Below are 72,089 nucleotides of genomic sequence, written 5' to 3'. Positions count from 1 at the left end.
AGGAGATGACCAGAGACTACAGACATAGTACAGGAGATGACCAGAGACTGCAGACACAGTACAGGAGATGACCAGAGACTGCGGACACAGTACAGGAGATGACCAGAGACTACGGACACAGTACAGGAGATGACCAGAGACTACGGACACAGTACAGGGGATGACCAGAGACTGCGGACATAGTACAGGAGATGACCAGAGACTACAGACATAGTACAGGAGATGACCAGAGACTGCAGACATAGTACAGGAGATGACCAGAGACTGCGGACACAGTACAGGAGATGACCAGAGACTACGGACACAGTACAGGAGATGACCAGAGACTGCGGACACAGTACAGGAGATGACCAGAGACTGCAGACACAGTACAGGAGATGACCAGAGACTGCAGACACAGTACAGGAGATGACCAGAGACTGCGGACACAGTACAGGGGATGACCAGAGACTGCAGACATAGTACAGGAGATGACCAGAGACTACAGACATAGTACAGGAGATGGTCAGAGACTGCAGACATAGTACAGGAGATGGTCAGAGACTCCAGACATAATACAGGAGACGGTCAGAGACTGCAGATATAATACAGGAGACGGTCAGAGACTGCAGATATAATACAGGAGAGGGTCAGAGACTGCAGATATAATACAGGAGATGGTCAGAGACTCCAGACATAATACAGGAGACGGTCAGAGACTGCAGATATAATACAGAAGATGGTCAGAGACTGCAGATATAATACAGGAGATGGTCAGAGACTGCAGACATAATACAGGAGATGGTCAGAGACTGCAGACATAGTACAGGAGACGGTCAGAGACTGCAGACACAGTACAGGAGATGACCAGAGACTGCGGACACAGTACAGGAGATGACCAGAGACTGCGGACACAGTACAGGAGATGACCAGAGACTACAGACACAGTACAGGAGATGACCAGAGACTGCGGACACAGTACAGGAGATGACCAGAGACTGCAGACACAGTACAGGAGATGACCAGAGACTGCAGACACAGTACAGGAGATGACCAGAGACTGCGGACACAGTACAGGGGATGACCAGAGACTGCAGACATAGTACAGGAGATGACCAGAGACTACAGACATAGTACAGGAGATGGTCAGAGACTGCAGACATAGTACAGGAGATGGTCAGAGACTCCAGACATAATACAGGAGACGGTCAGAGACTGAAGATATAATACAGGAGATGGTCAGAGACTGCAGATATAATACAGGAGAGGGTCAGAGACTGCAGATATAATACAGGAGATGGTCAGAGACTCCAGACATAATACAGGAGACGGTCAGAGACTGCAGATATAATACAGAAGATGGTCAGAGACTGCAGATATAATACAGGAGATGGTCAGAGACTGCAGACATAATACAGGAGATGGTCAGAGACTGCAGACATAGTACAGGAGACGGTCAGAGACTGCAGACATAGTACAGGAGACAGTCAGAGACTGCAGATATAATACAGAAGATGGTCAGAGACTGCAGATATAATACAGAAGATGGTCAGAGACTGCAGATATAATACAGGAGATGGTCAGAGACTGCAGATATAATACAGGAGATGGTCAGAGACTGCAGACATAGTACAGGAGAGGGTCAGAGACTGCAGACATAGTACAGGAGACGGTCAGAGACTGCAGACATAGTACAGGAGATGGTCAGAGACTGCAGACATACTACAGGAGAGGGTCAGAGACTGCAGATATAATACAGGAGACGGTCAGAGACTGCAGATATAATACAGAAGATGGTCAGAGACTGCACATGTACTACAGGAGAATGTCAGAATCCCTCTTCTCCCTCACAGTGACATCCAGAGGACGGAGATGACACTCACACTTACGTAAGCTCAGTCCCTGACCACACACCGGAGCCCTCCCCCCGGGTTGAGCGGAGTTTGCAGTGTGACATCTGACTCCAATAGAGGTGATTATGTAACTGACCAATCCCTGACCTTCTTATTACTCTGTAGATACTTTGTATCATCATTGTAACACTTTGAGGAACTTTTAGTTTTTTTGTTGAAGGCCTCGTTCACACAGGAGTACTACAAGTACCACCAGTGCCTGGAGTCTAATGCAGTCTTCCCAAAGCCAGTACTTCTTACAGCTGCTGGTCCCTAGTGCCGCCATCTTGGATAAGGCAGCCAGCTGTGGCTTCCTGGGGGGGCCACAGCCGGTTCCCCTGCTGCATGTGCAGTGCTCTCTGGATGGTTCTGCAGCCTCCTGGGACATGTGAGGTGCTTCTGGCTGAGGCCCATCAACCCTTCCCAACGTCTTCCTTCTACACCTCCTGGAATGCACACACAGCTCACATTTACGAGGTGTTTGCAGAGACATCCGTAATTGTTTGTCCGAGAGCCAACCGAGTGCGTATGAAGGCTGATGGACTGGATCTGGAGAGAAGGATGGCAGAGGGAACCTGGCCTTCATGGCGCAATCCTTCGGGAAAACGTCATACATGAGGTCAAAACGGGGCCAACCGCACTCCAATATGAAACCAAAACATGAAGGTTACATAAACCTCAACGGTGCTTTAATATGGCTGTCAAGCACTCGCATACATTGGCCAACTGCGTCAAAGGGATCCCTCTCTGGCCAACTGCGCCAAAGTGATCCCACTCTGGCCAACTGCGTCAAAGTGATCCCTCTCTGGCCAACTGCGTCAAAGTGATCCCTCTCTGGCCAACTGCGCCAAAGTGATCCCACTCTGGCCAACTGCGTCAAAGTGATCCCTCTCTGGCCAACTGCGTCAAAGTGATCCCTCTCTGGCCAACTGCATCACTGATCCCTCTCTGGCCCACTGCGTCAAAGTGATCCCTCTATGGCCAACTGCGCACAAGTGATCCCTCTCTGGCCAACTGCACACAAGTGATCCCTCTCTGGCCAACTGCACACAAGTGATCCCTCTCTGGCCAACTGCGTCAAAGTGATCCATCTCTGGTCAACTGCGTCAAAGTGATCCCTCTCTGGCCAACTGCATCAAAGTGATCCCTCTCTGGCCAACTGCATCAAAGTGATCCCTCTCTGGCCAACTGCATCAAAGTGATCCCTCTCTGGCCAACTGCATCAAAGTGATCCCTCTCTGGCCAACTGCATCAAAGTGATCCCTCTCTGGCCAACTGCATCAAAGTGATCCCTCTCTGGCCAACTGCATCAAAGTGATCCCTCTATGGCCAACTGCGCACAAGTGATCCCTCTCTGGCCAACTGCGCAAAAGTGATCCCTCTCTGGCCAACTGCGTCAAAGTGATCCATCTCTGGTCAACTGCGTCAAAGTGATCCCTCTCTGGCCAACTGCATCAAAGTGATCCCTCTCTGGCCAACTGCATCAAAGTGATCCCTCTCTGGCCAACTGCATCAAAGTGATCCCTCTCTGGCCAACTGCATCAAAGTGATCCCTTTCTGGCCAACTGCATCAAAGTGATCCCTCTCTGGCCAACTGCATCAAAGTGATCCCTCTATGGCCAACTGCTCCAAAGTGATCCCTCTCTGGCCAACTGCATCAAAGTGATCCCTCTATGGCCAACTGCTCCAAAGTGATCCCTCTCTGGCCAACTGCATCAAAGTGATCCCTCTCTGGCCAACTGTGCCAAAGTGATCTCTCTCTGGCCAACTGTGCCAAAGTGATCTCTCTCTGGCTACCTGCATCAAAGTGATCCCTCTCTGGCCAACTGCATCAAAGTGATCCCTCTCTGGCCAACTGCATCAAAGTGATCCCTCTCTGGCCAACTGCATCAAAGTGATCCCTCTCTGGCCAACTGCATCAAAGTGATCCCTCTCTGGCCAACTGCATCAAAGTGATCCCTCTCTGGCCAACTGCATCAAAGTGATCCCTCTCTGGCCAACTGCATCAAAGTGATCCCTCTATGGCCAACTGCGCCAAAGTGATCCCTCTCTGGCCAACTGCATCAAAGTGATTCCTGTCTGGCCAACTGCATCAAAGTGATCCCTCTATAGCCAACTGTGCCAAAGTGATCTCTCTCTGGCCAACTGTGCCAAAGTGATCTCTCTCTGGCTACCTGCATCAAAGTGATCCCTCTCTGGCCAACTGCATCAAAGTGATCCCTCTCTGGCCAACTGCATCAAAGTGATCCCTCTCTGGCCAACTGCATCAAAGTGATCCCTCTCTGGCCAACTGCATCAAAGTGATCCCTCTCTGGCCAACTGCATCAAAGTGATCCCTCTCTGGCCAACTGCATCAAAGTGATCCCTCTCTGGCCAACTGCATCAAAGTGATCCCTCTCTGGCCAACTGCATCAAAGTGATCCCTCTATGGCCAACTGCGCCAAAGTGATCCCTCTCTGGCCAACTGCATCAAAGTGATTCCTGTCTGGCCAACTGCATCAAAGTGATCCCTCTCTGGCCAACTGCATCAAAGTGATCCCTCTCTGGCCAACTGCATCAAAGTGATCCCTCTCTGGCCAACTGCATCAAAGTGATCCCTCTCTGGCCAACTGCATCAAAGTGATCCCTCTCTGGCCAACTGCATCAAAGTGATCCCTCTCTGGCCAACTGCATCAAAGTGATCCCTCTCTGGCCAACTGCATCAAAGTGATCCCTCTATGGCCAACTGCGCCAAAGTGATCCCTCTCTGGCCAACTGCATCAAAGTGATTCCTGTCTGGCCAACTGCATCAAAGTGATCCCTCTATAGCCAACTGTGCCAAAGTGATCCCTCTATGGCCAACTGTGCCAAAGTGATCCCTCTATGGCCAACTGTGCCAAAGTGATCCCTCTATGGCCAACTGCGCAAAAGTGATCCCTCTCTGGCCAACTGCGCAAAAGTGATCCCTCTCTGGCCAACTGTGCTAAAGTGATCCATCTCTGGTCAACTGCATCAAAGTGATCCATCTCTGGCCAACTGTGTCAAAGTGATCCCTCTCTTGCCAAGTGCGTCAAAGTGATCCCTCTCTTGCCAAGTGCATCAAAGTAATCCCTCTCTGGCCAACTGTATCCAAGTAATCCCTCTCTGGCAAACTGCATGAAAATGAATCTTCTCTGGCCAACTGTGTCAAAGTGATCCCTCTCTGGCCAACTGTGCCAAAGTGATCCCTCTCTAGCCAACAGCGTCAAAGTGATCCCTCCCTGGCCAAGAGGGATCACTTTGGTGCCGTTAGCTAGAGAGGGATAACTGTGATGCAGTTGACCAGAGAGAGATCACTTTGACACAGTTGGACAGAGAGAGATCACTATGATGCAGTTGGCCAGAGAGGGATCACTATGACGCAGTTGGCCAGAGAGCGATCACTTTGACGCAGTTGGCCAGAGAGGGATCACTATGACGCAGTTGGCCAGAGAGGGATCACTATGATGCAGTTGGCCAGAGAGGGATCACTATGACGCAGTTGGCCAGAGAGGGATCACTATGACGCAGTTGGCCAGAGAGGGATCACTTTGACAGAGGTGACCATAGAGGGATCACTTTGAAGCAGTTGGCCAGGAAGGATCACTTTGACGGAGGTGACCAGAGAGAGATCACTATGACGCAGTTGGCCAGAGAGGGATCACTATGACGCAGTTGGCCAGAGAGGGATCACTATGACGCAGTTGGCCAGAGAGGGATCACTATGACGCCGTTGGCCAGAGAGGCATGTTGGCTGAGCCTTGCAGTCCTGCCTGTAATATTAGTGTCACCATGGAGGGCATCCATTAAGCTCTAATCCACCTGCTAGGTGACCCGGAACAAAATAATTGAGCGCCCAGCATGGGAAAAAAGCAGGTAGGACAGCGGGAACAATGCCTCTGCAGTTATTAAGGGCCAGTAATTCCAGCCGTGCAAACAACAAGGTCTCTGAGCAAACGCTGAGCTGTGGGAGACGCTTTCTAACAATCCCCGGGCCTCGGATCTCTGTTTACCAAGCTGCGTGGCGTTCCGTCATAAAAGGTCCAAGTCACGTGGTCGAGATACCAACGCTGAAAGACAATGACAACCTGTAGAGTGCAAATAAAACTCGACTTGTCACCTATTACCAGCCAAGGCCTGTGTGACACCAAGGCCTGCACCAGGAGGATCCATGGCGGCCATAAACTGATAATATGGGAGGACAACCTGGAACCTTCATCGACAGAAACTTGACTTTACAAAGTCATAAAACGCGACCTTGAATGGGCCTGTTATTACGTACGCTTTAAGAATCTGATATTCACCAAACATTCACTGCGGGCGAATATTGTGTTTTCAATGACAGCGATTGATTCACATGGATGCCACCTGTTCTGAAGTTGCCACATCTTGACCCACTTGGTCCTGCTCATGCTGCGTCTAGGGCCATGTTCTGGAATCACGGCATTTTGAGTTTTGGCACATACACAGGAACTCAAAAAGACTTTAGTTGTGGAGTTTGGGGGTCACAAGCGGGCAGTTCCTGCATATTTAGAGATGAGATCTGGGTGGGACTAATGGATAAAGTGGGTGCTATGGGTGCTCCCTACATATTTAGAGGCAGGGTTTGAGTGGGACCAACTTGTAAAGTGGGTGTCATGTGATCCCAGGAAAGTGGACCACTGGCGGGGTTAACAGTGTCTCAGAATCCAGGACCCACACAGTGCTAAGTATGGATTTTATCACCAGAGGACTTTGGGTCAATTCCAACAAGTTCTCAGGTATGATGACACCACCACGGTTCCTGGAATTGAATCCAAATTCTGGTGTTACCAGGTCAATTTCAGCAAGTTCTCAGGTACGATGGCACCACAACGGTTCCTGGAATTGAATCCAAATTCTGGTGTTACCAGGTCAATTTCAGCAAGTTCTCAGGTACGATGGCACCACAGCGGTTCCTGGAATTGAATCCAAATTCTGGTGTTACCAGGTCAATTTCAGCAAGTTCTCAGGTACGATGGCACCACAACGGTTCCTGGAATTGAATCCAAATTCTGGTGTTACCAGGTCAATTTCAGCAAGTTCTCAGGTACGATGACACCACCACGGTTCCTGGAATTGAATCCAAATTCTGGTGTTACCAGGTCAATTTCAGCAAGTTCTCAGGTACGATGGCACCACAACGGTTCCTGGAATTGAATCCAAATTCTGGTGTTACCAGGTCAATTTCAGCAAGTTCTCAGGTACGATGGCACCACAACGGTTCCTGGAATTGAATCCAAATTCTGGTGTTACCAGGTCAATTTCAGCAAGTTCTCAGGTACGATGGCACCACAACGGTTCCTGGAATTGAATCCAAATTCTGGTGTTACCAGGTCAATTTCAGCAAGTTCTCAGGTACGATGGCACCACAACGGTTCCTGGAATTGAATCCAAATTCTGGTGTTACCAGGTCAATTTCAGCAAGTTCTCAGGTACGATGGCACCACAGCGGTTCCTGGAATTGAATCCAAATTCTGGTGTTACCAGGTCAATTTCAGCAAGTTCTCAGGTACGATGGCACCACAGCGGTTCCTGGAATTGAATCCAAATTCTGGTGTTACCAGGTCAATTTCAGCAAGTTCTCAGGTACGATGGCACCACAGCGGTTCCTGGAATTGAATCCAAATTCTGGTGTTACCAGGTCAATTTCAGCAAGTTCTCAGGTATGATGGCACCACAACGGTTCCCGGAATTGAATCCAAATTCTTGCATTGATGGGTCAATTCCTGTAAGTTCTCAGGTACGATGGCACTACAATGGTTCCTGAAATTTAATCCAAATTCTTGTATTGCCTTGTCAATTCTGGTAAGTTCCCAGGTAGGATGATACCACAATGGTTCTCGCAATTGAATCCAAATTCTGGCATTTCCAAGCCAATACCGGCAAGTTCCAGGGTATGATGACATCACAATGTTTCCTGGAATTTAATCCAAATTTGGGTATTACCAGGACAATTTCATCAAGTTCTCAGGTATGACGTCACCACAATGGTTCTGGGAATTGAATCCAGATTCTGGCATTACCGGGTCAATTTCGGCAAGGTCCCAGGAATGAAGAAACCACAATGGTTCCTGGAATTGAATCCAACTTCTGGTATTACCAGGACAATTTCAGCAAGTTCTCAGGTATGAAGTTACCACAATGGTTTTGGGAGTTGAATCCAAATTCTGGCATTACCGGGTCAATTTTGGCAAGTTCCATGGTATGATGACATCAAACTGGTTCCCAGAATTGAATCCAAATAATGGCGTTGCCAGATTCCACCAAGTTCCTAGGTATAACACCACAATGGTTCCCAGAATTGAATCCTAATTCTGGCACTGCCGGTCAATTCTGCCAATTTCTAGCACTGCCCAATTCCGGCAAGTTTCCAGGTATGACGACACCACAGTGGTTCCCTGAAATGAATCCAAATTCTTGCATTGACGGGTCAATTCCTGCAAGTTTCCAGGTATGATGATACCACAATGGTTCTCACAATTGAATCCAAATTCTGGTATTTCCAGGTCAATTCTGGCAAGTTCTCAGGTATGACGTCACCACAATGGTTCTGGGAGTTGAATCCAAATTCTGGCATTGCCCGATTCCGGCAAGTTCCCAGGTATAACACCACAGTGTTTCCCTGAATTGAATCCAAATTCTTGCATTGACGGGTCAACTCCTGTAAGTTTCCAGGTATGATGACACCACAATGGTTCCTGGTATTGAATCCAAATTCTGGTATTACCAGGACATTTTTGGAAAGTTCTCAGGTATGACGTCACCACAATGGTTCTGAGAGTTGAATCCAAATTCTGGCATTTACCTGATCAATTTCGGCAAGTTCCCAGGTACGATGACACCAAAATGGTTCCCAGATTTGAATCCCAATTCTAGCATTGCCTGATTCCGACAAGTACTCAGGTATTATGACACCACAAAGGTTCCTGGTATTGAATCCAAGTTCTAGCATTGCCCGATTCCGACAAGTTCCCAGTTATAACACCACCACCATGGTTCCCAGAATTGAATCCAAATTCTGGCAATGCCGGTCAATTCTGGCAACTTCACGTGTATGAAGACACCATAATGGTTCTTGGAATTGAATCCAAGTTCTAGCAATGCCCAATTACGGTAAGTTTCCAGGTATGGAGACACCACAGTGGTTCCCGGAACTGAATCCAAATCGATGGGTCAATTCCAACAAGTTCCCAAGTATGACGACACCACAGTGGTTCCCCGAACTGAATCCAAATCGATGGGTCAATTCCAACAGGTTCCCAAGTATGATGGCACCACAGTGGTTCCCCGAACTGAATCCAAATTGATGGATCCATTCCAACAGGTTCCCAAGTATGATGACACCACAGTGGTTCCCTGAATTGAATCCAAATCGATGAATCCATTCCAACAGGTTCCCAAGTATGATGACACCACAGTGGTTCCCTGAACTGAATCCAAATTGATTGGTCAGTTCCAACAAGTTCCCAGGTATGATGACACCACAATGGTTCTGGGAGTTAAATCCAAATTCTGGCATTACTGGGTCAATTCTGGCAAGTTCTCAGGTACGATGACACCACAATGGTTCCTGGAATGGAATCCAAACTCTGGCATTACCGGGTCAATTTCGGCAAGTTCTCAGGTATGACGTCACCACAATGGTTCTGGGAGTTGAATCCAAAATCTTGTATTTCCAGGTCCATTATGGAAAGTTCCCAGGTATGAAGACACCACAATGGTTCCTGGAATTGAATCCAAATTCTGGTATTACCAGGACAATTTCGGCAAGTTCTCAGGTTGATGACACCAAAATGGTTCCCAGATTTGAATCCCAATTCTAGCATTGCCCGATTCCGACAAGTACTCAGGTATTATGACACCACAAAGGTTCCTGGTATTGAATCCAATTTCTAGCATTGCCCGATTCCAGCAAGTTCCCAGTTATAATAACACCACAATGGTTCCCAGAATTGAATCCAAGTTCTAGCATTGGCTGATTCAGGCAAGTTTCCATGTATGGTGACACCACAATGGTTCCCTGAATTGAATCCAAATCGATGTGTCAATTCCAACAAGTTCCCAAGTATGGATGACACCACAGTGGTTCCCTGAATTGAATCCAAATCGATGGGTCAATTCCAACAAGTTCCCAAGTATGGATGACACCACAGTGGTTCCCTGAATTGAATCCAAATCGATGGGTCAATTCCAACAAGTTCCCAAGTATGGATGACACCACAATGGTTCCCTGAATTGAATCCAAATCGATGGGTCAATTCCAACAAGTTCCCAGGTATGATGACACCACAATGGTTCCTGGAATAGAATCCAAACTCTGGCATTACCGGGTCAATTTCGGCAAGTTCTCAGGTATGACGTCACCACAATCGTTCTGGGAGTTGAATCTAAATTCTGGTATTTCCAGGTCAATTTTGGCAAGTTCTCAGGTGCGATGACACCAAAATGGTTCCCAGATTTGAATCCCAATTCTAGCATTGCCCGATTCCGACAAGTACTCAGGTATTATGACACCACAAAGGTTCCTGGTATTGAATCCAAGTTCTAGCATTGCCCGATTCAGGCAAGTTCCCAGGCATGATGACATCACAGTGGTTCCCTGAACTGAATCCAAATTGATGAGTCCATTCCAACAAGTTCCCAGGTACAATGACACCACAATGGTTCCTGGAATGGAATCCAAACTCTGGCATTTCCGGGTCAATTTCGGCAAGTTCTCAGGTACGATGACACCAAAATGGTTCCCAGATTTGAATCCCAATTCTAGCATTGCCCGATTCCGACAAGTACTCAGGTATTATGACACCACAAAGGTTCCTGCTATTGAATCCAAGTTCTGGCAATGCCGGTCAATTCTGGCAAGTTCACGTGAATGAAGACACCACAATGGTTCTTGGAATTGAATCCAAGTTCTAACATTGCCCGATTCCGGCAAGTTCCCAGGTATGGTGACACCACAGTGGTTCCCCGAACTGAATCCAAATCGATGGGTCCATTCCAACAGGTTCCCAGGTATGGTGACACCACAGTGGTTCCCCGAACTGAATCCAAATCGATGGGTCCATTCCAACAGGTTCCCAGGTATGGTGACACCACAGTGGTTCCCCGAACTGAATCCAAATCGATGGGTCCATTCCAACAGGTTCCCAGGTATGGTGACACCACAACGATTCTTGCAATTGAACCCAAATTCTGGTATTTCCGGGTCAAGTTCCCAGGTTCCTGGAATTGAATCCAAATTCTGGCAATGGGTCAATTGTGCCAATGTGAGGGCCAAACCGCGTGGCGCCGTAGCACTGGGAGCGCGTGGCGCGGGAAGACGCGGTCGGCTCTCCGGCGTCCATTTGCGGGCGGTCGCCTCTCATGGTCGCGGTCTGTAGCAGGAAGCGCACACACGGGATTGTAGCGGTGACCTCAGCAAGGTTTTATTAAGAAAAAAAGGCAATAAAAAGGGATGACAATGCTTTCTTCCGGAACACTCAGCTCCGCTGTGATCTCACCCAATGACAGAAACAATGGCTGTCCGTGGACTCTGCAAGGCGGGGGAAGGGGGCGGGCTCCAAACTTTTCTGTCTGAGGATTGTCATGTGTATTTTATAGATATTTGCAGGCCAAAAAAAAATCCCCATCAGAGTCCCCCTTACTTCAGAGTCTCTCCCTTCATCCGGTTCACCCTTTACATCTGGGTCCCTATCAGAATCCCACTTACATCAGAATTCTTATCAGAGTCCCCCCTTACTTCAGCGTTTTCATCACAGTCCCACTTACATCATGGTCTCCATTAGAGTCCCCCTTTACATCTGGGTCCTCATCAGAATCTCCCCTTACATCAGAGGTCCTATCAGAGTCCCTCCTTACTTCAGAGTTCTCATCAGAGTCCCACTTACATCAGGGTCCCCATAAGAGTCTCTCCCTATATCAGGGACCCCATTAGATTCCCCCCTTACATCAGAGTCCTCCTTTATATCCAGGTCCCCATCTGAATCCCCCCTTAATTCAGAGTTCCTAACAGAGTCCCTCCTTACATCAGAGTTCTCATCAGACTCCTACTTACATCATGGTCCTCATCAGAGTCCCAGCTACATCATGGTCCTCACAAGAGTCCCTCCCTACATCAGGGTCCCCATCAGATTTACCCCTTACATCAGAGTCCCCATCAGAGTCCCCCTTACATCAGAGTTTACATTAGAGTCCCTCCTTACCTCCAGGCCCCCTCCTTTACTTCAGAGTTCTAATCAGAGTCCCATTTACATCAGGGTCCCCATAAGAGTCCCTCTTTACATCAGAGTTCCCATCAGAGTCCTTCCTTACATCAGAGCGCCCCTCCCCCTTTACTTTAGAGTTCTCATCAGAGTCCCATAACATCAGGATCCCCATCATGGTCCCCCCTTACAGAGTTCCCATCAGAGTCCCCCTTACATCAGAGTTCCCATCAGAGTCCCTTCTTTTCCTTAAACCCCCCCTTTACTTCAGCGTTCTCATTAGAGTCCCCATAAGAGTTCCTCCTTACATCAGAGCCTCCCCTTTACTTCAGAGTTCTCATCAGAGTCCCATTAAATCAGGGCACCCATCAGAGTCCCACTTTACATCAGGATCCTCAACAGGGTCCTCAGATTCCCCCCTTGCATTAGATCCCCCCTCCCCCTCTACTTCAGCGTTCTCATCAGAGTCCCCATAAGAGTTCACCCTTTCATCAGAGTGCCCATCAAAGTCCCTCCTTACATCAGAGCCTCCCCCTTTACTTCAGAGTTCTCATCAGAGTCCCGTTAAATCAGGGCCCCCATCAGAGTCCCCCCCTTACATCAGAGTTCCCATCATAGTCCCTCCTTACATCAGAGCCTCCCCCTTTACTTCAGAGTTCTCATCAGAGTCCCGTTAAATCAGGGCCCCCATCAGAGTCCCCCCCCCCTTACATCAGAGTGCCCTCCTTTACTTCAGATTTCTCATCAGAGTTTTATTTACATCATGGTCCCCATAAGAGTCCCCCCGTACATCAGAGCCCCCCCCCCCCACCCTGATACATCAGGAGCTTGTGCTACTCTGAGCCAGCATGTCGGGGTCACCATATACAACTGTTTCTGGGGTGTCAGATGCCGGGTTGTCTATTGGCTGGGAGGAAAGTGGGTGAGCCGTATTTCCAGGTCCTGGCTGTCCTCTTCATCGGGGGGGGGGGACCTCAGGCGGCGCACACACACGCGCGTTGTTTTGCGCGTCTCACATAAGTCAGCCCCTTTTAAACGTCGACAAAAAAAAGGCGCATTCGCTTTACCGCGTCTCGTTTGCGGCGTTGAGGCGTCCTTGACAACGATTGGCGCCACACGTTTGCGTACATTGCGCACCGTTGGGTTTTGCGCCCGTTGATGCGTTCCTCCGGCGCGGCGAATGCAGGAGGAGACCGGAGGGTTTCTCAATCACTCGGCTCTCCGGGAGTGAGGCGCGTTCTGTGCCAGAAGCGTCAGATAAGCCGGATTCCCGAGGTAATAAACGCAGATATTGGGCTCAGCGGCCTCCACATCAAACGGAATTACAAGTTAATTAGAAAAATTCCATCGTGGGGTCCGGAGAATGATGTGGGGGGGGGGGGTTCATACCACCGAGGGGGGGGGGGTTCATACCAGCGAGGGGGGGGGTTCATACCAGCGAGGGGGGGGGGTCATACCAGCGAGGGGGGGCGTGACCAAATACATGGAAACCCCAGCAATGAACTTCTCTATTTGCTCCCTTTTTAGTGATTTACGCCATTGGAGGAGTTTCCCGAAATCCCTCAAGTGTAAAAATGTTGTGTTGATCCTGCCAGAAATCCTGTAAGCCGAAAACTTCCTGCTCTTCATTCGTATCAGTTACACTGTCCCCCAGCTATCCCGAGAAGAAGAAAGGGGGAGGGGTTTTATGGCCCCGCCCAGGGGCCGACTGACCATTTGGAAACTCAGGCACTGCCCGAGGGCCCGGGGTCAGTAGGGGGCCCCATGAGATGCCCCTGGTAGCTTTTTCATAGGCTTTTTTGAGTTTGGGCAAGGACACAGGGGCCCCATGATCCCCTATTGCCCGGGGGCCCCATGAGTTGTTAGTCCGCCCCTGGTCCCGCCTAGGTGACAACACTTCTCCTCCATAGCGAGTGAGCGTTGTCACCCTAGGACAGGAAGTGCGTTACTGGCAGGATCGCCGGGGGAAAAATGCATTAAAAGAAGAAAATTAATTCAGCCACCGTAGGCAGCCCACGGAGCTTGAACACAGGTTATTGGGAGGGTGTGCACACAGGCGCTAGCCCCCAGAGCTTGCAATCAAGACCTTTAAATCCTGGGATCCAGGACATGCAGGGAATGCTGGGAGTTGTAGTTCTGTGACAGGATGCCCAAGCTTTAGCCCATGGAGCTTACAATCGAATACAGGAAACGACTGATTACCGAAAAAGCACCTATAGACACTTGCCCACAGAGCTTGCAATCAAGACCTTTAAAACTTGGGATCCAGAACATGCAGGGAATGCTGGGAGTTGTAGTCCCAGGACAGGATGCCCAAACTTTACCCCACAGAGCTTACAATTGGATACAGGAAACCAAAGATTACTGGAGAAAGCAGATACAGACACTAGGCCCCCAGAGCTTGCAATCGAGACCTTTAAAACTTGGGATCCAGAACATGCAGGGAATGCTGGGAGTTGTAGTTCTGAACGCACTGTGACCGCCTTGAGCTTATAATTATGTATAATTACAAATAAAAGGTCGAAAGTCAATTCAAGATGCCCAAGCTTTAGCCCCCAGAGCTTACAATCAAATATAGAAAGCCACAGATCACCAGAGGCCGCACATATAGACACTTGCCCCCAGAGCTTGCAATCAAGACCTTTGAATCTTGGGGTCCAGGCCATAGAGGGAATGCTGGGAGTTGTAGTTCTGGATGCACTGCGACCTTCCTGAGCTTATAATTACAAATACAAGGCTGAAAGGCGATTCAGCATGCCAAGCTTTAGCCCCCAGAGCTTACAATCGAACACAGAAAACCCCACAGATATAGACACTCGTCCCCAGAGCTTACAATCGAACACAGAAAACCCCACAGATATAGACACTCGCCCATAGAGCTTGCAATCAAGAACTTTAAATCTTGGGGTCCAAGTCATGGAGGGAATGCTGGGAGTTGTAGTTCTCTGACCTCCCTGAGCTTATAATTTCAAACAGGACAAAAGGCGATTCAAGATGCCCAAGCTTTAGCCCCCAGAGCTTACAATTGAATAGACAATCGCCCCCCAGAGCTCACAATCAAACACAGAAAACCCCCCAGATACAGAAACTAGCCCCCAGGGCTTACATATGAAGAGAAACTCGCCCTGAGAGCTTACAATCAAACACAGAAAATACCACAGATACAGAGACTGGCCCCCAGAGCTTACAATCAGACACAGAAAAACCCCCAGATACAGAGACTGGCCCCCAGAGCTTACAATCAAACACAGAAAACCCCCCAGATATAGAGACTGGCCCCCAGAGCTTACAATCAAACACAGAAAACCCCCCAGATATAGAGACTGGCCCCCAGAGCTTACAATCAAACACAGAAAACCCCCCAGATATAGAGACTGGCCCCCAGAGCTTACAATCAGACAACCCCACAGATACAGAGAGTGGCCCCCAGAGCTTACATATGAAGAGAAACTCGCCCTGAGAGCTTACAATCAAACACAGAAAAACCCCCCAGATACAGAGACTGGCCCCCAGAGCTTACAATCAGACACAGAAAACCCCCCAGATACAGAGACTGGCCCCCAGAGCTTACAATCAGACACAGAAAACCCCCCAGATACAGAGACTGGCCCCCAGAGCTTACAATCCGACATAGAAAACCCCCCAGATACAGAGACTGGCCCCCAGAGCTTACAATCTGACACAGAAAACCCCCCAGATACAGAGACTGGCCCCCAGAGCTTACAATCGAGAACAGAAAACCCCCCAGATACAGGGACTGGCCCCCAGAGCTTACAATCGAGAACAGAAAACCCCCCAGATACAGAGACTGGCCCCCAGAGCTTACAATCTGACACAGAAAACCCCCCAGATACAGAGACTGGCCCCCAGAGCTTACAATCAAACACAGAAAAACCCCCCAGATACAGAGACTGGCCCCCAGAGCTTACAATCAGACACAGAAAACCCCCCAGATACAGAGACTGGCCCCCAGAGCTTACAATCAAACACAGAAAACCCCCCAGATATAGAGACTGGCCCCCAGAGCTTACAATCAGACAACCCCACAGATACAGAGAGTGGCCCCCAGAGCTTACATATGAAGAGAAACTCGCCCTGAGAGCTTACAATCAAACACAGAAAAACCCCAAAGATACAGAGACTGGCCCCCAGAGCTTACAATCTGACACAGAAAACCCCCCAGATACAGGGACTGGCCCCCAGAGCTTGCAATCTGACACAGAAAACCCCCCAGATACAGGGACTGGCCCCCAGAGCTTGCAATCTGACACAGAAAACCCCCCAGATACAGGGACTGGACCCCAGAGCTTACAATCAGACAACCCCCCAGATACAGAGACTGGCCCCCAGAGCTAGCGATCTAGTCGTTGAACTCAGGCAGAGCTCGCCCTGTTCTCACTCACCGATGTCTCAGCCCGTCACCCCAGCACTCGGCTCCCCTCGGATCCCAGGATTCCCTCATCGGATTGTGTCACCCGGCCGGCTCTTCCTGTTTCCCGGATCCGCTCCCTTCCCAGATTCTGGTCCAAACTTTCCTGTCCCAGCAGCTGCTTCCCCTCCGTCCCCTCCGCTGATCTGCCTGCTGATCCCAACCTCTCCTCCACCCCTCCCCGCGCTGATCTCCTCCACCCCTCCCCGCGCTGATCTCCTCCACCCCTCCCCGCGCTGATCTCCTCCCTCCGGCTCAGGTTGGAGACATAAAACCAGCTCAGCCCTTTGATAGGATCTTTCAAGCCTTGATCCCCTGGAAGCCCTGCAGGGTGTCATTCAGATGGGAACAAAACCCCAGTTTAATGGGCTGCCTTCCCTTTGCAGGTGGAACAATGGTGCAGGGAGGGGAGTGCAGATAAAGGGGAACTCCGGCCCTCCCCGCAGGCTTCCCTCCTCTGCTCTCACAATGTGCATTAGAAGCTGCAGCCGGCCAGATAGAGCGCAGCCTCAGTTCCTGGCTGGAGGACGCCCGGCATCATCCTGCTCTTTCCTCCCCAGCCTGACTGTCCTGAGCCCCAGCTTCTTTCACTCCAATCATGAAGGTGCAACATCACGTGTGGGCGTTACCTATGCAAATACAAATGGAGGATTATGCAAATAGAAATGGGCGTTACCAGGGGGCGGACTGACCATTTGGAAACTCGGACTGCCCGAGGGCCCGGGGTCAGTAGGGGGCCCCATGAGATGCCCCTGGTACCTTTTCCATAGGCTTTTTTGAGTTTGGGCAAGGACACAGGGGCCCCATGATCCACTATTGCCCGGGGGCCCCATGAGTTGTCAGTCCACCCCTGGACATTACCTATGCCAATACAAATGGAGGTTTATGCAAATTGAAATGGGCGTGGCCTATGCCAATACAAATGGAGGATTATGCAAATAGAAATGGGTGTGGCCTATGCCAATACAAATGGAGGATTATGCAAATATAAATGGGCGTTACCAGGGGGCGGACTGACCATTTGGAAACTCAGGCACTGCCCGAGGGCCCGGGGTCAGTAGGGGGCCCCATAAGATGCCCGCAGTACCTTTTCCATAGGCTTTTTTGAGTTTGGGCAAGAACACAGGGGCCCCATGATCCCCTATTGCCCGGGGGCCCCATGAGTTGTCAGTCTGCCCCTGGACGTTACCTATGCCAATACAAATGGAGGATTATGCTAATATAAATGGGCGTTACCTATAAAAATGGAGGATTATGCAAATATAAATGGGCGTTACCTATGCCAATGGCGGATTATGCAAATATAAATGGGCGTTACCTATAAAAATGGCGGATTATGCAAATATAAATGGGCGTTACCTATACCAATGGCGGATTATGCAAATATAAATGGGCGTTACCTATACCAATGGCGGATTATGCAAATATAAATGGGCGTTACCTATGTCAATGGCGGATTATGCAAATATAAATGGGCGTTACCTATGCAAATACAAATGGAGGATTATGCTAATAGGAATGGGCGTTACCTACACAAATGGCCGATTATGCAAATATAAATGGGCGTTACCTATGCAAATGAAGGTGTGGGACTTGGAAAGCACACTCCTCCAGATCGATACTCACCCATCTATGTATTTCATACTTGTATCTTGCCGAGAGGAAGACTGAGATGCTGTGATGTGCTGTGATGTTTTCAGGAAGCAATGTACAGCCCCCTGCTGGCCCCTCCTGCCAGCCCTGATCTGCCTACATTGCATAGTTATGCACAGAGAACCAGGTCTACAATAAGATATGTAATCACAATGGAAAGGTTTTAACTTAAAGAGTCATTAACATGTGGATGGAGGTGAGGGGACATTAGAGTGTAAGCTCCTCTGGTACACAGACGAATGTGACTGTGGGGGAGGGGGCATTACAGTGTAAGCTCCTCTGGTACAGAGACTGATGGGACTGTGGGGGAGGAGACATTAGAGCGTAAGCTCCTCTGTACAGAGACTGATGGGACTGTGGGGGAGGAGACATTAGAGCGTAAGCTCCTCTGGTGCAGAGACTGATGGGACTGCGGGGGAGGGGACATTAGAGCGTAAGCTCCTCTGGTGCAGAGACTGATGGGACTGCGGGGGAGGGGACATTAGAGCGTAAGCTCCTCTGGTGCAGAGACAGATGTGACTGTGGGGGAGGGTACATTAGAGAGTAAGCTCCTCTGGTACAGAGATGGATGTGACTGTGGGGGAGGGGACATTAGAGTGTAAGCTCCTCTGGTACAGAGACTGATGTGACTGTGGGGGAGGGGACATTAGAGCGTAAGCTCCTCTGGTACAGAGACTGATGGGACTGTGGGGGAGGGGACATTAGAGCGTAAGCTCCTCTGTACAGAGACTGATGGGACTGTGGGGGAGTGGACATTAGAGTGTAAGCTCCTCTGGTACAGAGACTGATGGGACTGTGGGGGAGGGGACATTAGAGTGTAAGCTCCTCTGGTACAGAGACTGATGGGACTGTGGGGGAGGGGACATTAGAGTGTAAGCTCCTCTGTACAGAGACTGATGTGACTGGCTCAGTGATCTCTGTACAGCGCTGCGGTATATGTCAGAGCTATATACATGTATAAAAAAGTTACTATTTAGACTTTGGACTTTGTTTCTATCTAGTTGTGTGTATTGTGGTGCCACCTAGCGGTCACACTCGGTGCTCACACCCCCCCTACACACACCCCCCCCCCCCCCCCCCAATGTCTCGCGGTGCTCTGCGGATAGTTTGGTGACATTTAAACTGTCTTCCCCCTGAGAAGGCGGCTGGGAAGGAGCCATATACCATAATTATGTGTTTCCCAAATTACCTTGAAAAAAAGAAAGTCAGATGTTTGTTACCGAGACTTACAGGGATTACTTCCTGCCACATGTAATAAAACCTTTTTATGGGAGCCCCGGGGCCCCGTCCGTCCTGCTTATCCAGATCAACCATCAGCCTCTGGAAGGGAGAACGCAGTTGGTGCAAAATGCTTACAGCAAGAAAATACATCTCCAATATTCCAGGACATTTATTAGGAGAAAATTATATATATATACACTATACTGCCAGAAGTAATGTTCTCGCCCCCCCAATCATGTGATTCAGGTGTTCCAATCCCCTCCATATCATGTGATTCAGGTGTTCCAATCCCCTCCATATCATGTGATTCACGTGTTCCAATCCCCTCCATATCATGTGATTCAGGCGTTCCAATCCCCTCCATATCATGTGATTCAGGTGTTCCAATCCCCTCCCAATCATGTGATTCAGGTGTTCCAATCCCCTCCCAATCATGTGATTCAGGTGTTTCAATCCCCTCCATATCATGTGATTCAGGTGTTCCAATCCCCTCCATATCATGTGATTCAAGTGTTTCAATCCCCTCCATATCATGTGATTCAGGTGTTCCAATCCCCTCCATATCATGTGATTCAGGTGTTTCAATCCCCTCATCATGTGATTCAGCTGTTCCAATCCCCTCCATATCATGTGATTCAGGTGTTCCAATCCCCTCCAAATCATTAGATTCAGGTGTTCCAATCCCCTTACTCCCAATCATGTGATTCAGGTGTTCCAATCCCCTCCATATCATGTAATTCAGGTGTTCCAATCCCCTCCATATCATGCGATTCAGGCGTTTCAATCCCCTCCATATCATGCGATTCAGGCGTTTCAATCCCCTCCATATCATGCGATTCAGGCGTTTCAATCCCCTCCATATCATGCGATTCAGGCGTTTCAATCCCCTCCATATCATGTGATTCAGGTGTTCCAATCCCCTCCCAATCATGTGATTCAGGTGTTCCAATCCCCTCCCAATCATGTGATTCAGGTGTTCCAATCCCCTCCATATCATGTCATTCAGGTGTTCCAATCCCCTCCATATCATGTGATTCAGGTGTTCCAATCCCCTCCATGGACACAGGTGTATACAATCAAGCCCCTAGGCATGCAGACGGCTTCTACAAACATTGGTGAAAGAATGGGTCGCTCTCAGGAGCTCAGTGACTCCAAGCGTGGTCCCGTGATAGGTGGCCACCTGGGCAATAAGTCCATCCGTGACATTTCCTGGCTACTAAATATTCCACGCTCAACTGTTAGTGGGATTATAACAAAGTGGAAGCAACTGGGAACAACAGCCACTCAGCCACCAAGTGGTAGGCCACGTCACATGACAGGGCGGGGTCAGCGCATGCTGAAGTGCACAGTGCGCAGAAGTCACCAACTGTCTGCAGAGTCAATAGCTAAAGACCTCCAAACTTGGTGTGGCCTTCAGATGAGCCCAACAACAGTGCATAGAGAGCTTCATGGAATGGGTGTCCATGGCCGAGCAGCTGCATCCAAGCCTTCCATCACCAAGTGCAATGCAAAGCGTCGGATGCCGTGGTGTAAAGCACGCCGCCACTGGACTCTAGAGCAGAGAAGGCGTGTTGTCTGGAGTGACCAATCACGCTTCTCTGTCTGGCAATCCGATGGACGTGTCTGGGTTTGGTGGTGGCCAGGAGAACAGTACTTGCCTGACTGCATTGTGCCAAGTGTAAAGTTTGGTGGAGGGGGGATTATGGTGTGGGATTGTTCCTCAGGGGTTGGGCTTGGCCCCCTAGTTCCAGTGAAGGAGACATTTTGGACAATTTCATGCTTCCAACTTTGTGGGAAGAGTTTGGGGATGGCCCCTTCCTGTTCCAACATGACTGCACACCAGTGCACAAAGCAAGGACCATAAAGACATGGAGGAGCCAGTTTGGGGTGGAGGAACTTGACTGGCCTGCACAGAGTCCTGACCTCAACCCCATAGAACACCTTTGGGATGAATTAGAGCGGAGACTGCGAGCCAGGCCTCCTCCCCCGACATCAGTGCCCCTCCCCCGACATCAGTGCCTGACCTGACAAATGTGCTTCTGGAAGAATGGTCCAACCTTCCCATAGACACCCTCCTAAACCTTGTGAACGGCCTTCCCAGAAGAGTTGAAGCTGTTATAGCTGCAAAGGGCGGGGCCAACTCAATATTGAACCCTCCGGACTAAGACTGGGGGGCCATTAAAGGTCATGTGTGTGGGAAGGGCGGGGCCAACTCAATACTGAACCCTACAGACTAAGACTGGAGGGCCATTAAAGGTCATGTGTGTGGGAAGGGCGGGGCCAACTCAATATTGAACCCTACGGACTAAGACTGGGAGGCCATTACAGGTCATGTGAGTGGGAAGGCCGGCCGACCAATACTCCAGTGAAGGAAACTCTTAAGGTGACATTTTGGACAATTTCATTCTCCCAACTTTGTGGGAGGAGTTTGGGGATGGCCCCTTCCTGTTCCAACATGACTGCCCACCAGTGCACAAAGCAAGGTCCATAAAGACATGGAGGAGCCAGTTTGGGGTGGAGGAACTTGACTGTCCTGCACAGAGTCCTGACCTCAACCCCATAGAACACCTTTGGGATGAATTCAGATAGGAAGTCTGCCTGATGAAGGGGTCCTGCGAGACTCCGAAACGTCGCACTTGCTCTAACCATGTGATTGCTTATTAAAGCTTTGAACCCATAACCGGAGATCCTCGGTGCGCTGGTGACGCTCCTCCCATTTGACACGTTTTTCAAGATAACACAATCCCAACGCACACGTTCCTGTGTTTTTTTGTTTTTTTTTAATTAGCTGTATGATAAAGTGGGTGCCGGAGCGACCAACGGCTGGAACCGAAGACTCTGGAGATCTTCTCATTTGATGCGTTGACGCGTTTTATGTTTTAATCTGCCCAGTAACAAGCTGAAAGGTAAAAAAAAATGCAAAACGCGTCAAAAACGCACCAAACTGCATAGCCTGAGGAGGGTCTAGCTTGGAAGAAACTAACTAGCACTAAACAGGAGGGGAAGACAAAGGAAGATACCAAGATCACATTAGTAAACATGTTGCAGTGAGCAGAAATTGCCACTAGATGTCAGCATACTACAGAAAACCGACAACCTCAAGGGGCCCAATACAAGATATATATATGAATTAAAGGAGGAGGGTGACAACCTAGGACAGCGTTGTGTCCCTATAGGAGGAAGTGACTGATCATGGAACTTCGTGGCAGGATCACCAGGGATTATTAAAAAAGAAAAGTGCAGATTTAAAAATATCGGACTTTTTTTTTTGGAAATGGTGGAATTCTATGAGATTTTAGTAATGGGGTGTAACAGATGCACCTTCTTAGTAAATGGCATTTCTTAAATATTTGTCCGGAGTCCTCCTTTAACATTCATTACTTTCAGATCACCCAGCAGGCCCGGTCTTTGTTCTCTCCCTATCAGGCATCGGGGTCATGGTACATTGTTGGCAGGTTCCCTATGGAGGGCTCATCTGCATATCTCCGCCCCCTATTGCCCAACGAAGAATGAGGCCTTTGTTACGTGGTGTCAATGTTCTGCTTTACAGCTGAAAGGTGTGAAAACGGCTATATAAAGAGGGGGAGCGGTCAAAGGATTTGTATTTCCGTCCATCCAGTCCGGGGATTTACACTGCTCTGCTGCACAGCACAGTAACACTCACAGGTATTGCCCCTCCCCCAGCCTGTGATTGGACAGTGAAAGGAAAAGAAGCATAAGCTTGTCTCTGCTCTCTCCTCCTATCAGCATGCTCCTTGCTGTCACATAAGCAAAGCAGTGCAGCTGATTGGCTCCTTGAGCTGCTTTTTCTATCTATCAGTCTGAGCTCTGCTGTACAGGGACTGGTCACCAGGCCGAATTCAGGTGCATTGCGATTCAAAGAGATCTAGGATCGCAACACACCGTACAATTCACTAATGCAAACGATCGTTATATCTGATCGTTCAATAGGAGCTCACCTGAAAAATCCCTTTCATCAACTTCCTGGATTCCCAGCATGCTTTGCAGTGTTCCTTCCATTTCTAAGGACTATATATCCCATGGGCCCATTCCTGTCCTGACTCCGCCCCCTTCAGAAGGCAGGCTCTGTGAAAGGCTTACCTGAAAAAATCTCTTGTCAACTTCCTGAATTCCCAACATGCTTTGCAGCTTCCCTTCCATTTCTAAGGACTACATATCCCATGGTCCCATAACTGTCCTGACTCTGCCTCCTGAGACTCCTCCCCCTTTCAGAAGGCGGGCTCTGTGAAAGGCTTACCTGAAAAAAATCTCTTGTCAACTTCCTGAATTCCCAACATGCTTTGCAGCTTCCCTTCTATTTCTAAGGACTACATATCCCATGGTCCCATTCCTGTCCTGACTCCTCCTCCTTGAGAAGGCGGGCTCTGTGAAAGGCTTACCTGAAAAAAATCTCTTGTCAACTTCCTGAATTCCCAGCATGCTTTGCAGCATTCCTTCCATTTCTAAGGACTACATATCCCACGATCCCTTGCTGATTCCTGTCCTGACTCCGCCTCCTGAGACCCCTCCCACTTCAGAAGGCGGGCTCTGTGAAAAGCTTACCTGAAAAAAATCTTGTCAACTTGCTGGATTCCCAGCATGCTTTGCAGCTTCCCTTCCATTTCTAAGGACTACATATCCCATGGTCCCATTCCTGTCCTGACTCCTCCTCCTTGAGAAGGCGAGCTCTGTGAAAGGCTAACCTGAAAAAAATCTCTCAACTTCCTGGATTCCCAGAATACCTTGCAGCATCCCTTCCATTTCTAAGGACTATATATCCCATGGTCCCATAACTGTCCTGACTCTGCCTCCTGAGACTCCTCCCCCTTTCAGAAGGCGGGCTCTGTGAAAGGCTTACCTGAAAAAAATCTCTTGTCAACTTCCTGAATTCCCAACATGCTTTGCAGCTTCCCTTCTATTTCTAAGGACTACATATCCCATGGTCCCATTCCTGTCCTGACTCCTCCTCCTTGAGAAGGCGGGCTCTGTGAAAGGCTTACCTGAAAAAAATCTCTTGTCAACTTCCTGAATTCCCAGCATGCTTTGCAGCATTCCTTCCATTTCTAAGGACTACATATCCCACGATCCCTTGCTGATTCCTGTCCTGACTCCGCCTCCTGAGACTCCTCCCCCTTCAGAAGGCGGGCTCAGTGAAAGGCTTACCTGAAGAAAAAAAAAAAGTCGCTCTCATCAACTTCCTGGATTCCCAGCATGCTTTACAGCTTCCCTTCCATTTCTAAGGACTATATTTCTCACGGTCCCTTGACAATTCCTATCCTGACTCCGCCTCCTGAGACTCCTCCCCTCTTCAGAAGGCAGGCTCTGTGAAAGGTGTGGCACAGCACAGGACACAGTGACTCTGTGTCCCAGAATTCTGGGAAGGAAATGTGTGGGGTCTCTTTCAGAGGAATAGGAGGCAGGAAATCGTTGGAATACAATGTGGAGATCGAATATTATCTATTGATTATAGATGCGCTGTCATGGTGAATGATCGATCTTCTATCTGCCCGGAGTTCCTCTTTAGGTGGTCACATTGTCCCAGGCGGGGGATGGCTGCTATTCGGCTACAAGCGGCAGGAGAGGTGATGTGTAATACAGAGGAGAAGGTTCCTTGTATGAAAATTATAGATTTCTGCTCAGTGGAGTTTTATGGGGTTTTTGTCCTGAAGTTGGTTGGATGGCGGTGGGGGTGGGGGGGGGGGGGTGCTGACATTTATGGGCCCCCAGCTCTATAGACACAGCATTGTCTCCCTATACCCTGCATCTGCAGATTCCCCGCCCACCCGACATTCCTTCCCGAGAGAGGATCCCCCCACCGGGCAAGATCTACAGAGACCAGAGCGGTGATGTCACTCTGTATAATATATCCTATATCCGGAGGGCGGTGATGTCACTCTGTATAATATATCTTATATCTGGAGAGCGGTGATGTCACTCTGTATAATATATCTTATATCCGGAGGGCGGTGATGTCACTCTGTATAATATATCTTATATCTGGAGGGCGGTGATGTCACTCCTGTATAATATATTTTATATCTGGAGGGCGGTGATGTCACTCTGTATAATATATCTTATATCTGGAGAGCGGTGATGTCACTCTGTATAATATATCTTATATCTGGAGGGCGGTGATGTCACTCTGTATAATATATCTTATATCTGGAGAGCGGTGATGTCACTCTGTATAATATATCTTATATCTGGAGGGCGGTGATGTCACTCCTGTATAATATATCTTATATCTGGAGGGCGGTGATGTCACTCTGTATAATATATCTTATATCCGGAGGGCGGTGATGTCACTCTGTATAATATATCCTATATCTGGAGGGCGGTGATGTCACTCTGTATAATATATCTTATATCTGGAGGGCGGTGATGTCACTCCTGTATAATATATCTTATATCCGGAGGGCGGTGATGTCACTCTGTATAATATATCTTATATCTGGAGGGCGGTGATGTCACTCTGTATAATATATCCTATATCTGGAGGGCGGTGATGTCACTCTGTATAATATATCTTATATCTGGAGGGCGGTGATGTCACTCCTGTATAATATATCTTATATCCGGAGGGCGGTGATGTCACTCTGTATAATATATCTTATATCTGGAGGGCGGTGATGTCACTCTGTATAATATATCTTATATCTGGAGGGCGGTGATGTCACTCTGTATAATATATCTTATATCTGGGGGGCGGTGATGTCACTCTGTATAATATATCTTATATCCGGAGGGCGGTGATGTCACTCTGTATAATATATCTTATATCTGGAGGGCGGTGATGTCACTCCTGTATAATATATCTTATATCTGGAGGGCGGTGATGTCACTCTGTATAATATATCTTATATCTGGAGGGCGGTGATGTCACTCTGTATAATATATCTTATATCTGGGGGGCGGTGATGTCACTCTGTATAATATATCTTATATCTGGAGGGCGGTGATGTCACTCCTGTATAATATATCTTATATCTGGAGGGCGGTGATGTCACTCCTGTATAATATATCTTATATCTGGAGGGCGGTGATGTCACTCTGTATAATATATCTTATATCTGGAGGGCGGTGATGTCACTCCTGTATAATATATCTTATATCCGGAGGGCGGTGATGTCACTCTGTATAATATATCTTATATCCGGAGGGCGGTGATGTCACTCTGTATAATATATCTTATATCTGGAGGGTGGTGATGTCACTCTGTATAATATATCTTATATCTGGAGGGCGGTGATGTCACTCTGTATAATATATCTTATATCTGGGGGGCGGTGATGTCACTCTGTATAATATATCTTATATCTGGGGAGCGGTGATGTCACTCCTGTATAATATATCTTATATCTGGAGGGCGGTGATGTCACTCTGTATAATATATCTTATATCCGGAGGGCGGTGATGTCACTCTGTATACTATATCTTATATCTGGAGGGCGGTGATGTCACTCTGTATAATATATCTTATATCTGGAGGGCGGTGATGTCACTCCTGTATAATATATCTTATATCTGGAGGGCGGTGATGTCACTCTGTATAATATATCTTATATCTGGAGGGCGGTGATGTCACTCTGTATAATATATCTTATATCTGGAGGGCGGTGATGTCACTCTGTATAATATATCTTATATCCGGAGGGCGGTGATGTCACTCTGTATAATATATCTTATATCCGGAGGGCGGTGATGTCACTCTGTATAATATATCTTATATCCGGGGGGCGGTGATGTCACTCTGTATAATATATCTTATATCTGGAGGGCGGTGATGTCACTCTGTATAATATATCTTATATCTGGAGGGCGGTGATGTCACTCCTGTATAATATATCTTATATCCGGGGGGCGGTGATGTCACTCCTGTATAATATATCTTATATCTGGAGGGCGGTGATGTCACTCTGTATAATATATCTTATATCTGGAGGGCGGTGATGTCACTCCTGTATAATATATCTTATATCTGGAGAGCGGTGATGTCACTCTGTATAATATATCTTATATCCGGAGGGCGGTGATGTCACTCTGTATAATATATCTTATATCTGGAGGGCGGTGATGTCACTCTGTATAATATATCTTATATCCGGAGGGCGGTGATGTCACTCTGTATAATATATCTTATATCTGGAGGGCGGTGATGTCACTCTGTATAATATATCTTATATCCGGAGGGCGGTGATGTCACTCCTGTATAATATATCTTATATCCGGAGGGCGGTGATGTCACTATGTATAATATATCTTATATCCGGAGAGCGGTGATGTCACTCTGTATAATATATCTTATATCTGGAGGGCGGTGATGTCACTCTGTATAATATATCTTATATCCGGAGGGCGGTGATGTCACTCTGTATAATATATCTTATATCCGGAGGGCGGTGATGTCACTCCTGTATAATATATCTTATATCTGGAGGGCGGTGATGTCACTCCTGTATAATATATCTTATATCCGGAGGGCGGTGATGTCACTCTGTATAATATATCTTATATCTGGAGAGCGGTGATGTCAGTCTGTATAATATATCTTATATCTGGAGAGCGGTGATGTCACTCTGTATAATATATCTTATATCTGGAGGGCGGTGATGTCACTCTGTATAATATATCTTATATCTGGAGGGCGGTGATGTCACTCTGTATAATATATCTTATATCCGGAGGGCGGTGATGTCACTCTGTATAATATATCTTATATCCGGAGGGCGGTGATGTCACTCCTGTATAATATATCTTATATCTGGAGGGCGGTGATGTCACTCCTGTATAATATATCTTATATCCGGAGGGCGGTGATGTCACTCTGTATAATATATCTTATATCTGGAGAGCGGTGATGTCAGTCTGTATAATATATCTTATATCTGGAGAGCGGTGATGTCACTCTGTATAATATATCTTATATCCGGAGGGCGGTGATGTCACTCTGTATAATATATCTTATATCCGGAGGGCGGTGATGTCACTCTGTATAATATATCTTATATCTGGAGAGCGGTGATGTCACTCTGTATAATATATCTTATATCCGGAGGGCGGTGATGTCACTCTGTATAATATATCTTATATCTGGAGGGCGGTGATGTCACTCTGTATAATATATCTTATATCTGGAGAGCGGTGATGTCACTCTGTATAATATATCTTATATCCGGAGGGCGGTGATGTCACTCTGTATAATATATCTTATATCCGGAGGGCGGTGATGTCACTCTGTATAATATATCTTATATCTGGAGGGCGGTGATGTCACTCTGTATAATATATCTTATATCTGGAGGGCGGTGATGTCACTCTGTATAATATATCTTATATCTGGAGGGCGGTGATGTCACTCCTGTATAATATATCTTATATCTGGAGGGCGGTGATGTCACTCTGTATAATATATCTTATATCTGGAGGGCGGTGATGTCACTCCTGTATAATATATCTTATATCTGGAGGGTGGTGATGTCACTCTGTATAATATATCTTATATCTGGAGGGCGGTGATGTCACTCTGTATAATATATCTTATATCTGGAGGGCGGTGATGTCACTCTGTATAATATATCTTATATCTGGAGGGCGGTGATGTCACTCTGTATAATATATCTTATATCTGGAGGGCGGTGATGTCACTCTGTATAATATATCTTATATCTGGAGGGCGGTGATGTCACTCTGTATAATATATCTTATATCCGGGGGGCGGTGATGTCACTCCTGTATAATATATCTTATATCTGGAGGGCGGTGATGTCACTCTGTATAATATATCTTATATCTGGAGGGCGGTGATGTCACTCCTGTATAATATATCTTATATCTGGAGAGCGGTGATGTCACTCTGTATAATATATCTTATATCCGGAGGGCGGTGATGTCACTCTGTATAATATATCTTATATCCGGAGGGCGGTGATGTCACTCTGTATAATATATCTTATATCCGGAGAGCGGTGATGTCACTCTGTATAATATATCTTATATCTGGAGGGCGGTGATGTCACTCTGTATAATATATCTTATATCTGGAGGGCGGTGATGTCACTCTGTATAATATATCTTATATCCGGAGGGCGGTGATGTCACTCTGTATAATATATCTTATATCTGGAGGGCGGTGATGTCACTCCTGTATAATATATCTTATATCTGGAGGGCGGTGATGTCACTCTGTATAATATATCTTATATCTGGAGGGCGGTGATGTCACTCTGTATAATATATCTTATATCCGGAGGGCGGTGATGTCACTCTGTATAATATATCTTATATCCGGAGGGCGGTGATGTCACTCTGTATAATATATCTTATATCTGGAGGGCGGTGATGTCACTCCTGTATAATATATCTTATATCTGGAGGGCGGTGATGTCACTCTGTATAATATATCTTATATCCGGAGGGCGGTGATGTCACTCTGTATAATATATCTTATATCCGGAGGGCGGTGATGTCACTCTGTATAATATATCTTATATCCGGAGGGCGGTGATGTCACTCTGTATAATATATCTTATATCTGGAGGGCGGTGATGTCACTCCTGTATAATATATCTTATATCTGGAGGGCGGTGATGTCACTCTGTATAATATATCTTATATCTGGAGAGCGGTGATGTCACTCTGTATAATATATCTTATATCTGGAGGGCGGTGATGTCACTCTGTATAATATATCTTATATCTGGAGGGCGGTGATGTCACTCTGTATAATATATCTTATATCTGGAGGGCGGTGATGTCACTCTGTATAATATATCTTATATCTGGAGGGCGGTGATGTCACTCTGTATAATATATCTTATATCTGGAGGGCGGTGATGTCACTCCTGTATAATATATCTTATATCCGGAGGGCGGTGATGTCACTCCTGTATAATATATCTTATATCTGGAGGGCGGTGATGTCACTCTGTATAATATATCTTATATCTGGAGGGCGGTGATGTCACTCCTGTATAATATATCTTATATCTGGAGAGCGGTGATGTCACTCTGTATAATATATCTTATATCCGGAGGGCGGTGATGTCACTCTGTATAATATATCTTATATCCGGAGGGCGGTGATGTCACTCTGTATAATATATCTTATATCCGGAGGGCGGTGATGTCACTCTGTATAATATATCTTATATCCGGAGGGCGGTGATGTCACTCCTGTATAATATATCTTATATCTGGAGGGCGGTGATGTCACTCTGTATAATATATCTTATATCTGGAGGGCGGTGATGTCAGTCTGTATAATATATCTTATATCTGGAGGGCGGTGATGTCACTCCTGTATAATATATCTTATATCTGGAGAGCGGTGATGTCACTCTGTATAATATATCTTATATCCGGAGGGCGGTGATGTCACTCTGTATAATATATCTTATATCCGGAGGGCGGTGATGTCACTCCTGTATAATATATCTTATATCCGGAGGGCGGTGATGTCACTCTGTATAATATATCTTATATCCGGAGGGCGGTGATGTCACTCTGTATAATATATCTTATATCTGGAGGGCGGTGATGTCACTCTGTATAATATATCTTATATCTGGAGGGCGGTGATGTCACTCCTGTATAATATATCTTATATCTGGAGGGTGGTGATGTCACTCTGTATAATATATCTTATATCTGGAGGGCGGTGATGTCACTCTGTATAATATATCTTATATCTGGAGGGCGGTGATGTCACTCTGTATAATATATCTTATATCCGGAGGGCGGTGATGTCACTCCTGTATAATATATCTTATATCTGGAGGGCGGTGATGTCACTCTGTATAATATATCTTATATCTGGAGGGCGGTGATGTCACTCTGTATAATATATCTTATATCTGGAGGGCGGTGATGTCACTCCTGTATAATATATCTTATATCCGGAGGGCGGTGATGTCACTCCTGTATAATATATCTTATATCTGGAGGGCGGTGATGTCACTCTGTATAATATATCTTATATCTGGAGGGCGGTGATGTCACTCTGTATAATATATCTTATATCTGGAGGGCGGTGATGTCACTCTGTATAATATATCTTATATCTGGAGGGCGGTGATGTCACTCTGTATAATATATCTTATATCTGGAGAGCGGTGATGTCACTCTGTATAATATATCTTATATCTGGAGGGCGGTGATGTCACTCCTGTATAATATATCTTATATCTGGAGGGCGGTGATGTCACTCTGTATAATATATCTTATATCCGGAGGGCGGTGATGTCACTCTGTATAATATATCTTATATCCGGAGGGCGGTGATGTCACTCTGTATAATATATCCTATATCTGGAGGGCGGTGATGTCACTCTGTATAATATATCTTATATCTGGAGGGCGGTGATGTCACTCCTGTATAATATATCTTATATCCGGAGGGCGGTGATGTCACTCTGTATAATATATCTTATATCTGGAGGGCGGTGATGTCACTCTGTATAATATATCTTATATCTGGAGGGCGGTGATGTCACTCTGTATAATATATCTTATATCTGGAGGGCGGTGATGTCACTCTGTATAATATATCTTATATCTGGAGGGCGGTGATGTCACTCTGTATAATATATCTTATATCCGGAGGGCGGTGATGTCACTCTGTATAATATATCTTATATCTGGAGGGCGGTGATGTCACTCCTGTATAATATATCTTATATCTGGAGGGCGGTGATGTCACTCTGTATAATATCTCTTATATCTGGAGGGCGGTGATGTCACTCCTGTATAATATATCTTATATCCGGAGGGCGGTGATGTCACTCTGTATAATATATCTTATATCCGGAGGGCGGTGATGTCACTCTGTATAATATATCTTATATCTGGAGGGCGGTGATGTCACTCTGTATAATATATCTTATATCTGGAGGGCGGTGATGTCACTCTGTATAATATATCTTATATCTGGGGGGCGGTGATGTCACTCTGTATAATATATCTTATATCCGGAGGGCGGTGATGTCACTCTGTATAATATATCTTATATCTGGAGGGCGGTGATGTCACTCTGTATAATATATCTTATATCTGGGGAGCGGTGATGTCACTCCTGTATAATATATCTTATATCTGGAGGGCGGTGATGTCACTCTGTATAATATATCTTATATCTGGGGAGCGGTGATGTCACTCCTGTATAATATATCTTATATCTGGAGGGCGGTGATGTCACTCTGTATAATATATCTTATATCCGGAGGGCGGTGATGTCACTCTGTATACTATATCTTATATCTGGAGGGCGGTGATGTCACTCCTGTATAATATATCTTATATCTGGAGGGCGGTGATGTCACTCTGTATAATATATCTTATATCTGGAGGGCGGTGATGTCACTCTGTATAATATATCTTATATCCGGAGGGCGGTGATGTCACTCCTGTATAATATATCTTATATCCGGAGGGCGGTGATGTCACTCTGTATAATATATCTTATATCCGGAGGGCGGTGATGTCACTCCTGTATAATATATCTTATATCCGGAGGGCGGTGATGTCACTCTGTATAATATATCTTATATCTGGAGGGCGGTGATGTCACTCCTGTATAATATATCTTATATCTGGAGGGCGGTGATGTCACTCTGTATAATATATCTTATATCCGGAGGGCGGTGATGTCACTCTGTATAATATATCTTATATCCGGGGGGCGGTGATGTCACTTCTGTATAATATATCTTATATCCGGAGGGCGGTGATGTCACTCCTGTATAATATATCTTATATCTGGAGGGCGGTGATGTCACTCTGTATAATATATCTTATATCTGGAGGGCGGTGATGTCACTCTGTATAATATATCTTATATCTGGAGGGCGGTGATGTCACTCCTGTATAATATATCTTATATCTGGAGGGCGGTGATGTCACTCCTGTATAATATATCTTATATCTGGAGGGCGGTGATGTCACTCTGTATAATATATCTTATATCTGGAGGGCGGTGATGTCACTCCTGTATAATATATCTTATATCCGGAGGGCGGTGATGTCACTCTGTATAATATATCTTATATCCGGAGGGCGGTGATGTCACTCTGTATAATATATCTTATATCTGGAGGGCGGTGATGTCACTCTGTATAATATATCTTATATCTGGAGGGCGGTGATGTCACTCTGTATAATATATCTTATATCTGGGGGGCGGTGATGTCACTCTGTATAATATATCTTATATCTGGGGAGCGGTGATGTCACTCTGTATAATATATCTTATATCTGGGGGGCGGTGATGTCACTCTGTATAATATATCTTATATCCGGAGGGCGGTGATGTCACTCCTGTATAATATATCTTATATCCGGAGGGCGGTGATGTCACTCTGTATAATATATCTTATATCCGGAGGGCGGTGATGTCACTCCTGTATAATATATCTTATATCCGGAGGGCGGTGATGTCACTCTGTATAATATATCTTATATCCGGAGGGCGGTGATGTCACTCTGTATAATATATCTTATATCCGGGGGGCGGTGATGTCACTCTGTATAATATATCTTATATCTGGAGGGCGGTGATGTCACTCTGTATAATATATCTTATATCTGGAGGGCGGTGATGTCACTCTGTATAATATATCTTATATCCGGGGGGCGGTGATGTCACTCCTGTATAATATATCTTATATCTGGAGGGCGGTGATGTCACTCTGTATAATATATCTTATATCTGGAGGGCGGTGATGTCACTCCTGTATAATATATCTTATATCTGGAGAGCGGTGATGTCACTCTGTATAATATATCTTATATCCGGAGGGCGGTGATGTCACTCTGTATAATATATCTTATATCCGGAGGGCGGTGATGTCACTCTGTATAATATATCTTATATCCGGAGGGCGGTGATGTCACTCTGTATAATATATCTTATATCCGGAGGGCGGTGATGTCACTCTGTATAATATATCTTATATCCGGAGGGCGGTGATGTCACTCCTGTATAATATATCTTATATCTGGAGGGCGGTGATGTCACTCCTGTATAATATATCTTATATCCGGAGGGCGGTGATGTCACTCTGTATAATATATCTTATATCTGGAGAGCGGTGATGTCAGTCTGTATAATATATCTTATATCTGGAGAGCGGTGATGTCACTCTGTATAATATATCTTATATCCGGAGGGCGGTGATGTCACTCTGTATAATATATCTTATATCCGGAGGGCGGTGATGTCACTCTGTATAATATATCTTATATCTGGAGGGCGGTGATGTCACTCTGTATAATATATCTTATATCTGGAGGGCGGTGATGTCACTCTGTATAATATATCTTATATCTGGAGGGCGGTGATGTCACTCTGTATAATATATCTTATATCTGGAGGGCGGTGATGTCACTCCTGTATAATATATCTTATATCTGGAGGGTGGTGATGTCACTCTGTATAATATATCTTATATCTGGAGGGCGGTGATGTCACTCTGTATAATATATCTTATATCTGGAGGGCGGTGATGTCACTCTGTATAATATATCTTATATCTGGAGGGCGGTGATGTCACTCTGTATAATATATCTTATATCTGGAGGGCGGTGATGTCACTCCTGTATAATATATCTTATATCTGGAGAGCGGTGATGTCACTCTGTATAATATATCTTATATCCGGAGGGCGGTGATGTCACTCTGTATAATATATCTTATATCCGGAGGGCGGTGATGTCACTCTGTATAATATATCTTATATCCGGAGGGCGGTGATGTCACTCTGTATAATATATCTTATATCCGGAGGGCGGTGATGTCACTCCTGTATAATATATCTTATATCTGGAGGGCGGTGATGTCACTCCTGTATAATATATCTTATATCCGGAGGGCGGTGATGTCACTCTGTATAATATATCTTATATCTGGAGAGCGGTGATGTCAGTCTGTATAATATATCTTATATCTGGAGAGCGGTGATGTCACTCTGTATAATATATCTTATATCCGGAGGGCGGTGATGTCACTCTGTATAATATATCTTATATCCGGAGGGCGGTGATGTCACTCTGTATAATATATCTTATATCCGGAGGGCGGTGATGTCACTCTGTATAATATATCTTATATCCGGAGGGCGGTGATGTCACTCTGTATAATATATCTTATATCTGGAGGGCGGTGATGTCACTCTGTATAATATATCTTATATCTGGAGGGCGGTGATGTCACTCTGTATAATATATCTTATATCTGGAGGGCGGTGATGTCACTCTGTATAATATATCTTATATCTGGAGGGCGGTGATGTCACTCCTGTATAATATATCTTATATCTGGAGGGTGGTGATGTCACTCTGTATAATATATCTTATATCTGGAGGGCGGTGATGTCACTCTGTATAATATATCTTATATCTGGAGGGCGGTGATGTCACTCTGTATAATATATCTTATATCTGGAGGGCGGTGATGTCACTCTGTATAATATATCTTATATCTGGAGGGCGGTGATGTCACTCTGTATAATATATCTTATATCTGGAGGGCGGTGATGTCACTCCTGTATAATATATCTTATATCTGGAGGGTGGTGATGTCACTCTGTATAATATATCTTATATCTGGAGGGCGGTGATGTCACTCTGTATAATATATCTTATATCTGGAGGGCGGTGATGTCACTCTGTATAATATATCTTATATCTGGAGGGCGGTGATGTCACTCTGTATAATATATCTTATATCTGGAGGGCGGTGATGTCACTCTGTATAATATATCTTATATCTGGAGGGCGGTGATGTCACTCCTGTATAATATATCTTATATCTGGAGGGCGGTGATGTCACTCTGTATAATATATCTTATATCCGGGGGGCGGTGATGTCACTCCTGTATAATATATCTTATATCTGGAGGGCGGTGATGTCACTCTGTATAATATATCTTATATCTGGAGGGCGGTGATGTCACTCCTGTATAATATATCTTATATCTGGAGAGCGGTGATGTCACTCTGTATAATATATCTTATATCCGGAGGGCGGTGATGTCACTCTGTATAATATATCTTATATCCGGAGGGCGGTGATGTCACTCTGTATAATATATCTTATATCCGGAGAGCGGTGATGTCACTCTGTATAATATATCTTATATCTGGAGGGCGGTGATGTCACTCTGTATAATATATCTTATATCCGGAGGGCGGTGATGTCACTCTGTATAATATATCTTATATCTGGAGGGCGGTGATGTCACTCCTGTATAATATATCTTATATCTGGAGGGCGGTGATGTCACTCTGTATAATATATCTTATATCTGGAGGGCGGTGATGTCACTCTGTATAATATATCTTATATCTGGAGGGCGGTGATGTCACTCTGTATAATATATCTTATATCCGGAGGGCGGTGATGTCACTCTGTATAATATATCTTATATCTGGAGGGCGGTGATGTCACTCTGTATAATATATCTTATATCTGGAGGGCGGTGATGTCACTCCTGTATAATATATCTTATATCTGGAGGGCGGTGATGTCACTCTGTATAATATATCTTATATCTGGAGGGCGGTGATGTCACTCTGTATAATATATCTTATATCCGGAGGGCGGTGATGTCACTCTGTATAATATATCTTATATCCGGAGGGCGGTGATGTCACTCCTGTATAATATATCTTATATCTGGAGGGCGGTGATGTCACTCCTGTATAATATATCTTATATCTGGAGGGCGGTGATGTCACTCTGTATAATATATCTTATATCCGGAGGGCGGTGATGTCACTCTGTATAATATATCTTATATCCGGAGGGCGGTGATGTCACTCTGTATAATATATCTTATATCCGGAGGGCGGTGATGTCACTCTGTATAATATATCTTATATCTGGAGGGCGGTGATGTCACTCCTGTATAATATATCTTATATCCGGAGGGCGGTGATGTCACTCCTGTATAATATATCTTATATCTGGAGGGCGGTGATGTCACTCTGTATAATATATCTTATATCTGGAGGGCGGTGATGTCACTCCTGTATAATATATCTTATATCCGGAGGGCGGTGATGTCACTCCTGTATAATATATCTTATATCTGGAGGGCGGTGATGTCACTCCTGTATAATATATCTTATATCTGGAGGGCGGTGATGTCACTCCTGTATAATATATCTTATATCTGGAGGGCGGTGATGTCACTCCTGTATAATATATCTTATATCTGGAGAGCGGTGATGTCACTCTGTATAATATATCTTATATCCGGAGGGCGGTGATGTCACTCTGTATAATATATCTTATATCCGGAGGGCGGTGATGTCACTCTGTATAATATATCTTATATCCGGAGGGCGGTGATGTCACTCTGTATAATATATCTTATATCCGGAGGGCGGTGATGTCACTCCTGTATAATATATCTTATATCTGGAGGGCGGTGATGTCACTCTGTATAATATATCTTATATCTGGAGGGCGGTGATGTCACTCTGTATAATATATCTTATATCCGGAGGGCGGTGATGTCACTCTGTATACTATATCTTATATCTGGAGGGCGGTGATGTCACTCTGTATAATATATCTTATATCTGGAGGGCGGTGATGTCACTCCTGTATAATATATCTTATATCTGGAGGGCGGTGATGTCACTCTGTATAATATATCTTATATCTGGAGGGCGGTGATGTCACTCTGTATAATATATCTTATATCTGGAGGGCGGTGATGTCACTCTGTATAATATATCTTATATCCGGGGGGCGGTGATGTCACTCCTGTATAATATATCTTATATCTGGAGGGCGGTGATGTCACTCTGTATAATATATCTTATATCTGGAGGGCGGTGATGTCACTCCTGTATAATATATCTTATATCTGGAGAGCGGTGATGTCACTCTGTATAATATATCTTATATCCGGAGGGCGGTGATGTCACTCTGTATAATATATCTTATATCCGGAGGGCGGTGATGTCACTCTGTATAATATATCTTATATCCGGAGGGCGGTGATGTCACTCTGTATAATATATCTTATATCCGGAGGGCGGTGATGTCACTCCTGTATAATATATCTTATATCTGGAGGGCGGTGATGTCACTCCTGTATAATATATCTTATATCCGGAGGGCGGTGATGTCACTCTGTATAATATATCTTATATCTGGAGAGCGGTGATGTCAGTCTGTATAATATATCTTATATCTGGAGAGCGGTGATGTCACTCTGTATAATATATCTTATATCCGGAGGGCGGTGATGTCACTCTGTATAATATATCTTATATCCGGAGGGCGGTGATGTCACTCTGTATAATATATCTTATATCTGGAGGGCGGTGATGTCACTCTGTATAATATATCTTATATCTGGAGGGCGGTGATGTCACTCCTGTATAATATATCTTATATCTGGAGGGCGGTGATGTCACTCTGTATAATATATCTTATATCCGGAGGGCGGTGATGTCACTCCTGTATAATATATCTTATATCTGGAGAGCGGTGATGTCAGTCTGTATAATATATCTTATATCTGGAGAGCGGTGATGTCACTCTGTATAATATATCTTATATCCGGAGGGCGGTGATGTCACTCTGTATAATATATCTTATATCCGGAGGGCGGTGATGTCACTCTGTATAATATATCTTATATCTGGAGGGCGGTGATGTCACTCTGTATAATATATCTTATATCTGGAGGGCGGTGATGTCACTCTGTATAATATATCTTATATCTGGAGGGCGGTGATGTCACTCCTGTATAATATATCTTATATCTGGAGGGCGGTGATGTCACTCTGTATAATATATCTTATATCTGGAGGGCGGTGATGTCACTCCTGTATAATATATCTTATATCTGGAGGGTGGTGATGTCACTCTGTATAATATATCTTATATCTGGAGGGCGGTGATGTCACTCTGTATAATATATCTTATATCTGGAGGGCGGTGATGTCACTCTGTATAATATATCTTATATCTGGAGGGCGGTGATGTCACTCTGTATAATATATCTTATATCTGGAGGGCGGTGATGTCACTCTGTATAATATATCTTATATCTGGAGGGCGGTGATGTCACTCTGTATAATATATCTTATATCCGGGGGGCGGTGATGTCACTCCTGTATAATATATCTTATATCTGGAGGGCGGTGATGTCACTCTGTATAATATATCTTATATCTGGAGGGCGGTGATGTCACTCCTGTATAATATATCTTATATCTGGAGAGCGGTGATGTCACTCTGTATAATATATCTTATATCCGGAGGGCGGTGATGTCACTCTGTATAATATATCTTATATCTGGAGGGCGGTGATGTCACTCTGTATAATATATCTTATATCTGGAGGGCGGTGATGTCACTCCTGTATAATATATCTTATATCCGGAGGGCGGTGATGTCACTCTGTATAATATATCTTATATCCGGAGGGCGGTGATGTCACTCTGTATAATATATCTTATATCTGGAGGGCGGTGATGTCACTCCTGTATAATATATCTTATATCTGGAGGGCGGTGATGTCACTCTGTATAATATATCTTATATCTGGAGGGCGGTGATGTCACTCTGTATAATATATCTTATATCCGGAGGGCGGTGATGTCACTCTGTATAATATATCTTATATCTGGAGGGCGGTGATGTCACTCTGTATAATATATCTTATATCTGGAGGGCGGTGATGTCACTCCTGTATAATATATCTTATATCTGGAGGGCGGTGATGTCACTCTGTATAATATATCTTATATCTGGAGGGCGGTGATGTCACTCTGTATAATATATCTTATATCCGGAGGGCGGTGATGTCACTCTGTATAATATATCTTATATCCGGAGGGCGGTGATGTCACTCCTGTATAATATATCTTATATCTGGAGGGCGGTGATGTCACTCCTGTATATCTTATATCTGGAGGGCGGTGATGTCACTCTGTATAATATATCTTATATCTGGAGGGCGGTGATGTCACTCTGTATAATATATCTTATATCCGGAGGGCGGTGATGTCACTCTGTATAATATATCTTATATCTGGAGGGCGGTGATGTCACTCTGTATAATATATCTTATATCTGGAGGGCGGTGATGTCACTCCTGTATAATATATCTTATATCTGGAGGGCGGTGATGTCACTCTGTATAATATATCTTATATCTGGGGGGCGGTGATGTCACTCCTGTATAATATATCTTATATCTGGAGGGTGGTGATGTCACTCTGTATAATATATCTTATATCTGGAGGGCGGTGATGTCACTCTGTATAATATATCTTATATCTGGAGGGTGGTGATGTCACTCTGTATAATATATCTTATATCTGGAGGGCGGTGATGTCACTCTGTATAATATATCTTATATCCGGAGGGCGGTGATGTCACTCCTGTATAATATATCTTATATCTGGAGGGCGGTGATGTCACTCTGTATAATATATCTTATATCTGGAGGGCGGTGATGTCACTCTGTATAATATATCTTATATCTGGAGGGCGGTGATGTCACTCCTGTATAATATATCTTATATCCGGAGGGCGGTGATGTCACTCCTGTATAATATATCTTATATCTGGAGGGCGGTGATGTCACTCTGTATAATATATCTTATATCCGGAGGGCGGTGATGTCACTCCTGTATAATATATCTTATATCTGGAGGGCGGTGATGTCACTCCTGTATAATATATCTTATATCCGGAGGGCGGTGATGTCACTCTGTATAATATATCTTATATCCGGAGGGCGGTGATGTCACTCCTGTATAATATATCTTATATCTGGAGGGCGGTGATGTCACTCCTGTATAATATATCTTATATCTGGAGGGCGGTGATGTCACTCTGTATAATATATCTTATATCTGGAGGGCGGTGATGTCACTCTGTATAATATATCTTATATCCGGAGGGCGGTGATGTCACTCTGTATAATATATCTTATATCTGGAGGGCGGTGATGTCACTCCTGTATAATATATCTTATATCTGGAGGGCGGTGATGTCACTCTGTATAATATATCTTATATCTGGAGGGCGGTGATGTCACTCTGTATAATATATCTTATATCTGGAGGGCGGTGATGTCACTCTGTATAATATATCTTATATCTGGAGGGCGGTGATGTCACTCCTGTATAATATATCTTATATCTGGAGGGCGGTGATGTCACTCTGTATAATATATCTTATATCCGGAGGGCGGTGATGTCACTCTGTATAATATATCTTATATCTGGAGGGCGGTGATGTCACTCTGTATAATATATCTTATATCCGGAGGGCGGTGATGTCACTCCTGTATAATATATCTTATATCTGGAGGGCGGTGATGTCACTCCTGTATAATATATCTTATATCTGGAGGGCGGTGATGTCACTCTGTATAATATATCTTATATCCGGAGGGCGGTGATGTCACTCTGTATAATATATCTTATATCCGGAGGGCGGTGATGTCACTCTGTATAATATATCTTATATCCGGAGGGCGGTGATGTCACTCCTGTATAATATATCTTATATCTGGAGGGCGGTGATGTCACTCTGTATAATATATCTTATATCTGGGGGGCGGTGATGTCACTCTGTATAATATATCTGGAGGGCGGTGATGTCACTCTGTATAATATATCTTATATCTGGAGGGCGGTGATGTCACTCCTGTATAATATATCTTATATCTGGAGGGCGGTGATGCCACTCTGTATAATATATCTTATATCTGGAGGGCGGTGATGTCACTCTGTATAATATATCTTATATCTGGAGGGCGGTGATGTCACTCCTGTATAATATATCTTATATCTGGAGGGCGGTGATGTCACTCTGTATAATATATCTTATATCTGGAGGGCGGTGATGTCACTCTGTATAATATATCTTATATCTGGAGGGCGGTGATGTCACTCTGTATAATATATCTTATATCTGGAGGGCGGTGATGTCACTCTGTATAATATATCTTATATCTGGAGGGCGGTGATGTCACTCTGTATAATATATCTTATATCTGGAGGGCGGTGATGTCACTCTGTATAATATATCTTATATCCGGGGGGCGGTGATGTCACTCCTGTATAATATATCTTATATCCGGAGGGCGGTGATGTCACTCCTGTATAATATATCTTATATCTGGAGGGCGGTGATGTCACTCTGTATAATATATCTTATATCTGGAGGGCGGTGATGTCACTCTGTATAATATATCTTATATCTGGAGGGCGGTGATGTCACTCCTGTATAATATATCTTATATCTGGAGGGCGGTGATGTCACTCTGTATAATATATCTTATATCTGGAGGGCGGTGATGTCACTCCTGTATAATATATCTTATATCTGGAGGGCGGTGATGTCACTCCTGTATAATATATCCTATATCTGGAGGGCGGTGATGTCACTCTGTATAATATATCTTATATCTGGAGGGCGGTGATGTCACTCCTGTATAATATATCTTATATCTGGAGAGCGGTGATGTCACTCTGTATAATATATCTTATATCCGGAGGGCGGTGATGTCACTCTGTATAATATATCTTATATCCGGAGGGCGGTGATGTCACTCTGTATAATATATCTTATATCCGGAGAGCGGTGATGTCACTCTGTATAATATATCTTATATCTGGAGGGCGGTGATGTCACTCCTGTATAATATATCTTATATCCGGAGGGCGGTGATGTCACTCTGTATAATATATCTTATATCCGGAGGGCGGTGATGTCACTCTGTATAATATATCTTATATCCGGAGGGCGGTGATGTCACTCTGTATAATATATCTTATATCCGGAGGGCGGTGATGTCACTCTGTATAATATATCTTATATCCGGAGGGCGGTGATGTCACTCTGTATAATATATCTTATATCTGGAGGGCGGTGATGTCACTCTGTATAATATATCTTATATCCGGAGGGCGGTGATGTCACTCTGTATAATATATCTTATATCCGGAGGGCGGTGATGTCACTCCTGTATAATATATCTTATATCCGGAGGGCGGTGATGTCACTCTGTATAATATATCTTATATCTGGAGGGCGGTGATGTCACTCCTGTATAATATATCTTATATCTGGAGAGCGGTGATGTCACTCTGTATAATATATCTTATATCCGGAGGGCGGTGATGTCACTCTGTATAATATATCTTATATCTGGAGGGCGGTGATGTCACTCTGTATAATATATCTTATATCCGGAGGGCGGTGATGTCACTCTGTATATCTTATATCCGGAGGGCGGTGATGTCACTCTGTATAATATATCTTATATCTGGAGGGCGGTGATGTCACTCTGTATAATATATCTTATATCCGGAGGGCGGTGATGTCACTCTGTATAATATATCTTATATCCGGAGGGCGGTGATGTCACTCCTGTATAATATATCTTATATCTGGAGGGCGGTGATGTCACTCCTGTATAATATATCTTATATCTGGAGGGCGGTGATGTCACTCTGTATAATATATCTTATATCTGGAGGGCGGTGATGTCACTCTGTATAATATATCTTATATATAAAATAATATAGCTACATATATTTATTTTTTTTACATATATAAAAACACAAAGAAAGAAAAAAAAAAATTATATATATATATATAGTAAAAAAACATTTTTTTTTTAAATAATTGTTTTACTTTGTTTATTTTTTTCCCCTTTGTGTTTACATATATTTTATAGATGTAAAAAACAAAAATATAATAATATATATATACAGTATCTTCCAGAAGTGAGTCCCCCCCTCCCCCGGACTGTATACAATGTATATATATATATATACAGTGGGGCAGGTATTTAGTCGCCACCAATTGTACAAGTTCTCCCACTTACAGAGATGAGAGAGGCCTGTAATTGGCATCATAGGGAGACCTCAACTATGAGAGACAAAATGAGAAAACAAATCCAGACAATCTCATTGGCTGATCTGGAAAGAATTTATTTGCAAATTATGGTGGAAAATAAGTATTTGGTGAATATGAAAAGTTCCTCTCAATACTTTGTTATATATCCTTTGTTGGCAATGACAGAGGTCAGACGTTTCCTGGAAGTCCTCACAAGGTTGGCACACACTGTTGCTGGTATGTTGGCCCATCCTCCATGCAGATCTCCTCCTCCATGCAGATCTCCTCTTGAGCAGTGATGTTTTGGGGCTGTCGCTGGGCAACACGGACTTTCAACTCCCTCCAAAGGTTTTCTATGGGGTTGAGATCTGGAGACTGGCTAGGCCACTCCAGGACCTTGAAATGCTTCTTACGAAGCCACTCCTTCGTTGCCCGGGCGGTATGTTTGGGATCATTGTCATCTTGGAAGACCCAGCCACGTTTCATCTTCAATGCCCTTGCTGATGGAAGGAGGTTTGCACTCAAAATCTCACGATACATGGCCCCATTCATTCTGTCCTGTACATGGATCAGTCGTCCTGGTGCCAGCCCCAAAGCATGATGTTGCCACCCCCATGCTTCACAGTAGGTATGGTGTTCTTTGGATGCAACTCAGCATTCTCTCTCCTCCAAACACGACGAGTTGTGTTTCTACTAAACAGTTCTGTTTTGGTTTCATATGACATTCTCCCAATCCTCTTCTGGATCATCCAAATGCTCTCTAGCAAACTTCAGACGGGCCCCGGACATGTACTGGCTTCAGCAGGGGGACACGTCTGGCACTGCAGGATCTGAGTCCCTGGCGGCGTAGTGTGTTACTGATGGTAGCCTTTGTTACGTTGGTCCCAGCTCTCTGCAGGTCATTCACTAGGTCCCCCCGTGTGCTCCTGGGATTTCTGCTCACCGTTCTTGTGATCATTTTGACCCCACGGGGTGAGATCTTGCGTGGAGCCCCAGATGGAGGGAGATTATCAGTGGTCTTGTATGTCTTCCATTTTCTAATTATTGCTCCCACAGTTGATTTGTTCACACCAAGCTGCTTGCCTATTGCAGATTCAGTCTTCCCAGCCTGGTGCAGGTCTACCATTTTGTTTCTGGTGTCATTCGACAGCTCATTGGTCTTCCCCATAGTGGAGTTTGGAGTGTGACTGTTTGAGGTTGTGGACAGGTGTCTTTTATACTGATAACAAGTTCAAACAGGTGCCATTGATACAGGTAATGAGTGCAGGACAGAGGAGCCTCTTAAAGAAGAAGGTCCAGGTCTGTGAGAGCCAGAAATCTCGCTTGTTTGTAGGCGACCAAATACTTATTTTCCACCATAATTTGCAAATAAATTCTTTCCAGATCAGCCAATGAGATTGTCTGGATTTGTTGTCTCATTTTGTCTCTCATAGTTGAGGTCTCCCTATGATGCCAATTACAGGCCTCTCTCATCTTTGTAAGTGGGGGAACTTGCACCATTGGTGGGGACTAAATACTTTTTTGCCCCACTGTATATATATATATATATATATATATATATATATATATTTTTTTTTTGTGTACAAATTTTTGGGTTTTCTGTCTGTGATGACATAAAAGGTTCGATGTATTTTGGTTCAATAACGATACTATAAATCACACAGACGCAGATATTGGAGTTATTCAAATTTTATTAGAAAAACCCTCCATTGTTCTCGGCATAAGATTTCCCTGAATAGAACGGTCGCTCCCAGAACCCGGCGCCCATCACAATGGGATTTTCGGAATCCTACAGATGTCTTCTGAGCCGGTAAAATCCGGCGGCACTCCCGATGACGCAGAAGGGAAGATTTGTCGCGGGGTGATCGGTGGTCCCTCTGCTAATAGTGCGGGGAAACTTAAAAAAAAAAAAATTTAAAAATTGACAAAAAAATGTCCAATTTGTTGGCTCGGCACCCTGGACAGGACCGATACCCATCACCTGGAACTCTCCATCGAATGATCGCCGCTCGCCAACAGGAAACGCCCAGCGCGATCGGAATTCATTGCCAGTTGCAGCGGAGAGGATGTGTGGACCCCCAGTGACCGCTCCGTAAAGAATAAAAATGGATGAACGATCTGGATCTTCAGGAGGTGGGCGGTCCAAAAAGAGAATGATTGATTTTCTGGCGCAGCGTGGTGACAACTGTTCATAGAAAAGAGTCCCGGGTGTCGGGGAAGTTGGCGTCTCAGTTCTTCTTGGGTTTAGGGGTGTCGTACTTCCTCTTGCTGGAGAACCAGAGTAGGAGAGGGATCCCGATGGAGGGCAGAGTCATCACCCCAAAAGCTGCCCAGTCCAGCTACGTGATGATAAAAAGAAGTCAGGATAAAAGGGTGACCCCGAGGATTTAGTAGCCCCATGCAGCTGGGCTAGGCAACCCGTGTCCCCGCCCTGAGCCCTAGAGACTAACTGCAGCCTGTGGGATCAGGATTGTTATTTATTCAAATTATTATTAGTATTTTTTTATTATTATTTTATTTTTATATATTTTTTATTTATTTTTTCTCTATTTTTTTAATAATGTACATCCTATGCAACATCTTCTGCAAAGCATCTATAGTGGCAACGTACACATATAATACCTTCCCCCCACCAAAAATGCAAATTAAATTCTTCTATCAATTATATATATTTTATTATTAATTTTTATTTTTTTAATTTTTATTTAATTCATTTTTATTTTTTTTCCTTCAATTTGTTTTTTTTTTCTAATTATTTTTTTTTTAATAATATTCATCCTATGGAACATCTGCTGCAAGGCATCCACAGTGGCAGCGTACACATAGAATACTTTCCCTTCCCCCCACCAAAAATGCTAATTAAATTCTTCTATAAATTATATTTTATCATTAATTTTTAGTTTTCTAATTTTTAATTCATTTTTTTTTTTTCTTCAATTTGTTTTTTTTTCTAATTTTTTTTTTTTTTAATAATATTCATCCTACGGAACATCTGCTGCAAGGCATCCACAGTGGCAACGTACATATATAATACTTTCCCTTCCCCCCACCAAAAATGCTAATTAAATTCTTCTATAAATTATATATATTTTATTATTATTAATTTTTATATTTATTTAACTACCTGCCGACCGCAGATAGCCGAATGACGGCTTCACCGCGGCCGGCCAGTTCTGAGTGGACGTCATATGACGTGCTCCCAGAACGCGCTTCCCTGCGCGCCCCAGGGGGCGCGCACCGGGCGATCTCCGTGATCGCTGTGTCCTACGGACACAGCTGATCACGTGATGTGGTAAAAGGCCAATCACAGCGGCCTTTTACCACGTGATCAGCGGTGTCCAATGACACGCTGATCACAGGGAAATGCAAGTGCCGGTTCTCGGCTGCACTTTCCTCACGCTGTCAGATCGTGAGGAAAGTACTGCCGAGAACCGGCAGTTGTCAGAGTGGGGATCGGCACCGATCATCAGTGCCCTGATGATTGGTGCCCAGCAGTGCCACCCGCAAGTTCCGCCCACCTGTGCCCAGCAGTGCGCCCACTAGCTCCGCCCACCTGTGTCAGCAGATCACCCACCTGTGCCACTCTGCAGTGCCACCCACCTGTGCCCAGAAGTGCCACCCACCTGTGCCCACCCACCTGTGCCCACCAGTGCCACCCACCTGTGCCACTCTGCAGTGCCACCCACCTGTGCCACTCTGCAGTGCCACCCACCTGTGCCCAGAAGTGCCACCCACCTGTGCCCACCCACCTGTGCCCACCAGTGCCACCCACCTGTGCCCGCCCACCAGTGCAGCCCAGCAGTGCTGCCAGTCAGTGCCGCCAGTCAGTGCCTCCAGTCAGTGCCCAGCAGTGATGCCAGTCAGTGCCGTCTATCAGTACCCATCAGTGTCACCTATCAGTGCCGCCTATCCGTGCCACCTCATCAATGCCGCCTATCAGTGCCCATCAGTGCCGCCTATCAGTGCCCATCAGTGCTGCCTCATCAACGCACATCAGTGAAGGAGAAAAAAAATACCTGTTTGAAAAATTTTATAATAGAAACAAAGAACTTTTTTTTTTTTTTTCAAATTTTTTGCACTTTTTTTATTTATAGCGCAAAAAGTAAAGCGCCCAGCGGGGATTAAATACCACCAAAAGAAAGCTCTATTTGTGAGAAAAAAATGATCAAAATTTCATATGGGTACAATGTTGCATGACCGCGCAATTGTCAATCAAAGTGCGGCAGCGCTGAAAGCTGAAAATTGGCCTGGTAAATAAGGGGGTACAAGTGCCCGGTAGGCGAGGGGTTAATACAATTGTTTTTTTTTTCCTTCAATTTGCTTTTTTTTTCTAATTTTCTTTTTTAATAATATACATCCTATGGAACATCTGCTGCAAGGCATCCACAGTGGCAACGCACACATAGAATACTTTCCCTTCCCCCCACCAAACATGCAAATTAAATTCTATCCATTCATTTGGTTTTCAAGCAATAGGTCTTCTGAGACGCAGTGACGTCATCACGCTGTTTTTGCTCTGCAGTACGGTTGAGCCTCTGGGAAAGGGTCGGCAGGCACCCATCCCGGACATCCCTTTAGACATGAATTCCTGCTGGTCACTGGGTGCTGCAGACTTTAGCTGTGCAATCTGCTGATCAGTCTAAGGCAGTGGTCTCCAAGCTGTGGCCCTGGGGCCAGATGTGGCCCTTTGATTGCTTTTATCCGGCCCCTGGGGGTACTATTTTATCCCCTGATACCAGCAATGGGGCAAAATTCCCCCCACTGCCACCAATGAAGGGGCCCAATTTTTCCCAGTGACACCAACAAAGGGGCACAAGTACCCCCCCAGTGACACCAACAAAGGGGCACAAGTCCCCCCCAGTGACACCAACAAGGGGGCACAAGTCCCCCCCGCAGTGGAAATGAAGGCGGGGCTCAAGATGGCTGTGGAAGGCTGATGATGGGTAATACCACCCGCCCCAAGCTGCTTCAACCACACCCACTTCCCCTCCCCCGAGTGACACCAAGGGTAAAAGACCAAAACGTAACCACTTACAAAGTGCGGGGAGAATCGGCGGTCGAATTCACGCTGAGCCAGAATTCCTCCTTGTCCCGGGGCGCTGGTGTACCCCACCTGTCAGAGAGAAAACCGCCATTTAAAAAAAGACCAGCACGCATTTGAAGTAGACGAACGCCCCGATTGGACGACACCCCGCTCTGCTCTCTACAGCGCAAGGGGAGATCGGGACCTTTCCGAGAGACACCAACACATGTGCTGGGAGCACACAGGACGCGCGCTCTCAGCACATGTGTTTTTAAATGGTATGCAAATATGCAGCCGCTCACAAATTTGCGTATGGTTGGTACATCTGTGCAAAACCGAAGGGGAGGAGCCGCTACGCCTGCGCAAGACCGGACGGGAGGAGCCGCTACGCCTGCGCAAGACCGGAGGGGAGGAGCCGCTACGCCTGCGCAAGACCGAAGGGAGGAGCCGCTACGCCTGCGCAAGACCGGACGGGAGGAGCCGCTACGCCTGCGCAAAGACTGAAGGGGAGGAGCCAGTACGCCTGTGCAAGACTGAAGGGGAGGAGCCGCTACGCCAGTGCAAGACTGAAGGGGAGGAGCCGCTACGCCTGTGCAAGACTGAAGGGGAGGAGCCGCTACGCCTCTGCAAAGACTGAAGCGGAGGAGCCGCTACACCTGTGCAAAGACTGAAGGGGAGGAGCCGCTACGCCTGTGCAAGACTGAAGGGGAGGAGCCGCTACGCCAGTGCAAGACTGAAGGGGAGGAGCCGCTACGCCTGTGCAAAGACTGAAGGGGAGGAGCCGCTACGCCTGTGCAAGACTGGAGGGGAGGAGCCGGTACACCTGGAGGATGGAGAGAGGATATAACAGCCACACCCATGGGGGAGGTCCGACCTCTGAACACACTGGAGTACTCACCACAACCTGAGCGCCCTCCTGAGCCAGGTAGGTGATGGTGGCAGAAGTGAAGTTGAAGTAGCCGGCTTTCAGAGGACGCAGGACCACGGTGTGAGAGACGTTGCTGGCGCTGCACATCGGGAATTAAGGACACAACGAGGCTGAAGGAGGACATGCGGTGTGACAAGGAAGTGAAGAAAAGTGAGAAAGTGGAGTGTGTGACAGGAGGAAACATTAGTGCAGTGATCTCCAGACTGTGACCGGGGGACAGATACGGCCCTTTGGTCACCATTCCTCCCACTGACACCAATGATGGGGCACTATTCCCCCCCACTGACACCAATGATGGGGCACTATTCCCCCCCACTGACACCAATGATGGGGCACTATTCCTCCCACCGATACCAATGATGGGGCACTTTTCCTCCCACTGACACCAATGATGGGGCACTTTTCCTCCCACTGACACCAATGATGGGGCACTTTTCCTCCCACTGACACCAATGATGGGGCACTTTTCCTCCCACTGACACCAATGATGGGGCACTATTCCTCCCACTGACACCAATGATGGGGCACTATTCCTCCCACTGACACCAATGATGGGGCACTATTCCTCCCACTGACACCAATGATGGGGCACTATTCCTCCCACTGACACCAATGATGGGGCACTATTCCCCCCACTGACACCAATGATGGGGCACTATTCCTCCCACTGACACCAATGATGGGGCACTATTCCTCCCACTGACACCAATGATGGGGCACTATTCCTCCCACCGACAGCAATGACGGGGCACTATTCCTCCCACTGACACCAATGATGGGGCACTATTCCTCCCCCTGACACCAATGATGGGGCACTATTCCTCCCACTGATACCAATGATGGGGCACTATTCCTCCCACTGACACCAATGACGGGACACTATTCCTCCCACTGACACCAATGATGGGGCACTATTCCTCCCACTGACACCAATGATGGGGCACTATTCCTCCCCCTGACACCAATGATGGGGCACTATTCCTCCCACTGATACCAATGATGGGGCACTATTCCTCCCACTGACACCAATGATGGGGCACTATTCCTCCCACTGACACCAATGATGGGGCACTATTCCTCCCACTGACACCAATGATGGGGCACTATTCCTCCCCCTGACACCAATGATGGGGCACTATTCCTCCCACTGATACCAATGATGGGGCACTATTCCTCCCACTGACACCAATGATGGGGCACTATTCCTCCCCCTGACACCAATGATGGGGCACTATTCCTCCCACTGATACCAATGATGGGGCACTATTCCTCCCACTGACACCAATGATGGGGTACTATTCCTCCCACTGACACCAATGATGGGGCACTATTCCTCCCACTGACACCAATGATGGGGCACTATTCCTCCCACTGATAACAATGATGGGGCACTATTCCTCCCACTGACACCAATGAGGGGGCACTATTCCTCCCACTGACACCAATGATGGGGAACTATTCCTCCCACTGACACCAGGATATTTTCTACTCCCGCTGGCCAAAGCCTGGTCCCCGTGATATCTGAAGGACAGTAAAGTGGCCCCTTGTGTAGAAGGTCTGGGGTCCCCCCTGCATGAGAGGAACGGACACAGGACGAGGTGGAAGGATACGGGGCGATTCTGTCCCATTTCACGTTCAGCATGCCGGCCACAATCCCGAAATCCTCCGGGGGGAAGGAATCGTCTGAGAGCTCCACGTCCAGAGCCGCGCTGGAAGAGAAGAAGAGCATGACCCCGAATCTGTCAGATCGATGCGACCCCCTCCCCCCCACCCAGAGCAGGGACACACCCAGAACTACAGAACCCCACCCAGAGCATGGAGACACCTAGAACTACAGAACCCCTCCCTCCTACGTCATGGAGACACCAAGAACTACAGAGCCCCACCCACAGCATGGTGACACCCAGAACGACAGAACCCCTCCCCCCACCAGAGCATGGAGACACCCAGAACCCCTCCCCCCACCCACAGCATGGAGACACCCAGAACTACAGAACCACTCCCCCTTAAAGTTATCCGAGGTGGTCCTGGATTCAGATACCCACCTGCCCTGCGGATCCAGTCCTGTCCTGCTGCAATCTGCTGATCAGGTTCGGCAGGCGTTGGTCGGGTGCCGCCATCTTGGTCCTCCGCAGTCTTCCGGGATCAGGCGGTCGGCCTCAGATAAGTTCTGTGACAACGCTTGGCTGCCCCCCGGAGCACGATGGCTGTGTTGTCCCCCCGTCACGTTCGTGGGGTCGGCTCAGACTACAGGGTGGTGCTTCTCCTAGCTCCGCCCACTCTGTGCTAGGCACACCCCCCCTTTATGCTAATATGCTGTTTACTGAGCAAGGGATGCTGGGAAACCGTAGCCCTGCCCAGCCCCATAGTAGGAGGGTAGATCGCTCCTCCCACAGGCAGGGTCCACCCCGAGCACAGCCACACCCACCTGGAGCCCACGTTGTAGATGTTGTACTGCAGAGTCAGGTCCTTCCCCTCCACCGCATATCGGTTCAGCAGAGACTTGGAGGCCAGGAGCCGGGCCCCCTCCTCGCAGTGCCCGAGGGCCAGCAGGACCGCAAACGCAACCAGGACAGTCTTCATCTAGAAACAGAAAAAGAACAATAAGACACGGGGCCAGCGACTGTGACACGGGGCCAGCGACCCGAGACACGGGGACGGAGACCCGGGACACGGGGCCGGCGACCCGGGACACGGGGACGGAGACCCGGGACGGAGACCCGGGACGGAGACCCGAGACACGGGGACGGAGACCCGAGACACGGGGACGGCGAACCGGGACACGGGGCCGGCGAACCGGGACACGGGGCCGGCGAACCGGGACACGGGGCCGGCGAACCGGGACACGGGGACGGCGAACGGGGACAGCGAACGGGGACAGCGAACGGGGACAGCGAACGGGGACAGCGAACCGGGACAGCGAACGGGGACAGCGAACGGGGACAGCGAACGGGGACACGGGGACAGCGAACGGGGACACGGGGACAGCGAACCGGGACACGGGGACAGCGAACCGGGACACGGGGACAGCGAACCGGGACACGGGGACAGCGAACCGGGACACGGGGACAGCGAACCGGGACACGGGGACAGCGAACCGGGACACGGGGACAGCGAACCGGGACACGGGGACAGCGAACCGGGACACGGGGACAGCGAACCGGGACACGGGGACAGCGAACCGGGACACGGGGACAGCGAACCGGGACACGGGGACGGAGATCCGGGACACGGGGACGGAGATCCGGGACACGGGGACGGAGATCCGGGACACGGGGACGGCGAACCGGGACACGGGGACGGCGAACCGGGACACGGGGACGGCGAACCGGGACACGGGGACGGCGAACCGGGACACGGGGACGGCGAACCGGGACACGGGGACGGCGACTGGGACAGCGACCTGAGACACAGGGCCCCTCAACCACAATCTGGTGCCCGCTGTGTCCGATCATCGTACGGGACCTCTGCGCGAGGTCCCGATCATGTGATCACTGACTGGCCAATCAGTGATCACATGCAAAGTAGTACACAAGATGTCACTTCTGACATCACTGCTTACTACGTGTGAAATCTGTGAATGATCACAGAGGTCACATGGTACAGGGCCATTCACAACAGTCTTGTACCATGTGACAAGCTGTGACCAATCACAGCTCTCACAGTATTTCTCAATGGCTGCAGGAATGCAGAGAGAAGGAGAAATGATTGATGTTACAGCCTTTATGGCATAAAAGCAATCAGTGTAAAAAAAAAAGAAAAAAAAATCTTCATCACCCCCCACAAGTAGTACAGTGTCACCATGGTGACACTACTGCTAGGGTGACAGGATGTAAAAAAACAAAACAAAACAAAAAAATATTATAAAAAAAGTAAAATAAAAATGTAAAAAAAAAAAAAAATTTGAAAAAATATAATTTTTGGTTATAAACTAATTTGGGTTATTTTTATTTTTTATATTAAAAAGATAACTGTATAAATTTTGGCCAAGATTTATGATGAAATATTAGCAAAATTTTATTAAAAAAATACTTTCTAAATTTTTGAACTTTTTCATTTATATAGCAATAAAAAATAAAAATAAAAATCCCAGCGGGGAATAAATACCACCAAAATAAAGCTTTATCCGTTTCAAAAAAATGCTAAAAAATTCATATGGGTACAGTGTTGCATGACCGCGCAATTGTCATTCAAAGTGTGACAGCGCTGAAAATTGGCCTGGACAAGAAGATTGGGGGGGAGCATCCAGACCGGAAAGGGGGAGGAGGAAGCGTCCGGGCCGGAAAGGGGGGGGAGCGCCCGGACCGGAAAGGGGGGGGGGGAGCGCCCGGACCGGAAAGGGGGGGGGGGGGAGCGTCCGGACCGGAAAGGGGGGAGCGTCCGGACCGGAAAGGGGGGAGCGTCCGGACCGGAAAGGGGGGAGCGTCCGGACCGGAAAGGGGGGAGCGTCCGGACCGGAAAGGGGGGAGCGTCCGGACCGGAAAGGGGGGAGCGTCCGGACCGGGAAGGGGGGGGGGAAGCGTCCGGACCGGGAAGGGGGGGGGGGAAGCGGCCGGACCGGGAAGGGGGGGGGGGGAAGCGTCCGGACCGGAAAGGGGGGAGCGTCCGGACCGGAAAGGGGGGAGCGTCCGGACCGGAAAGGGGGGAGCGTCCGGACCGGAAAGGGGGGAGCGTCCGGACCGGAAAGGGGGGAGCGTCCGGACCGGAAAGGGGGGAGCGTCCGGACCGGAAAGGGGGGAGCGTCCGGACCGGGAAGGGGGGGGGAAGCGGCCGGACCGGGAAGGGGGGGGGGGGAAGCGTCCGGACCGGGAAGGGGGGGGGAAGCGTCCGGACCGGGAAGGGGGGGGGAAGCGTCCGGACCGGGAAGGGGGGGGGGGAAGCGTCCGGACCGGGAAGGGGGGGGGGAAAGCGTCCGGACCGGAAGGGGGGGAGGCTTAGTACTGCCCCCAACTGTTTAGGACAGCCCCCCAGGGCAAGAAAGCTATCATAGTTGGGGCCCCACTGCAAGAGTGGGGGCCCCTGAGAATAGCGGGCAGCCATTAGACATGGACTCCAGAGTAACTATAATAAATAGGGTACCATCAGTATACGCAGGGGCCACCTGTCAGTACACAGAGGGGCCCCTATATAAGAACAGTGACTAGCAGATCCACAGGGACCTCCAGAATACAATGGGTCCCATCACCAAACAGAGGGGGGCCCCAGATAACAGATGGTAAACATATAGGTGCCCCCGGAATATATTAGGCCCTAGGACTGCATGGAGGGGCCCCTGGAATATGAGGCCCTATGACTGCAGAGAGGGGCCCCTGGAATACACATGCCCGCTTGTAATGAATGGAGAAGAGAGGGCTCCTGAATAAGAGTGGCCCTATAACTGTACAGAGGGGCCCCTGGATATGAATGGCTCTCAGGCAACTAACACACAGGGGCCCGGGAGCCCCCAACACCCCCTCACCTCTCTCCGCTCCCGGCTCTGAGTGACTCCAATCTACAGATCACCAAATTGAGAGACACGTCACCCCTCCTCCAAACCGGATATCCGGCCTGACCGCCGCCAAGAATCATGGGAAGTGTAGTCGTGCCCGCTCTGTCTGGAGATTTAGAGGTCCCTCCTCTCTGCTGCCACCTGCTGGATCCCCCGATGTCATTACTATTCTTACCATTATGAAAAAAAAATGATAATTTATAGTCATAATAATAAAAAATAAAAAGCCAAACAAAAAAATAGATTATTATTATTAATAATAATAATAATAATAATAAGAAGAAGAAGAAATAAAAACCCGAACAAAAAATAAATAAAAATAATAATAATAATAATGTATTTTTGTTTGGTTTTGGGGTTTTATTATTATTATTATTATTATTATCATTAATATTAATATTATTACCAGTAATAATAATAATAAAAAAATAAAACCCCCAAACCAAACAAAAAATACATTATTATTATTATAAAGAGGAAGAAGAAGTAGAAGAAATAAAAACCCAAACCGAACAAAAAATAAATAAAAATATGGTCCTCGGTTGGAACCTTCTATGGTCCTCGGTTGGAACCTTCTAGGGTCCTCAGTTTCAGCCTTCTATGGCTCTCAGTTGGAACCTTCTATGGTCCTCGGTTGGAACCTTCTATGGCTCTCAGTTGGAACCTTCTATGGTCCTCGGTTGGGACCTTCTATGGCTCTCAATTGGAACCTTCTAGGGTCCTCATTTGGAACCTTCTATGGCTCTTAGTTAGAACCTTCTATTGTCGTCGGTTGGAACCTTCTATGGCTCTCAGTTGGAACCTTCTATGGTCCTCAGGTTGGAACCTTCTATGGTCCTCAGGTTGGAACCTTCTAGGGTCCTCAGTTAGAACCTTTTATAGTCCCAAGTTAGAACCTTCTATAGTCCATGATTGGAACTTTCTATGGCTCTCAGAACCGTCTATGGTCCTCAGTTAGAACCTTCTATGGTCCTCAGTTAGAACCTTCTATGGCTCTCAGTTGGAACCTTCTATGGTCCTCGGTTAGAGCCTTCTATGGGCCTCGGTTAGAACCTTCTATGGTCCTTGGTTGGAACCTTCTATGGCTCTCAGTTGGACCCTTCTATGGTCCTCAGTTGGAACCTTCTAGGGTCCTCAGTTGGAACCTTCTATGGCCCTCGGTTAGAGCCTTCTATGGGCCTCGGTTAGAACCTTCTATGACTTTCTATGGCTCTCAGAACCGTCTATGGTCCTCAGTTAGAACCTTCTATGGCTCTCAGTTGGAACCTTCTATGGTCCTCGGTTGGAACTTTCTATGGCTCTCAGAACCATCTATGGTCCTCAGTTTGAACCGTCTATGGTCCTCAGTTTGAACCATCTATGGTCCTCAGTTTGAACCGTCTATGGTCCTCAGTTTGAACCGTCTATGGTCCTCAGTTAGAACTTTCTATGGTTCTTAGTTGGAACCTTCTATGGCTCTCAGTTGGAACCTTCTATAGTCCTCGGTTGGAACCCTCTAGGGTCCTCAGTTGGAACCTTCTATGGGCCTCGGTTAGAACCTTCTATGGTCCTCACTTGGAACCTTCTATGGTCCATGGTTGGAACTTTCTATGGCTCTCAGAACCTTCTAGGGTCCTCAGGACTTTCTATGGTCCTCAGTTTCGGTAATGCAGGATATTTTTCACAATAATGTGACCACCAGGTGTCAGTGTTCTGTTGCCCCTCTGGGGTCACCCTTCATTTTATTCAGAAATCCTCGACATGGGGTGACTCCTCTGCCCTCCATATGGCTGTATTGAGCCCTCCCCCGCCTCTCCCCATTCATTCATTACTCCCTCTCTGCCCTAATTTAGTCACTAGAAGTTGTCACCAGCAGCCAATTACAGGAGACCAGGAAAAACTACAACTCCCAGCATCCATCCCGGCGGCCTATACTTCTCTATAGGAGCCCCTGGTCTGTTGCTAGGCAATGATTGTAGATTTCCATGGCATGGACTACAACTCCCGGCATGCAACGCGCCGCGTCACGGGCCGCGCACGCGCGCTGCGCCAATGGCTGCCATGCGGCTTCCAACGGATGGTGCGGGGTCAACCAAGCTCGCTCAGCCTAGCCCCGACGGCCCCGCCCCCGGCGGGGGATTGGTGGAGTTGCCCCGTCGGCGGCTGTGATTGGCTGAGACCGCGGAGCGGCGAGGGTAGTGTGCGATCAGGAGGCGGCTCAGCGCTTTTCTTTCTCCAGAAGATTCTCCGCCGACCTGATCCTCCGATCCCAGATCGACCGACACCATGATGGGCCGCCCGGTGCTCGTGCTTAGTGAGTGTCCGCCCTGCGGGGCCCTATCATAACGGGGGGGCGGGCCCAGACTGGGGGTGTCAGGACTGGACATGGAGGAGGGGCCCCTGAGGGCCACAGGAGAAGACAAGGAAGGGGGTGACCACTGTAGGCCCCTGTCCATACATAGAGGGGTGAAATAAATGTGGGCAGGTTCCACCTTGAAATGTGGGGCCCCTGAGGGCCACAGGGCGGGGCCTCATGCACGAGGAGCCCCTGAACAAGGCACCGTAATTAAAAGGGCCCCAGGAAAGGGAGTGGGTGGTATAAATGTACAAGGAAAATGGTGGCATAATATATGTGGGGCCCCTGGGGGCCACTGAGTGGAGCAGGTGGGTTGCATCATAATTGGGGGGGACCCACAGGGAAGGCAGGGGGTGTAATAGGGGTTCACTGTACAAGAAAATTGGAGGAGTCATTAATCTGGGGGGCCCCTGAGGACCACTGTACAGGTGGGATAGGGGCCCCTAAGGGCCACAGGAAAGGGAGGTATGAACATGGGGCCCCGTACAAAGTAGGAGTGGTACTATCAGGAATGAGGGGCCCCTGAGGTACACTGTCCGCAGTAGGTGGGCGGCATTTCCTGTACAAGGAAATTGATGGAGTCAATAATCTGGGGCCCCTGAGTGCCACTGTACAGGTGGGTGAGGGGCCCCTAAGGGCCACAGGAAAGGTGGGTGAGGGGCCACAGGGAAGGTAGGGGTGGTGTAAATGGTGGGGCCCCTGAGGGCCACTCCTCGGGTGGGTGGCACCATAGGTAAGGGGGGTGGCATAAATGTGGAGTCATAGTGAAAGTTGGATTGGTAGAATCAGGAATGTGGGGCCCCTGAGGGCCACTGTGCGGAGCAGGTGAGTGGCATCATAATTAAGGGGCCCTCAAGTGCCACAGGGGAGGGGGTGTAATGGGGGTTCCCTGTATAAGGAAATTGGTGGAATCGTTAATCTGAGGCCCACTCTATATGTAGGTGAGGGGCCCCTAAGGGCCACAGGGAATGTAGGAATGGGGGGGGGGGGCGGGGGAATGTTAATGTGGGTTCCTGAGGGGCACTCTATGGGTGGGTGGCACCATAGTTAAGGGGGTGGTATAAATGTGGGTTCACAGTACAAGCTGATGTGCTAGAATTATGAATGTGGGGCCCCTGAGGGCCACTGCACTGAGCAGGTGAGTGGCATCATAATTGAGGGGCCTCTAGGAGCCACAAAAGTCAGGGGTGTCGTAAATGTGGGGTCACTTACAGTGTGGGGCCCCCATGGGCCACTGTTCGGAGCTGGTGGGTGGTTTCTTAATTAAGGGGCCCCAGGAAGGCAGGGTTGATGTAAATGGGGGTGGGGTCATTGCACAACAAGGGAGTGGTTGAATCCTTACTGTGGGGCCCCTGAGGGCCACTCTACAGAGAAGGTGGGTGGCATCAAAATTGAGGGGCTCCAGGAAAGGCTATAGTGGAGTCATTAATGTGGGGCCCCTGAGGGCCACTTTACAGGTGGGTGGTTTCATGAATGAGAGATATCTGTGTATGAATGGGGCGGGGCTTCAGTGCAAGGCAAAGTAAGAATTAGTGTGAGGGCCCCTGAGGGCCACTCCATGGGGAAGGTGAGATGTGGGGTCCTCTATGGGTATATGAGGGGGGCCCCTTGAGGTCACAGGACAGGAGGGGTTCCTAAAGCTATTAGTTGTGTGAGGGGGGCAATCTGATATGAGTGGCCCCCGAGGGCCCCTGTACAGGACATGTGGGTGACATCACGGATGTGTGTTCTGTATGTCAACAGTTGGTATTATGAATGGGGGGGGGGCACAAAACGGGATTGGTAATCTAAAGGAGGGGCTCCAATGAGGGGCCACAGTCTGGTTGGCAGTGTCCCATGTGAGGGGCCCCCGAGAGCCATATTAAGGGCCCCGGGGGGGTGTATGGATCTGTCAGTCTGCTCTGTGGTGTCGGGGCCCCTCAGGTTTAGTTGACATTGGGGGAGGGGCAGTTCAGGGTCTGCCCCAGCTCACTGTGGGGGTTCCCTTAGGGCGCCCCCCGGAGGTGGATGCCGGTGTACATTCTGCAGCGTCTCACTGATAGTCTCGTATTTCAGGTCAGAATATGAAGAGGGAGTCGGGCAGGAAGGTCCAAGCCGGGAACATCAACGCGGCCAAGGTAAGCCCCTCTCTACGGCTGCCGTCCAATCACGGCTCACCGTACATATCCTGATTGTGTGTGTCCTCCACAGACCATCGCCGACATCATCCGCACCTGCCTGGGGCCCCGAGCCATGATGAAGGTAAGGGCCACGTGTCTGGAGGGGAAAGAGATCTCTGCGGAGAAGCCTCTGCTTGGGCCAGGCTCACCATCGCTGACGCCCCGCCCCCTTCATCCTACCTGTGACACCATTGTATCCCCTGTTGATCCCGCCAGTAGACCCGTTATTTTTCCACTTCCTGTAACAGGGTGACAACCCTTTCTCCTGCATTGAAATTACACAGCAGTGTTGTCACCCTGCGGACAGGGGATGTTTACAAAGCAGATAGGTGGAATTCTAGATGAATTGGCCCCTAAGGGCCAAAGGAAAGGCAGGGTGGTGTAAATTTAGGGGAGGGGGGTCACTATGCAAGGAAATGGTAGAACCTTTATTGTGGCGCCCCCCTGAAGTCCTGACTGCAAAGCAGGTAGGTGGCATTATAATCAAGAGGGCCTCGGGAAGGCAGGGGTGGTTAAAAAAAAATCTGGGGCCACTCTATAGCAGTGGAGAAGGTGGACTCATTAACGTGGGGCCCCTGAGGGCCACTGTACGGATGGGCTGGCTTCATGAGAGGTCACCGTGTTAGTAGGTGGGCGTGGTCATGGATGAGGCGCTCCGGTAGAGTACCCGCTTCCCCATTCTGTAACATTTTATTAGCTGTTGATCCCGCCAGCAGACCCGTTCTGTTTCCACTTCCTGTAACAGGGTGACAATGCTTTCTCCTGCATTGAAATTGTTGTCACCCTTATTAGCTGTTGATCCCGCCAGCAGACCCGTTCTGTTTCCACTTCCTGTAACGAAGTGACAATGCCCTTCCTTCTGCAGCGAAATCCCCCACCGGGGTGTCACTGTGGTCACATGATCAGGAGCTGGTCCTGCCGGCTACCAGTGGTTAACCTGGACAGAGAGCTGTCACTGACAGCTCGGTCTCTGTGCTGGGAATTCATGGCGCAGCGTGCTGTCAGCACAGGAACATCAACCCCGCCCAGTGACGCATATATACGCGGCGGGTGCCGGCGGCAACAGGTTAATAACGTTTTTTTTTTTGTTTTGCTTTCCTTCCAGATGTTGCTGGACCCGATGGGCGGGATTGTGATGACCAACGACGGGAACGCCATCCTCCGAGAGGTGAGTGTTCTGTCCGCACGGCGTCTGTAAACGCATCACATGGCGCCCGTGTGCCGTCTACGAAAATGTGCTCTACTGAGATCTAACTGTGAGTCCTGGTGGTGCATCCAGAAGGCGTGGCCTAACTGTTTTAAAGCTGCATCCAGGAGTAGTCGTGCTGCCTCCTTAACCCCTCCCCCTCCAGAGGATTTCCCCCATCTTCCTTTTATGGCCACTCCCCCTGGGGGTGGGCACAGACATCGCAACTATTAACCTCTTGCCGACCGCGCATAGCCGAATGACGGCTTCACCGCGGCCGGCCAGTTCTGGGTGGACGTCATATGACGTCCTCCCAGAACGCGCTCTCCTGCGCGCCCCAGGGGGCGCGCACCCGGCGATCTCCGTGATCGCTGTGTCCTACGGACACAGCTGATCACGTGATGTGGTAAAAGGCCAATCACAGCGGCCTTTTACCACGTGATCAGCGGTGTCCAATGACACGCTGATCAGAGGAAAATGCAAGTGCCGGTTCTCGGCTGCACTTTCCTCACGCTGTCAGATCGTGAGGAAAGTACTGCCGAGAACCGGCAGTTGTCACAGCGGGGATCGGCACCGATCATCAGGGCACTGATGATCGGTGCCCAGCAGTGACACCCGCAAGTTCCGCCCAGTAGTGCGCCCACTAGCTCCGCCCACCTGTGCCCAGCAGTGCCCCCACCTGTGCCACTCTGCAGTGCCACCTACCTGTGCCCACCAGTGCCGCCCAGCAGTGCTGCCAGTCAGTGCCACTAGTCAGTGCCGTCTATCAGTACCCATCATCAGTGCCGCCTATCAGTGCTGCATATTAGTGCCGCCTATCAGTGCCGCCTATCAGTGCCCATCAGTGCTGCCTCATCAATGCACATCAGTGAAGGAGAAAAAATACCTGTTTGAAAAATTTTATAAAATAAACAAATAAACTTTTTTTTTTTTCAAATTTTTTGCACTTTTTTTATTTATAGCGCAAAAAGTAAAGCGCCCAGCGGGGATTAAATACCACCAAAAGAAAGCTCTATTTGTGAGAAAAAAATGATCAAAATTTCATATGGGTACAATGTTGCATGACCGCGCAATTGTCAATCAAAGTGCGGCAGCGCTGAAAGCTGAAAATTGGCCTGGTAAGGAAGGGGGTATAAGTGCCCGGTAGGGGGGTATAAGGGGGGTATAAGTGGTTAATAAAGCCAGGATGTGATCATTAACCCCCCCAGAGGATTTCCCCCTACTTTTTTTTGACCACTCCCCTGGGGGTGGGCACACACATCACACCCATTAATAAAGCCAGGATGTGATCATTAACCTCTTGCCCTCCAGAGGATCCCCCCTTTCTTTTTTGGCCACTCCCCCTGGGGGTGGGCACAGACACATCACTTCCATTAATAAAGACAGAATGTGATCATTAACCCCTCCCCCTCAAGAGGATTTCTCCTCCCTTTTTTGGCCACTCCCCCTGGGCGTGGGCACAGACATCACACCCATTAATAAAGCCGGGATGTGATCATTATCCCCCCTCCAGAGGACTCCCCCCGCCTTCCTTTTTTGGCCACTCCCCCTGGGCGTAGGCACAGACACATCACACCCATTAATAAAGCCGGGATGTGATCATTATCCCCCCCTCCAGAGGATTCCCCCCGCCTTCCTTTTTTGGCCACTCCCACTGGGCGTGGGCACAGACACATCACACCCATTAATAAAGCCGGGATGTGATCATTATCCCCCCCTCCAGAGGATTCCCCCCGCCTTCCTTTTTTGGCCACTCCCACTGGGCGTGGGCACAGACATCAGACCCATTAATAAAGCCAGGATGTGATCATTAACCCCTCCCCCTCAAGAGGATTTCTCCTCCCTTTTTTGGCCACTCCCCCTGGGGGTGGGCACAGACACATCACACCCATTAATAAAGCCGGGATGTGATCATTATCACCCCCTCCTTCCTTTTTTGGCCACTTTGTGATCATTATCCCCCCTCCAGAGGATTCCCCCCGCCTTCCTTTTTTGGCCACTCCCCCTGGGCGTGGGCACAGACACATCACACCCATTAATAAAGCCAGGATGTGATCATTATCCCCTCCCCCTCAAGAGGATCCCCCCTTCCTGACCAAGCCATTTTATTTTTTTTTGCGATACGGCGCTGCATTACTTTAACTGACAATTGCGCGGTCATGCAACGCTGCACCCAAATGAAATTTACGGTCCTTTTTTTCCCACGAATTGAGCTTTCTTTTGGTGGTATTTGATCGCCTCTGCGTTTTTTTTTTTTTTTTGTTTTCTTTTTTTACATTTTTTGCGTTATAACAAAAGAAAAGCCCAACAATTTTGAAAAAAAAGCAATATTTTGGACTTTTTGCTATTAAACATGTCCAGTAAAAAAAAATGAAAAAAATCAAATTTCATCATAAATTCCGGGAAAAAAGTATTCTGCTACAAAAAAAAAAAACCCCCGATACGTGTAAATTAATTGGTTTACGTAAAAGTTATAGCGTCTACAAATGGCGGTCTAGATACGGGGATTTTTTTATTTTTTTTTTTACTAGTAATGGCGGCGATCAGTGACTTACAGCGGGACTGCGGCGGCCATTCTGACACTGGGGGGGGACTGACTTGGTGTCACTGTCATCCCCAGTGACACCAATACAGAGATCAGTGCTAATAAAAAGCCCTGACACTGTACTAATGGCACTGGGCAGGAAGGGGTTAACACGAGGGGCGATCAAAGGGTTAACTGTGTGTGCTGGGTGTAGTTTTTTTTTTTTTTTTGTTTCACCTAGGGGGCGGGGTCTGTGTGCTTCACTGTACTAATGGCACTGGGCAGGAAGGGGTTAATATGCGGGGAGATCAAAGGGTTAACTGTGTGCTGGGTGTAGTTTTTGTTTTTTCTTTTTCACCTAGGGGGCGGGGTCTGTGTGCTTCACTATACTAATGGCACGGGGCAGGAAGGGGTTAATATGCGGGGAGATCAAAGGGTTAACTGTGTGCTGGGAGTGTTTTTTACTCGGGGGTCTGCGTGCTTCACTGTAATCGCACTGATCTGGATGGCTGTGCTGTGCAGTGTGCCGGAGCAGACAGGGAGGAGAACCGTCGGCAAACAAAACAATCCTCCCTGTCGGAAATCACCGGGTGAGTAGTCACCGGCCAGGACCCGGTGATTGACAGCTGCGGCTGCGAATGGGGGGCGCACACGGGGCGCGAGGGTTCACATTGCAGTGTATGGCACTCACGCTGCATTAGTAGTGCAGGAAGTAGTTTGAAGACGCTGCAACTTGAATGTGGAGTCGTACATATTCGATCGGTTGTCGGTGGGGTACGACTTGCCGTGTCCAGAGTCACATGACGAGCGTGGATGGAGCCTTGGACCCCGGTCACACCGGATGCGACTTGCGAATCGCAGCCCATTGTCCGCAGTGACAGCCGTCCTATCGGTGCGGTTCTGACCTGGTTGGAGCCGCACCGATTTCTAAGGCCGTCCATGCGCTGCTTTTGCTGTGATTTGTGTAGTCCTCTGGGTCGGATGTCTTGCGAGTCGCCCCTGAAATCGGCGTGTCGTCCGACTGTGAAATTATGCGACTGAGGGGGGGGGGGTAAGCCGATATAGGTGTTAGTTGGGGGAGGGGACATTTTTGAGACTATGGATGGTCAGGGTGACAGGTTCTCTTTAACATAGCCCAGTGTTGCCCTAGTGCTGCAGGGGGGGCTCAGATCAGACCTGCAGAGGCCGGATGTATGTACCCCCCCCATCCCCATTGTAAGTGGATCCTGCTTCTCTCTCCATTGTAGATCCAGGTGCAGCACCCCGCCGCCAAATCCATGATCGAGATCAGCCGCACCCAGGATGAGGAGGTGGGAGACGGCACCACATCTGTCATCATTCTGGGTGAGGGGAACAGGGACACACAATCCGGGCGTATTTGGGACGGCATATGAGGGGTTGTGAGATTGTGGGGTGGAGATTAAGAAGGTGTGTGAGATTTGGGGGGGAGATGTGATTGGGGTGGTGAGATTGGGGCGGGGGTGTGTGAGATTGGGAGGGGGGGAGATTGAGGGGGAGATGGGGGGGGGGGTGAGATTAAGAGGGTGTGTGAAATTGGGGGGGGTGGGTGGGTGTGAGATTGGGGCGGGGGTGAGATTAAGAGGGTGTGTGAGATTTGGGGGAGGGGTTTGAGATTAAGAGGGTGTGTGACTGGGGGATGAGATTGAGAGGGTGTGTGAAATTGGAGGGGAGATTAAGGGGGAGGGGGAGATTGGAGGGGGGGAGTTGTGAGATTAAGAGGGTGTGTGATTGGGGGGGTGAGATTAAGAGGGTGTGTGATTGGGGGGGTGAGATTAAGAGGGTGTGTTAGATTGGGGGGGGGGGGAGGTGTGTGTGATTGGGGGGAGGAGAGTGAGAGGTTGTGTGAGATTGGGGGGGGGGGGGAGATTAAGGAGGTGGGTGAGATGGGGGGGGGGGATGTTGAGATTGAGGGTGTGTGAGATTTGGTGGGGGGGGTGAGATTTGGTGGGGGGGGTGAGATTTGGTGGGGGGGGTGAGATTTGGTGGGGGGGGGTGAGACGTGGGGGGAGGGGGATGAGATGCTTGGGGGAGGGACGAGAAGTGTGAGATGCTGGGGGGAGGGGGTGAGATGTGGGGGGAGGGATGAGGGGGTGAGGTGCGGGGGGAAGGGGTGAGGTGCGGGGGGAGGGACGAGGGGGTGAGATGCGGGGGGAGGGACGAGGGGGTGAGATGCGGGGGGGAGGGACGAGGGGGTGAGATGCGGGGGGGAGGGACGAGGGGGTGAGATGCGAGGGGGGAGGGACGAGGGGGTGAGATGCGGGGGGGAGGGACGAGGGGGTGAGATGCTGGGGGGAGGGACAAGGGGTGTGAGATGCTGGGGGGAGGGGGTGAGATGCGGGGGGAGGGATGAGGGGGTGAGATGTGGGGGGGAAGGGACGAGGGGGGTGAGATGCTGGGGGGAGGGGTGTGAGATGCTGGGGGGAGAGACTAGGGGTGTGAGATGCTGGGGGGAGGGGTGTGAGATGCGGGGGGAGGGATGAGGGGGTGAGATGCGGGGGGAGGGATGAGGGGGTGAGGTGCAGGGGTGAAATGTGGGGGGAGGGATGAGGGGGTGAGATGCGGGGGGAGGGGGGGTTGAGATGCTGGGGGAGGGGTGAGATCTGATCCTCTTCTCTGTCTTACAGCTGGAGAGATGTTGGCCGTCGCTGAGCAGTTCCTGGAGCAGCAGATGCACCCGACTGTGGTGATCAGCGCCTACCGCAAGGCCCTGGATGACATGATCAGCACTCTGAAGGAGTTCAGGTGCCCCGATGGAACACATTGATATGAGGGGCTCCTCCTGCTTGTGGCTCCTCCTATAGCGTTTATAAATGGCGGTATAGAGACTGGGATTGTTTTTTTTTTCTTTCTATACTAGTAATGGCGGCGATCAGCGACTTGTAGTGGGACTGCGGCGAGCATTCTGACACTGGGGGGGGGGACTGATTTAGTGTCACTGACATCCCCAGTGACACCACTACAGTGATCGGTGGTAATAAAAAGCTCTGTCACTAGGAAGGGACCAATAAAACAAACCTGGCAAGGCAGGAGGAGCAGGTGGGGGAGGGGACAATGCATCGCCCAATGGGCTTGTATATATGTTTATCCCAGATGTATGAACCTATCGGAATACTTTTCACAGAGACCGGTTACCTTTCCCCATTATATGTAAATCAAAAAAAAAAATGTTCCCTCCATGCCTTGCTCATGCTTTGTCCCCGCCCCCCCTCAGCACCCCTGTGGACACGAGCGACCGAGAGCTGATGCTGAAGATCATCAACAGCGCCATAAACACCAAGGCCATCAAACGCTGGGCGGACATGGCCTGCAACATCGCTCTGGACGCCGTCAAGACCGTAGAGCTGGAGGAGAACGGGCGCAAGGAGATCGACATCAAGAAGTACGCCAAGGTGGAGAAGGTCAGTGCCGAGCGGGGAGATTGATTGACAGAACCTGGCGGTACTAGAGAAGGCTGTGATTGGTTGTGCCGCTTAACGGTGGATAATCATTGGTTGATTCTTCATGGCTTTTCCGCGGCGAACTGCCATTCGCTACGGAGCACGGGAGGAGAGGCTCGGTTAGAACGAACAGGCTGCATGTCATCCCAGCTCTGTGACCACATGGTGTTCCTTACTCCATGGGTGTCAAACTGGCGGCCCTCCAGCCGTTGCCAAACTACAAGTCCCATGAGGCATTGCAGGATTGACTGTTACAAGCATGACTTCCCAAAGGCAGAGGCATGATGGGACTTGTAGTTTCGCCACACCCGGAGGGCCGCCAGTTTGACCCCCCTGCCTTACTCCGTCCCTCCAGCCTTGGAAAGGCTCGGGGGATGTGATCCCAGTGCTGGAAGGATGTGAAGATCTGTATATAGGGGGTGAAAAAAAAAATAAAAACCTCACGAGTGACACCCATATCTCTGCCTTTTATAGGTATAGTTGATATTTGGCGATAATTAAAGGGTTAGTTCACCTTTACCAAAAAAACTGCCTGTGCAGGGAGGAGCAGTGGCGCCCCTAGGTGGGTGCGGGGGGTGTGCGCTGCACCAGGTGACACCTATCGCATGGGGTGACACCAAAAAGTTTTAAAGCAAGCCGACAATCCTCGAAAAATGGATCGGATCTGCGGTATCACGTGGTGTCACCTGTCCAGAGGTGGGCGGTCCCTGTCGTGCACATACACACAGCCTTGGCTCTTCCCCTCGCTGTGTCCCCGTCGCTCCCCCCCCCCCCCCCCCCCCGGACTGGTGTCAGTTAACCCCGTATAGGTTGCAAGCCAACGATTCCCGCAAGATGGATCGGATCTGCGGTAACACATGGTGTCACCCCTTCAGAGGTGGGCGGTCCCTGTCGTGCACACACAGCCCTGGCTCTTCCCCTCCCTGTGTCCCCGTCGCACCCCATCCCCCCCCCCCGGGCCGGTGTTGCCAGATCAGTTAACCCCGTATAGGTTGCAAGCCGAGGGATCGGATCTGCGGATTGGGGAGCATATTGGATCGGACTATCGGTGTCATCGGACTGTTGGTGTCACCGCACTGGGTGACACCAACCCTAGGGACGCCCCTGGGGAGGAGTCTAGATAAAAAGCTGTGCAGCTGTAAATGAAGTTGGAAGATGCCCTTGCTGTAGGCATAGGCCAGGGGTGGGCAACTGTGGCCCTCCAGCTGTTGAACTACAAGTCCCACGAGGAATTGCAAAACTGACAGTTACAAGCATGACTCTCAAAGGCAGAGGAATGATGGGACTTGTAGTTCACCAACAGCTGAAGGGCCACAGTTGCCCACCCCTGGCATAGGCCATTTTATCTACCTCCTGGTGCCTGGCCGAAAAACACCCAGAGATGGCTTCGTCCTGCCTTGTTGCTAGGCTGTTGCTAAGAGACTCCCAGCTGCTACTGCTCACTCACACCATCACAGGAACGAGCTCCTAAACCCCGCCGCGCATGTGTGGTCCACCATCTCCTCCTTTTACAGCATTGCTAAGCTCAGAACAGGGAAGACCACACATGCCAGGGCGGGTTGAATCAGAAGGGAGTGTCCTAGCAACGTCCTAGCAACCAGTCAGGACAGGATGATGCCAGCTCTTGAGTTTTTCCGCCAGGCTGCAGGAGGTATGTAGGTGGCCTACACCTTTACCTAGGACAGGGGTAGGCAACCTGCGGCTCTCCAGCTGTTGCAGGACTACAAGTTCCATCATGCCTCTGCAAGTCATAGCTGTAACTGTCAGTTTTGTAATGTTGCAATGCCTCATGGGAAATGTTCCACAACGGCTAGAGAGCCACAGGTTGCCTACCCCTGGCCTAGGACATTTATGTAACGTTTGCTGTGCTGAGTGCGCACTCCCAACACAGTAACCGGCAGCTTTCTGATCATGTGACCGCTGTGACTGCCAATCACAGCGGTCACATGACTGGAACGCCTGCCTCCACCTCCCGGCTCTTAAAGGGGCGGTGGCGGGAAGGAGTCTTTTCACCTACAGGTTTCCCTCTACCTGCAGGGGCAGTTTTTTTGGTAAAGGTGAACTATCCCTTTAAGCCGGCTCTTCTGATTTTAGGATTCCGCGCCAACATTTCCTTCGCTCTCGTTTCTGTAGATTCCCGGCGGCATCATCGAAGAGTCCCAGGTTCTGCGCGGTGTCATGGTGAACAAAGACGTCACACACCCCAAGATGAAGCGGCTGATCAAGAACCCGCGGATCGTCCTCCTGGACTGTTCCCTGGAGTATAAGAAGGGAGAGAGCCAGGTGAGGGCGCCCCCAATGGCCGCTGGTAGTGTGCCGGCGAGGACGATCGTTTATTAACGTCGGCTTTTGTTGTCCTTTTCCGGCAGACGGAGATCGAGATCACCCGGGAGGAGGACTTCGCCCGAATCCTGCAGCTGGAGGAGGAGTACATCCAGCAGATCTGCGAAGATATCATCAGACTGAAGCCGGATGTGGTCATCACAGAGAAGGGGATCTCTGGTGAGGAGGGGGGAGGGGCTACACTTTTTATAATGACCGACCCGGGTGCCCCTCCTATTAATGGCGGAGCAGCGGAGAGGAGTCTACACTGGGCTGAACGGGGCAGTTGTTGTAAAGCTTGACTTCGGTCTTGCAGGGGCGTGCCCCGGCTCCTCCCGTTCGGTCTTGCAGGGGCGTGCCCCGGCTCCTCCCGTTCGGTCTTGCAGGGGCGTGCCCCGGCTCCTCCCGTTCGGTCTTGCAGGGGCGTGCCCCGGCTCCTCCCGTTCGGTCTTGCAGGGGCGTGCCCCGGCTCCTCCCGTTCGGTCTTGCAGGGGCGTGCCCCGGCTCCTCCCGTTCGGTCTTGCAGGGGCGTGCCCCGGCTCCTCCCGTTCGGTCTTGCAGGGGCGTGCCCCGGCTCCTCCCGTTCGGTCTTGCAGGGGCGTGCCCCGGCTCCTCCCGTTCGGTCTTGCAGGGGCGTGCCCCGGCTCCTCCCGTTCGGTCTTGCAGGGGCGTGCCCCGGCTCCTCCCGTTCGGTCTTGCAGGGGCGTGCCCCGGCTCCTCCCGTTCGGTCTTGCAGGGGCGTGCCCCGGCTCCTCCCGTTCGGTCTTGCAGGGGCGTGCCCCGGCTCCTCCCGTTCGGTCTTGCAGGGGCGTGCCCCGGCTCCTCCCGTTCGGTCTTGCAGGGGCGTGCCCCGGCTCCTCCCGTTCGGTCTTGCAGGGGCGTGCCCCGGCTCCTCCCGTTCGGTCTTGCAGGGGCGTGCCCCGGCTCCTCCCGTTCGGTCTTGCAGGGGCGTGCCCCGGCTCCTCCCGTTCGGTCTTGCAGGGGCGTGCCCCGGCTCCTCCCGTTCGGTCTTGCAGGGGCGTGCCCCGGCTCCTCCCGTTCGGTCTTGCAGGGGCGTGCCCCGGCTCCTCCCGTTCGGTCTTGCAGGGGCGTGCCCCGGCTCCTCCCGTTCGGTCTTGCAGGGGCGTGCCCCGGCTCCTCCCGTTCGGTCTTGCAGGGGCGTGCCCCGGCTCCTCCCGTTCGGTCTTGCAGGGGCGTGCCCCGGCTCCTCCCGTTCGGTCTTGCAGGGGCGTGCCCCGGCTCCTCCCGTTCGGTCTTGCAGGGGCGTGCCCCGGCTCCTCCCGTTCGGTCTTGCAGGGGCGTGCCCCGGCTCCTCCCGTTCGGTCTTGCAGGGGCGTGCCCCGGCTCCTCCCGTTCGGTCTTGCAGGGGCGTGCCCCGGCTCCTCCCGTTCGGTCTTGCAGGGGCGTGCCCCGGCTCCTCCCGTTCGGTCTTGCAGGGGGCGTGCCCCGGCTCCTCCCGTTCGGTCTTGCAGGGGCGTGCCCCGGCCCCTCCCGTTCGGTCTTGCAGGGGCGTGCCCCGGCCCCTCCCGTTCGGGCGTGCCCCGGCCCCTCCCGTTCGGGCGTGCCCCGGCCCCTCCCGTTCGGGCGTGCCCCGGCCCCTCCCGTTCGGGCGTGCCCCGGCCCCTCCCGTTCGGGCGTGCCCCGGCCCCTCCCGTTCGGGCTTGCCCCGGCCCCTCCCGTTCGTTCTGGCAGGGGCGTGCCCCGGCTCCTCCCCTTCGCACTTGCACGGGCATGTCCCCCCAACTCTGTGACCAGTGACTTTAAGTTTAGCTCCACCCCCATCCCCCCAAATACTGTGGCCTGATGACTTTTATTATTAGGGCGCTCTACCTGTTCATGGATCTGGCGGTTTCCTCGTCTTCAATCCGCGATCGGGTGCTGCCGCAGCCATCTAGTCTACGGGGAACCAGTAGCGACTTCACAGCCGTTTCCTACTGAGCATGTGCGAAGCGTGATGCTCTTTGTGAATGGGCTGCAGTCTTTTATGACCTGCAATGTGTCCGAGAGGGCTCGGGGGGGGGGGGGAAGTAGGGGACCAAATGTGGGAGGAGCTTACACGTTTGGGTGGAACTTTTCTTTAAAGTTGACTACATTTTTGTATTTCGGATTCTTTTTTCTATATCATTCTTATCTGCTTTCCTTCAGATCTCGCTCAGCATTATCTGGTCAAAGCAAACGTCACCGCCATCCGCAGAGTCCGCAAGACGGACAACAACAGGATAGCCAGGTACCTCCCGGGGAAAGGGATGCGGAAGCTGCCGCTCAGGTAATGGTTCCATACAGGTCAATGACGGCATTGTATTCTGCGCGCAGAGCCTGCGGAGCTCGCATCGCCAGCCGCACAGACGAGCTGCGGGAAGAGGACGTGGGGACGGGCGCCGGACTTTTCGAGATC

General features: G+C 48.8%; 2 protein-coding genes across 3 annotated transcripts; one reads left to right on the top strand and one right to left on the bottom strand.

Annotated features, from left to right (window-relative positions):
• Nucleotides 1-22,157: 22,157 nt before the first annotated feature.
• On the bottom strand, nt 22,158-55,791 carry LOC149434295 (translocon-associated protein subunit beta). 2 transcript variants are annotated; one of them, XM_089663844.1, is made up of 6 exons: nt 55,681-55,791; nt 52,651-52,805; nt 51,833-51,931; nt 50,193-50,301; nt 49,307-49,384; nt 22,158-22,293 (listed from the first exon to the last, which is right to left on the bottom strand). In XM_089663844.1, the coding sequence occupies exons 2-6, from the start codon at nt 52,803-52,805 to the stop codon at nt 22,267-22,269; spliced, it is 468 nt and encodes a 155-aa protein (XP_089519970.1). In that variant the 5' UTR covers nt 55,681-55,791; the 3' UTR covers nt 22,158-22,266. The 2 variants fall into 2 exon arrangements, with proteins under 2 accessions (XP_089519970.1, XP_089519968.1); XM_089663842.1 differs by lacking the exon at nt 22,158-22,293 and adding an exon at nt 45,945-46,610.
• Nucleotides 55,792-57,858: 2,067 nt separating this feature from the next.
• On the top strand, nt 57,859-72,086 carry LOC149434294 (T-complex protein 1 subunit gamma-like; the record flags this gene model as incomplete). Its single annotated transcript, XM_089663841.1, has 11 exons — nt 57,859-58,003; nt 60,101-60,162; nt 60,236-60,286; nt 61,310-61,372; nt 65,162-65,258; nt 66,560-66,677; nt 67,147-67,333; nt 69,506-69,655; nt 69,742-69,874; nt 71,840-71,921; nt 72,008-72,086. Coding segments are annotated over exons 1-11 (1,050 nt in total), but the record flags the coding sequence as incomplete, so codon positions are not given.
• Nucleotides 72,087-72,089: the final 3 nt, after the last annotated feature.

The sequence above is a fragment of the Staurois parvus genome, unplaced genomic scaffold, assembly GCF_062004578.1.
Source record: "Staurois parvus isolate SC_StPar_1 unplaced genomic scaffold, SC_StPar_1.0 ptg001786l, whole genome shotgun sequence".
NCBI classification, from domain to species: domain Eukaryota; kingdom Metazoa; phylum Chordata; class Amphibia; order Anura; family Ranidae; genus Staurois; species Staurois parvus.
Note: the sequence above shows the minus strand (reverse complement) of the source record. Positions and strands in the feature narration are given on the sequence as shown.

What these genes read in the sequence shown, in the direction of transcription:
- LOC149434295 (XM_089663842.1), bottom strand. Translation starts at nt 52,805, where the DNA reads ATGAAGACTGTCCTGGTTGCGTTTGCGGTCCTGCTGGCCCTCGGGCAC. An exon ending in AAATGGGACAGAATCGCCCC is followed by an intron (nt 50,302 to 51,832) that starts GTATCCTTCCAC and finishes CCCGATGTGCAG; the next exon opens with CGCCAGCAACGTCTCTCACA. An exon ending in GCCGATTCTCCCCGCACTTT is followed by an intron (nt 46,611 to 49,306) that starts GTAAGTGGTTAC and finishes ATCATCACGTAG; the next exon opens with CTGGACTGGGCAGCTTTTGG.